This window comes from Sparus aurata, chromosome 1 (genome assembly GCF_900880675.1).
Source record: "Sparus aurata chromosome 1, fSpaAur1.1, whole genome shotgun sequence".
NCBI classification, from domain to species: Eukaryota; Metazoa; Chordata; class Actinopteri; order Spariformes; family Sparidae; genus Sparus; species Sparus aurata.
Window position 1 is genome coordinate 8,725,447 of NC_044187.1, and position 55,915 is coordinate 8,781,361.

General features: G+C 44.4%; 1 protein-coding gene across 1 annotated transcript; it reads right to left on the bottom strand.

The window, feature by feature from the left end:
- Nucleotides 1-9,559: 9,559 nt before the first annotated feature.
- LOC115591387 (vasorin-like) lies at nt 9,560-42,618 on the bottom strand. Its single transcript, XM_030433376.1, is given in 3 exon segments — nt 9,560-13,510; nt 13,513-14,342; nt 42,391-42,618. Coding segments are annotated over 2 exon segments (2,109 nt in total). The 5' UTR covers nt 14,336-14,342; nt 42,391-42,618; the 3' UTR covers nt 9,560-12,224.
- Between the last annotated feature and the right edge of the window lie 13,297 nt (nt 42,619-55,915).

The window sequence follows — 55,915 nt, forward strand, 5'->3', positions numbered from 1 at the left end:
AGAAGCTCCTCTCTCCCACAGAAAACACTGCTCCTCAAACGCCTCGTCAGTCGTCATGTGTACAATTCTGTGACTTCATGACATCACACTGCGTCATCACGTCACACATTAGCACACAAACTAATTCATGCCTAGTTTGGTGCTTAAGTATCGATTTAGCGCAGCTGTCCTCTTGTTGTCAGAGGTGTGGGGGTCGGGCATGTGTGAGCCGACCAATCAGAGGAGAGGCCTTAAAGGGACAGGAGCTGAAACAGAGCAGAAGGGGCAAATACAGCGCTGCAGCTGTGTTTTATGAGTGTTGAAGCATGTAAACATATTCTAGTAGTAACCCAAAATAAAATGATGAATCCCAAAATAAGCGTAATATAAAAGAGGGTGCTGGTAGGTGAAAACTGTCTTTGGACAGAGCAAAGCTCACCGTCTTCCTGTCTTTATGCTAAAATGTGCTAATCTACTGCTGTCTGTAGCTACACATCAAAAAGTGATAATCTTCTTACTGAACTCGACAAGAAGACAGAGCACAGGTACTAAAATGTCAACCTATACGTAAATAGCAACTTCTGTGTATATGAATTTAAATGTAATGATTCTACGACTTGCATTGTGACTGAATTTAGTAAATCTACTGATTGTGGTTAGAAGATTCAGTGAAACTAAAAGAATGATTGAAGTGAAATGATTCATTATTTTAAGGTGCAGTATGTAAGACAAGTCCTACTCCAAACAAAAAGGGGGGTAGCATATTACCAGAGTAACCGCTAACTGCTGCTGAGAGTAGCTGCTGTTCGCTAGTTAGCTTGGTTAGCCATGCAGCAAGCTAAACCAGACTGGGAGCGCCGAGCACCAGCGGAGTGTCGTCTTTTACACGGCTAACGCAGGAGCTTAAGACGGGCCGGGGTTAGCTGGTTTGAATCCTAACTTCAGTAATTATTGTTGCAACACAGTAGATTGATGACACGACACTGACATGGCTAGTTTTTCGCATTCTTCTGATTTGTGGTTGGTCATAGCTGGGGATTTAGCCAATAACCACAAGATTAGCAAACAGCTGCGATGACTAGACCCAAAGAAACGCTGCTTCATCTTCTTCTTTCACTTCATGGATTAGTTTTGAATGACTGGGGGAAAAAAAGAATCGATAAAAGGGATTCATGTGGCCTCAACTGGCAGAAGATTAATGTGGATCAGCAGGAATGAAGGAGAAGGAATGAGAACGCAAACTCGAAGCCAAGAGGGCAAAATATGAAAATTAAAACATTCTTTAAAAATCAACAGGATTGTTTCTGCCAGAAGTCTTTTCTCTTTCCCTTTTCTCTTTTCCCACCATTACTCTCAAAGGGCTTTGGAAGAAATAAAATGCAAATGAGGGTTTTTGCATTTTAATCAAGTTCAGTCTTTGGAATGAGTCATTGTAATTCGATTTTTAAGTACCACTCTTATTGCTACATCCCACTTTAAAGTCCTACAAAATACCCCGAGGAACTCTAGCTCATTTTATTATCGTTGTCCAAAACTGAAAGTGGTTGCCGAGGCTACAGTAGACAACTATTGAAACACACCCCTTACAAAACAATACAAACACATCAATTGAAACATCAACGTGCCTGATTGTTGTTACCATGCTGTCACTCCTCCGTCCTGTCCTCCTCTACCCTCCATCTCTCCCCCCTTCCCCTCTTCCTCCTCTGCCGGGTCGTGTCAAAACCTGCCTCACATCTGGCCTGACGAACACCAGTAAAACAGGGCCCTTTGTCACAACGGTGGCACCTCAATAACTCAATTGGTATCAATTTGATGAGGGGAGGAGAAAATCCCCAGAGGCCAACCAGACATTTCCCGAAGCAGGAAGGGAGAGGAGACATCAGAAGAATCGGAGAGAAACTGAAAGGTGAGAAAATGTCAACACACGATGTGACTTGTGTGTCACGGTAACCGACTCTGCGAGCCCGAGGACGAGCGAGATTTAAAGAAGGTCTCATAAAATTAAGTACAAACATGCTGAGTGGAACAAAGAGTGGGAGAGAAAATTAAAAGCAGCGGAGAGGGAGACGCAAGAAAGAAAAGGATAGAACCCAAGTAATTAAAGCCGACAAGGGGGATGGAAGGAGTTACTGGAAATAGCCGAGCGCTCCAAACACGCCCTTTGTTGTGGCTATAAGTGGGCATAAAAAGCCGGCCGTGGCCTTTAACTGCCCGGGGTCAAAGGTCACCTGTTGACAGGTGAGAGGTTAAGGGGAACAAGCCCTGCAGCGGTTAAGTGTATAGAGAGGAGCTCTGTGAGATAAAGCTAAGATTGACAGACTGAAAGTTGTTCAAGAGCATCAAGAGAAGTTGAACAGCTCGAAGGAAGAAAGAAATCAATATATGAGAGGCGTCTTTTTTTCGGTTCTGGTTAAACTTAAAAGGTGACTGCTAGCATACAGGTCCAATGGGCTCCCTGTTGTTTGCGGCCTTTTTTGAGATGACCCGACAACTTTATCCTGAGTAGGCCTAAGCCTTGAATTAGCTCCTGGACAAGCTGTTTGGTACTCCTGATGATTTCTCACCATTCTGAGGGTCTTGTATAAAAAATTGTTCTCTGATGTGTCAATCGTGCTATTTGAACAGCATCTCACCCTCAATCGGACCCGGATCGAGTGTCCTGCGCCCCTAAAGCATGTAGTTTGCTAGATTAGTGGATAGCATCGCATCGAAATCTAGTCATCTTCTGTTGTTCAGTACATCACTGCGAATCACGTCTGTGCTACAACTGAGCACTGGAGCTATGAGTCGACAAAGCATCCTGAAAATCAAAGTCTGCTTCTGACTGTTTACATCCAGAGCCATGTTATAGTAGACACGGACAATGTGAGAAATGTCGTCATCGATCATAATCCAGGATTTGATGGAACCGTCCAATATCAGACATGGGGGAGACAGCTGGTTGTTGATGTCTCTGATGTAATTTGTAACAACTAGATATCAGTTTTGTTCGGCCTGCACAGAAATAGTATTTTAAAGGGTTATTTCAACATGAGCAATAAAGTGACGTGGTTTTCATGGTGCAGAATTGATCTGTTCACGGGCAGAAACATTATATATTTAACATGCTATACACACATTTTTACAGGTGTTATCAGCCCTGTCATGTTTTCTGCACCTGTGTCAGATATGTCTGCATGCATGAATGAGTCTTCACCTGCTCATGCATGATTGATGCCTCTCGCACATTGCATGCATGTTTGCAGCATATGCTTTACAGGCACGTACGTACCTCAGCGTGGTATTAGTCTTGTCTGTTATGCTTCACGGTGAAGGCCTAGAAACGGTGCAAGTCCGTGATAATCCCTGCTCTGTGCAGTCATGTCGTCTCCTATCACAACACGACCCCGCCTGGCCTCAGGGCCCATTGTTGTGCCACAAAAATACTGGAGACCAATAAACGCTCAGCTGCTGCTCCGAGGCCCGAGTCCACTGCAGCAAAACAGCTCCTCCCCTCAGATACCTGCAGGTTACCTCCGGTGACTTCTTCTTCTACTTCTTCATCTTCTTCTTCTTCATCTTCTTCTTCTCCTTCTTCTTCTTCGTCTTCTCCTTCTTCGTCTTCTTCTTCGTCGTCTTCTTCTTTGTCTTCTTCTTTGTCTTCTTCGTCTATGTCTTTGTCTTCTTTTTTTGTCTTCTTCGTCTTCTTTTATTCTTTTTCTTCTTCTTCTTCTCCTCTTTCTTCTTCTTCTTCGTCCTCTTCTTCTTTGTCTTCTTCGTTTTTGTCTACTTCTTCTTTGTCTTTGTCTTCTTTTTTGTCTTCTTTGTCTTCTTCTTTTTTGTCTTCTTCTTCTTCTTCTATGTCTGCTCCATGGCCCGAGTCCACTGCAGCAGAATAGCTCCTCCCCTCAGATACCTGCAGGTTACCTCTGGTGACTTCTTCTTCTTCTTCTTCTTCTCTTTCTATGTCTTCTTCTTCTCCTCCTCCTCCAGATATTTTCATTTGACAAAGCGGATGACTATCTAACCACAGAAACTTTCACATTCCTCTCTCTTCTGTTCACGTCTCTACTTTCTTCCTCATCAGATTGTATTTCTTCCTTTTCTGACAGCAGATCAGAAGATGGCAATAGATCTACATACTTTCTGGGAAATATTTCATATCAGCAGTTTCGACAGTCTGCGAGCTGTCGGCTGGTCGTGTGTTGCTCTGTGTCAAAGGCTTTTTCATTTAACCGAGTATTCTGCCTCAGAGAACATGGAAGTCATTAAGGGCCATGGGTAAGAGGAGACCTTTGGGTTCCGTGGGTAAATGAATGGCAATTAAAGCTAATTCAATTAAACCTTGTATTGCATTTCAGAGAGGAAAAAGAGGCATCCACAGTTTTTATCCACTGGGTTTTTTCTCACGAGAATAAGCAACATGAGCTCTCGACCCGGGCGGTGTGGGAAGCCATTTTGGAGAGAACTACAAAGTGGGCCTGCACTGTGTCTTGATTCAGTTCACCTCTTTAGGTGATTAATTTAGTCTACAAAGCAGTGATGTAAACACTCGTGTGACCATTAGCCCGTCCTGCTCTGTCTCAGAGGTAAGTTCCACTAAACTGGACATTTAAAGACAGAGAGGTTGTTTTTTTTGAAAGACGATAATCTTGTTTAATGTTCAGAGCTTTTGTCCAGCTCGACCATAGAAAATCGCAATTTGTATTTATTCTAAGACTGGTCACGGTCCTACTGATTGAATTAAATGAAATCGTCTCTCAGTATTCACAGTTGATACGTCCTTGATTTTCCTGAAACAGCTGTGCACCATAATCTCCAGCCAACGTTGGTTGAGGGACTATTTCCAGCAGGAAATCAATACATTTTTGGTGTGCTCCCCAACATTTAATTAACTTTAGCTCGATGGAGCTCTGGCACAGAGGACTGAGATATGTGAGGTTTTGACCACACATGCGATTCTTGTTGGTTTTGGTCTTTTTCATGTATTGTTGACAATAAGAAAATGATCGACTATCACCACCATTTAAGATTCTAGTTGTGGGGTTGGATTGATACTTGAATGCTTTTGCTCTCTAAGGTCAATTAAGTGTTTAGGCAGCCAAGTCTGAAGTGATTCAAGCAGAGCAGCCTCTTCGACTTCAAGACGGGAGACGGCTGTTTTGTTTTCTGTCGGTCAGCTGGGACGCTTGACTGAAGATTATCAACAGAACGAGATGCTGCTCATCTCCGACTTCACGGCTCTCCTGTCATCCCTTGAGCTTGCCTTGGTTCTGGTTGGAGCTACTGTAAATCACTGATGCTGTATCTCCTGTCATCAAACTGGCCTCCATCAGTCTTAGATGCTGTGTTTGGTCCCAACCGGCCATGTTTACCGGGGAGCTGTTAAGCCGTGTTCTGCCCGGCTGAGGTTCTGGTGCCCTCACTGACAAAACCTTCTCCTGCTGGTGGTCCAAAGCTCCTGTGGAAGCAGTGTAGACACCACAACGTCCCTGTGGTCCAAGATCCCAGTCCACGCAGGGTTAGCAAAAAAGGACCATTAGCTCTAAGGCTAATTAAGCTTTAACTAACTAGCTAACGGCAGATGTAGTTAGCAGCCGTTGGTGATAACTTTAGACTACAAACAGACAGATGGCAATTTCTTATATTACAACTGCAACCATTGCATTGTCCCTCAGCAAGACTATTTAACAGTGATTTCTGAGGAAGCCCAGACGAAATATCTCTGCTGACAGGTGTGGCTGTTGTAGATGGCATTGGACGAATGGCTAAAAGAAAATGTTTGGTTCTAACACTTTGGGTTGGTAAGTTGCGCCCACCACTGACCCAAAGTGACAGTATTTGACAAACTGGGAAAGAGACTCAACAATCAGCTACCTTACACATTGCATTTTTATGTTTCTGAGGACTTCTTGGAGGATTCCCTGAGACTGGATCCAATATGAGACACAAGGACATAAAACTCCAGCTCAGAATCTCCTTTACAGATCAGAAATGCATTCTGGACCACAGATCTGCGTTATGAATTAGCGCCAAGAGGTTTAGTGGGTTCGAAAATGATTTTAAACACTCTTTCTCCCTCTCTCTCCAGGCTTTTTTGTGCCAGAACTTGCTCCTCCAATGCATCAATGTCCAAAAGACATAAACCATGCTTTTAGTGTGCTGGCAGCTGTAGTAAACATTCCCCCTCTATCTCTTTCTGCCTCTTATGTGTTACACAGGTATGTCAGCATTGATAGGAAGATATACTGCAGCACAAATGGGTTGCATGTGGAATTCATGACTGTAATATGGTAAGTTAGGCGTTACAGAGGTATGCATGCACACACACACACACACACTGAGGCGGTGGGGTTAAGAGGCTTGTAGGGTCCGTTTAAACCATTATCAAGTCCAACAATCTGTCTGCAGTTGGATTTCACCCCATTCACTCTTTCCTCTCCTCTCTTTCCTCTCACTCACTCCATCCACCCACCTCCAGCAAAGGCCTGGCTGCTTTCATTACAACCAGATTGTTCAAATAAATCAAGCCTCTCCCCGCTCCCCTGCCTTCTTTTTTCTCTCCCCGCGTCTCCTTTCTTTTTTCTCTCAGCACCCTGCAGCACTCCGTGGAAGAAGGTCTTTTAATGAGAAGCACATTTCGGGGGGCTAATGAGGGCGATGGGCTGTGAAGTTGGAGGTTCGTTCGACTCTTTGTGGCCCCGGTGTACGTTGTGTATGTATAGAGTGCCAATATTGAAGGTTTGTTGGTTTTATCCAGTTAAAAACATAGTTTTTAGAAAGCGAATGCTTCCTTTAACCACAGAGAGTACCTGACATGTTTTTAAATGGTTATTAAATGGTCGAGGGACTTAAGACTTGGAATTAAAACAGTAGCTTCATCTCTAACCAGCACTGAACATATTGGTGCATTTATCAGTGTTTGGATGGGAAACTGTTGTGTTGGAGCAACATGCGTTTAGCCCTGATCCCCATCATCAATTGTGCATAATGTCTCTCTAGTATAACAACATTTCAGAGGCTCTTTTTTATGTTTTTTTCCCCCTTGACTGCTTATACTGATACGACTATTTATGAAAAGCCCTGGGATGCAGGTGCTGATGCTCACGTTGCAGTGTTGTCCTCCTTCTTTTGAGTTCAAATTTTCACTCATTCCCTTCTCAGAGAAAACCAAGAGTATTTCTTTGATTCTCACTGTGAAATATCGTGATGCTTTGTCGGTCTTATATTGAATTTTTGCATAAACATTTTGCTGAATCCTAAAAAAAGAGGCCTCCGCTTCCTTTCTGCCACAGTTATGTATGCCATCTGAGGCCACACCCTTAAAAAAAAGAGCTTCTGTTTCAGCCAACACACACACACACACACACACACACACACACACAACAACAACGACCAAACAAAAATGTTTACCCCCCCCAGTAATCTTCTGTGGAATTCGCCATGATAATCTAGAAAACCCGCACTCCGAGCCACACTGGCTGCTGTCGGCCGTGCAGCTCCTCAAAGGAATCCCCGCCATCTTAATCTGTTTTTCATTAGAAACTGAAAGGCTGTAATCTGTTCTGTGAATATGTAATTTCTGTTCCTGTATCGACTCTCTGGGTCTGTGCAACTGGCAGACTGCGACTGCTTCAGGCCTCAGTGTAGAGTTTTATTCATGTCCTCTGGATGCATTTATTCTGGGTCTGTCTTATCAAAGCCAGCCAACTCACTCTCTTTAAATGTAGTTCTATCAGAGGAGGCTTCATAAAAACTGTGTCCAAATACCATATTAACAGCACTATGCTATTTCTGATGTCATCTTACCATTATCCCCTCATGTTTGCATCGTGAGACAATCTTGTTAATCAGTATCACCCCACATAATCAAGTGACTCACCAATAGATGAGTGCAGTTTCACATAAACTTAATCCGCTTTTCACTCTCCAAGCGTCAAATACAGCAGTTGCCCCACACTTCTAAATCTGACGCTTCACACATATTCATCCTCAAGCAATCGTCCATATTTGATGAGATGGGATCGAGATCTGTTGACATACCGTACTCCGGCTGCTGGGTGCTTGGTTTGGTCTCGTCCATTTTCGAGCAGGAAACAATGGTGTCCTGATCACAAACCTTCGTATACTACGGCTGAACAGCACCATGCAATATGTTTCTGAAAACATCGGAGGCGAGAAAAGTGGAAACAGTAACAAAATCTTGGCTCATATTTGATCAGCACTGCCTCATATGATGGAAAACGAGTGCGGAACCCTGGGTGGGAGCAACATGGAGGGAAGTTTAACATTAAAATGAATCAAAACTGGTTTAAAATTGGCAATATTTCCTGTTCATAATATATCAGCAGCATGTCATGTGGGTACATCCTTGCAGAGCCCTGCTATTTTTACTTGCTGGCTCACTTTCATGGCTTACAGGGGCACATTAATGAGATTTAGCCATAATAACATTAGTTATACCTGTGCTTTTCCTGCTATGACAAATCAGAATCCCTGTTTAATAAATTCTTCCCAGGCAGGTCTATCCAACAGAAACATGTGTGGCAGCTGACATATCCGAACAGTGAAGTCACTATTGTTTCTGTTGGTTCACCATGGATACTGATGACAGACACAAACCCGAGCCAGGACTGTACGTTTTTTTCTCTTACGTATGAAGTAATGATCTTAACATTCACCTGGTTGTAAAGATTTTCCAAATGCATCAGAAGATCCTCACAGTGAGTTTTTTTTTTGTCCTGTTGCACTGTTTTCATCGCAATTAACTGTGGATAAAAACATGCTGACTCGACTCGAAATCAGCCAGTAGCTTAAAGTTAGATCCATGTAACGTCAGTCACTTGGATGCTCGGTATTGTTTTGTAATATTTTCCACTGGCATCTGTTTTTTGGCAATAAGCGGAAAATGTTAAAAAAAAAAAAAATGGCCTCCATCCACAAACCAACACGAACCAGAAAGCAATCACGCTGCGGTTGAGGTTAGTGTGTGTGTGCATGAGTGTAATGAGGTATTGAGCGATACAGGCTGTGAGTAATCAGCTTCTGCCGTTGGTGGAAATCCTTTTTCTCAGGTTTTGTGTTCAGCATCGCTCTATGACAACACCGCTGTACATTCAGATCTGACTCACAGACCAGAAATGGGCCCAAATTCCTCAACATTACATAATTAAACGTAATATTTCCAGCTTCAGAACTGTAATGATGAGTTGGATGAATACACTTTACAGATTACAAAACATTTCTAAAGAAACCCGATGAGCATGTTGGCAGACTTCCCAGCATCCAGTTAAAACTCTCCTGTAACACCAATTTTTTAAGTAGCTTAAAGAAAATATATGAGATGGAACCTCGCTGCGAGTCGTTGCCGTTTGTTTTCAGCTTTGCAATTCCAGTCGAAAGAAAATGAAAGACACTGTTGACTCAACTAGAGAAAATGAATCCAGTTATACTCGAATCCTTTTCGTTTACGTAACTTAATCATGTCAGTTCCTGCAAAATCAAGTTTGCATCACAAAAATTACCTCAACTTTTCATCTCAAATTCAGTTAGTCAGTCAGTTTTTGATGAGACGCACACACAAAAAAGACATCACAGGCATTTTTAACATTAAGTCTTTTTAATACTGTTCTTTTTTTCTCAGCATTGCTTCTCTCGCAAAATTCGACATAACTGACAAACATGAAAACATCGAGAAATAAAGACGACTGTTCCCCAAATAAACAGGGAAGGTTCAGTTAGAAACATGTTGAAAATATTTCAAAAGATTTGTCCCGCTCCTCTCACTGTCCAAAGCAATACAGAGTCTTCCGGTTGATACTGTATATTGATGCCGAGCAGATAAACGAGCATCTGTCTTTGTGTTTGTACTGGAATACTGACAGAGTGGAGAAAGCAAGTGGAGCCAAAGAATGGTAAGTTGATTTTGGACAGTGGCTGGAGTGTAGTGCATGGACTCAATTATAAAGCGGACAAGCAGAAGTCGAAGGAAACACACACACACACACACACACACACACACACACATGCACACACACACACATGCACACGCACACACACACACCTTTTAAACCAATTGATAACGCAACGGAGCGTTTGGCTGTTAGATAACCAAGAACTGATGCAGATCTTTTTTTTAAATCCTGACTAAATCGATTTCATTTCATTTCATGCTTCTTCATTTTTAGTTTTTAATATAAGGCGATGTCTTGTGAGGCGAAATAGAGGCCCTTTTGTTCTCGAGCATGTAACACGACGCTGCACGATGTCGGTAAGGCTGTGCACCAATGTTTTCAAAGGCACGTCTCTGTAAACCTATTTATACTTTGCAATTTAAGATTCTTTTCTCATGAAAAGGAAAAAAAAGGGCATAAAAAAGAACAGTAACACTAAAAGCTTGTGACATTCTCAGCCCCAGACAGGGGGGAAAAAAAGAGAGAGAACAAATACATCAGAACGGTGCATTTAGCCTGTACATTTCACAGTCTGGTTGGCTGTAAACAAGCAAAACAGCTTCCAAACACACAAGCAAATGATCCTTGTTGACCAGAACACACTGGATGGGTTCAGAGTGGGAGGCACAGAGAAGCCAGCAGGGAGGATGTGAGAGTACAAAAAGGCTACAGGGGGACAGCGTCTAGACCATATCTCAGAAACGATACAGTCGGCAGCGCCAAGAGGAAACCGGTGCCTCAACCTCACCGACACTCGCAGCAAATTGCCTTGAAGCTCTTTGAACTTTCTTTTCTCGGCACGCGTGTGCTGCTTTATGGGAGCGGGTTCTGTGGCACAAAAAACAGCCTTTGAACTCGGTTTTGGGAGCTTTGGCGGTCAAAACAGTCCGAGGCTTATCCTTATGTAGCGTTGGCAGACCTGGCACAGAGAATAAAGTGTCTGACACCGAACAGTTACATTCACTTGGTGAGTTCCTCAGGCATATTTTGGTGAACGTCATGCAAGAGGAATCTTTAGATAATGTTACTAATTACATTACTGAGATTTTTTTCTTTATTTTTAGTAGATAGTTGATGACTCTTGCTTGCTTTTAGTGCTGGTCTCAACAGCATAGGCTGGTTTCCTTCGGCAAATACAGCTCTGGAGAGTTTGCACAAAATTACAGAATCCATGAAGACTTAAGCCGGGTTTTTCAAGGGAGAACAATAAATGTTTCATCTCACAGCAACAGCAATACTGAATGGACATCAACAGCAGAAAGCGCAATAAAAATACAAAAAAAAACACATGACAAAAAACAAAACAGAATATCATGATATAAGTTTGACAAAACAGCCTTCCCGTCACGGCACAGAACAATGCAGGCGAGGTCCATTCTAAATGGCTCTTCATTCAGTCCATTTATCTTTCACAGCACATGTATTTTCCACGGAGCCAAAAGCTTTTGGATGTGTGGACAGAATTATGGTAGATCTGTTGACACCGCAGAATCCAAATCCACATGTGAAGATATACTTGGAGTTTTGTTTCAGGTTAGATCATGTCAACAGCAAAATATGGAGTTTGGACAGCTTTTATGGTCATCATCGACTTTGCACAATATGTTTTTCAAAGTTTTGTTTCATTGCATTTTTTTACGCCATCATCAGTCTTGTGGCAGTTCATGACTGGGACACTGTAAAGGAAAAGAAGTATTTCTTTTCAGTGCAAGTTCTTTTTTTTCATAATCCCCACGGAGCAGTCGTAGTTGGTCGAAAACCCCATTTTGTACCAGGACGTGTGTTCGAGCCATCACACATCTGCATAAACTGTTTTCACCTCCGTCACTTCCTCCAGTTCATGAGCCCAGACGTCGGGGCATTGTTCTCCATACTGTATCTCCCAAATCCAGCAACAGGATTACAGCTCATTAATCTAGTTTCTTTCATATAAACAAACAAATTAATCGAGCCATTGGTTACAGTCGTGTCAATGCAAAAAGGCACTTCCGTTTTCAGTCTGCTACTAAGACTCTTCTAGTCGATTGCACTTAGATAAATCACTTGGTAAGGTTTCACCATCCGGATCATTGTCCCACAGTGGTTTAGCATATTTCCAATATGCTGTAATCTTAAATTCATCATTCAGTATCTCTAAAATGGTCCAGTCTATAGTGTTATCATTTGGACAGCAAAGGATAGTAAGTGCCAGTTTTCAAATTGTCGATATCTGAAATTGGAATGAAGATTTTTAAGCACTAAGTGAGCCACCGCGGGACCTCACAAGTCTCTCTCTGCAAATCTTTCCAAGTGTTTGTGTTTTATTGCAGTTTAGAAATATGATGGCTTTAGAGATGCCAGGTTGTTATTTGACGGGCAGTGTCCTTGCATCAAGGGTACTTCATAGTCCAAACCCCCATTTTGTTGCAATAATGGAGGAGGTTGTGGAGTGTGACAGCGGTCAATCTCAGGCAGTTTGTGGGGCAGTGTACCATTTCCCCCATTCTCCAGACAGGCCTTTATCCCCTCCAGTTCCATGGGATCAGGATCAGCTGGACCCAGTTCCAGCTCCATTCCTGCCTTGGCCTGCCTCCTCTTCCGCACACAGATGATTGTCCCAGCCACCACAGCCAACCCCAGCACCAGAGCCAGGGCAGCCAGGGCAGGGATGAGTGTGTATGTCAGTGTACTCTGTGTCTCCACCCTGGACTCTGAATTTATCACTGAAACCCCTTCGGTCCGAGCCTCTGTACATGTCCTTGTTTCAACAGAACTGTTGACCCTAGAGTTGATTCTCTCACCCAGGGGACTGGCACAGACTAAGTAGGTACAGTTGGGTTTCAAACCACGCAAAGTGTACTCAGGGTAGGATGCCGGTACACTCAGGATAATGGGACGGCGGTCAGGCCCTGAAAGGTTACGGTAGGTCAACCGGATTCCACGAATGTGTGGCCGAGTCTCGATGAAGCGGTGCAAGTCAAGAAGGATAGATGTGGAGGTCACATGCCGTGAGCTGATAGCATCAAGTTCAGCGGGCGTCATGGGGGCAACTTCTGTTGTTGAAGGTTTTGGTGGCTCTGGGACCTCATCCACATTTTCACAGTAGAGGCCAGAGGTTCGTGGAGGACACAGGCAGCTGAGTTGACCCAATGGGTCAAAATTACAGGTGCCCCCATTAAGGCAGATGTTTGGTGGGCAGATGTGTGGCTCATACTCCCCGCTGGTGGAGCTAGGGGAGACTGGAGGTTCTGGTGGGAAGGGGTAGGGGGTTTTAGAGGAGAAGGTTTCCTCACTGGGTGGAGAAGGAGGAGGAATAGCGTTGGTGTGGGTGGTTTCTGGAGCTGTGGTTGGCAGCTGTGGAACAGGGGTGCTTCCAATGGGGGAGCCAGTCAGCACTGTTGTGGTAGGTGGACATCCAAAATCCTTGTGCTCCAGTGCTGAAAGCTTCTTCCCAGCATTAACTAGAGGGAAGTGACATCTGGTTTCCTCAGGCCTCCCAAGATCCACTTCTTTCTCTTTTAGCCAGACTGGGAACCATGCTAATGGACACAAGCAGTTAAATGGGTTCTCAGCTGCTGTCAGGCTGATCAACCTAGGGAACGTCTCGAAGAAACTCTGGGAAAACCCTGGAGATTAAGTCCACTGAGATCCAATTCTTGAAGTCCAGTGAGTTTCTGGAAATCCTCTGCTTTGAGCTCGCCCAATGGGTTGGCAGCCAGGCTGAGCTTGATCAGCCCCTTGAGGGAGTCCTGCTTTAGGGCTTGGGGAACCTGAGTTAACTGGTTGGAGGAGATGTCGAGCTCATGGAGATTCCCCAAAGAAGATATGAGATCCTCATCCACAGAGGTAAGCCCCAGAGCGGCCACCTTAAGGGCCTCTAGGTGGGGAGTCTGTAGATCTGAGGGTCCCAGGGATGGGATGTTGTTGTGACTGAGGTCGAGAAGCAGAAGCTTTGGGAAATGAAGGGACGGCAGAGAGGTGAGCTGGTTCCCCTGGAGCTTGAGCTCCAGTAACATCTCCAAACCTTCAAAAGCTTCTGGATGGATGCTCTGAATGCTGTTTGCATGGAGATACAGCCTTTCCAACTGGACCAACCCAGAAAAGCTGTCTTTGGAAATGTGGGTAATGGGGTTAGTGGACAGGTCCAAGTTCTTCAGCTTGGACAGCATCTCAAACACACCGTCTGGAATCTCTGTCAGCTCATTCTGGCTCAGATCTAGCAACTGCAGCTCTCCGAGGCCTCTGAAGTCATCTTGGGACAAAGTGTCAATGCCATTCTGGAAGATGTAGAGGTTTTTGGTGCTGGGGACACGCGGCACAGTGCTGGCGCGTCGCTGAATGCAGAATATGGATTCCGGGACCTGGCAGGTGCAGTCTGCTGGGCAGTCAGAGGATAACACCAGACCAGATGAGAGGAAGAGGAGCAGGATGTAAGGCAGCATGGTGACTCTGAAAGACATAAAAATAATAGAAAATGGTTGGTATTAAAAGTGAGATTTCTACAGTAAGAAACAAATTGAGACTGTAAAAACTTAGACTTCATTACAGGGAAATTAAGTTCTGTAACAAGTATTTTTCTCAATCTAATTACTAAAGTCTAATTCTATTTGCTCATAAAAAATGTCAGAGAAATGTTTCTTTATCCTTTAAAAACACATCTCTACACTCGCATTCAAGCACATACAGTGCGGTGCAACACAATGAATACAAGGACGCTTTAGCCCAATCAACAAACCTTAGCTTCCACACACAAGCACATAAACAAACAGTAACACTGACTGCTTCATCACATTGAATTTGTGGTTATACATCCTTGATGATCAGACACCCCAGGGATCAAGGCCCACAGGGCAAGGCGACGGGTTAACACAGCCCACCCAGGGTGACCCTTTCTGGGGTAAGTGAGAAACCCATTCAGCCTCTTCTCTGTGTTTATGACACAGTCTTTAGCCCGTGAAACCCAGTCTGAAGTCATGCAGCTGGGCGGCAGCACCACACGGCTATTACATACAAACATACCCAACGCAAATATGCTGTGAGTGTGTCGGCACAAACACACGCGCTCACTCTATCACATCTTCTGACATATTTGCCGAACCTTGTTACCAAGAAAAATAGGCGCCACGCACAGGAATGCAGAAAATTGGGAGGCAAGAGGGACTATTTGGGGGGTATGCATGTGTGTTGACAAAAGGAAAGTGTGTGTTAGACAGAGGGGAGCATGGAGTCGGGTGACCTGCAGTGACAAACAATCCATCAGCTGAAAATTCAGATCTAGGTTAGATCAGGCAATGAATGTGTGTGTGTGTGAGTGTATGTGAGCACTAAAAACACAATGAAACACGGCTAGGCAGAACAGTACAAATAGTCCCTACGATTTCATCAAAATATTGTGCTTTTCAGGAGATTACAAAATATCCATGTGTGTATTTTGTAACGTGATACAGCCTTAAAATATTCCAATATCATTTTAATGCAGAGTCTTACAATGAAAGTTGAAATCTCATGACTTTGATTGAAGGTAAACAGTCCCAGTAGGTCGACTGGTACCTTTTATTCCACTACTATTAAGGCAACACCCTTTTACTTGGAGACTCGAGGTTTCATTCTCCTAACATGAAAATCTGCTTGAAACGGACAAACTAAGGTTGTTTTCTTTTCCATTTGAGATGCAGCGTCTTGTTGGAATGTTCTGTATGTTCAAATTATATCACAGTGTCACAGGATGAAGTCTCGAGACTGAGACCTTCACTCCAGACCAGTCGGAGCCTAAAAAGATTTTTTTTTTTTACATAATTTCATCATGAGGCTTATTCTGGAGGTTATTATAGCGCGAGACCGTCCAAGAGTCACAGAGACTGAAACTTGATAGTGAACCTGGCAACAGTCAGAGAGAAAAAGATTGAAACAAATGAAACTTAATGGACTTTGAAGGAATTGAAGTATAGAATCGCAGCAAATCACACACATTTCTTATTTGTACTGTTCAGAACAACTCTGAAATGTTTTTAAATGACCAGATAGTGAAGTGGGCCATTTGTTTTCATGTGTATCAGGCTCATCCTTCCCTCTCGTCTCTGACCTGGTTTGTGTTAGTCAGCTCTTGCTCTCCTGCCCTTTCCAAGACTCCCGAGGTGGAAGCTGGGGAGAAACCCAAGATGTTTTATTAAAGTCAGGAGCGCACCTCCGGCCCCACGCCTCCGTTCCCTTTCTGCCCTCTGTCTCCTCCATTTATCCCCCTTCTCCTCATAACGTAAGAGGTCAGAGCCTGTCAGCTTGGCAGGAATTTGCAATATTCCCTCAAAATCTGTCTTTATTAAGCACAAGGGAAGAAGTGGAGGAAAAAGAAGTGACTATTGCCAAGAAGACCACTGATGTTCTACTGGATCATAAGAGTTAAACACGCAGAGGGTTTTTTTTTTTTGGTGTTTAATAACCAAAACTGGAATTTTAAGAACAGCTAATATAAACCAGAAGCTATCAAAGTTGACGATCGTGTGGTCGGGCTTTAGTGGCAAACTTGACAAAAATCCTGTCGCTCACATGACACGAAACAATAAGCCAAAGTGCCATGTTTTAATTTGTTGGGGCTGTGAATACACGTCTTCAGCATGTTTCTGATGCTTTTCTTTGTTTTAAAGAAAGCAACTACAACGTACAGACACAAACAAACGAGTGATAAAATGGCAAAAGAATGTGGAGGAATAAATCTGTCTCAATTTGTCCTGTCATGTTGTAAACCACTGAGCGACGTCTGATCTTGGACTGGTTCTTCAGTTGTATAAATCAGCTTACAGTTACAATTCTGTTGATACTTGTTGCGACAGTGTCTTCCTGTGTCTCGGCCAGAACCTGAAAATGGCGGGAAAAGCGGGCATGTCTTACACTGACAGTTAATTCTTGAGCACCAGGTTTGTTGTCAGGGTTCTGGTTCTCCTAAGGACCCAAAAGGACCTTAAAATAATCTCTAACCCTTCATATTAACCTGCTGGGTGGTATTTGGAGATCATTGTGTCCTGGGCACGAACAAGACTTCTGCCGGCCCTGCTGCTGAATGGAAACAGATCAAAACACATTCTCTTTGCCAGATGTAACAGCTTATAAAAGTTAAAGAACAACTTAATGATTCAAACTGAAATCAGATCACCAACATAGCAGCGCAGTGGCGTGCGCAGACTTTTTGAAGGGCAGGGGCGAAAAGAAGGGCACTTTAGCGTGCGTTTTGGCTCCCAAGAGGGCACTTTAGCATGCGTTTTGGCTTCCAAGAGGGCACTTTAGCATGCGTGTTTTGGCTCCCAAGAGGGCACTTTAGCATGCGTTTTGGCTTCCAAGAGGGCACTTTAGCGCGTGTTTTGGCTCCCAAGAGGGCAGTTTATCATGTTTTAACCGGCCAAGGGGGCAGTTTAGTGTGTTTTGCCAACCAAGAGGGCACTTTGGCACGCTTTTTTGGCTCTCAGGAGGGCACTTTAGCGCGCGTTTTGGCTCTCAGGAGGGCACTTTAGCGCGCGTTTTTCAACAATTAGGCCACGAGGGGGGGGGCGATGGCCCCCCCTGCCCCCCCCCTTGTGCACATCACTGTAGCAGCGTGTTCTTGAGTTACTTTAACACGACAATGAATGTGTTGAAAATGAAGCAAACAGCATCGCAGAATTGCAAAGACAAGATAAAACTTTTAAATTTACCCTGAAGGAAATTCTTGTGCTAGTGAATGCTCAAAAATGTACCATGAACATTCAGATTTTTTTCAACTGAATCGGATAATAATCTCCCCCTGAAAGTTTTAAGACATTTATTAAGAAGAAGAAAAAAAGAATCAGTTAACTCTTTTGAGATTCCTAAACGTTACATCACCTCCTTCTCCGTTGCTGAAAAAATACAAAATCTTTGAGTTGCATGATATATTCTTTCATTACCTATAAATACGTCGTCTCCACATCACACGTGACCATATTCGAACGTGACTGGCTTCAAAAATTAGCTGCAATCTCTCACATATCCTGCCTCTTAAATGTGACCAAGACACTTAAAATGTCACTGTCTTCAAGTGTTAATGTGACAGTGTGACTTTTATTCCGTAGGAGGATTTAAACAATGCCTCCAAACAAGTCGCCAAACAACTCTGTCACACCAGCGGGAAGAAAAGAGCTGTCACATCATCATCATCATCTGCATAATCCTCGCTAAGGCTGCACACACGCACACAATGAAGCAGCATACTCCACTGATGACAACGACCAGGCTTGTTTGAGGTGCGTGTCTACGTGTTAAGGTGCTCCGCTCCTGATCCGGATCTATTCTGTGCGTGCGGTCTCGTCATGTTTGTAGATCAGCAGCAGGGTTATAATCAGAGCTGCTCGTCATTCCTTTAAGGGTGCTGCTGCAGGCACACTGGCATTAAGTGAATAATTTGATGACAGAGACGGAGAGGAATGAATGAATGAATGAATCGGTAATTATGTTCGCGTTAAGAGAGGATCAGATCTGGAAGGATTTGCTTTTGAGGATTCTTAACAGCAAAAATAAACTGAACATTACAGGTTTTACCCTTCACACAAATCCGTCTATATATTCTTAATAAAACACCAAAACTCCAAATCCAAAGTAAACACTGCACATGTGGTCGTTTGGCTTTTGCTGTTCCAAAAGGCCTGTGTCAGGACTCGCCCTCCAGGTGAATCCTCCTGACAGCACGTCTCAGCTGCAGCCTGCACCACCATGTCGGCGAGCATCCACCCGGCTGCAGCATCCGTGTTTAAGGAACTGAATCCCGTCTCGCCTCAGGACCGCCGCTCTGCAGCTGAACCTGACCTCTGACCTCCCTGTGGACGAGGGCGGGACAAGAGGCGGTTTTTCCTCCCAAGGTTCAGAAAATATCTCGTGCAGTTCTTTCTGTCTTGGCTGCCTGAGGTCCTCTTCCAGCGGTGGTCACTGTCGACTTAATTTCAGTTTATTTCCAATGTTTCTCTACAATTCAGATGTCTCGTGGATGCATTTCACGAGTTAAGTTTGTTTTATGAAAGACAAACTGGCAGAGCAGAAAGGATCTCGCTGCTTCATGATTTCCTCGATCCCTCCTCGAGGGAGGGAGGGAGGGAAACAAGGATGCAAGAGAAGAATGAATTACAGCTCAGTCTGTGCGTGCTTATTTTAAGCACTTCTTTCTTTTTAGCGTTCTGGCCGTCTTCTGTTGTTTGATACTGACCGGGCACCGAGATCGCCGAGCCAAGAATCTGCCATGTGAGCGTTACGCTACACACGAATAACTTGTGGAGTTGCAAAACCGGTTCTCTTTGCTCTTTTGTGACTTCATGATTAAATGTGACACATGTGTCCTGCTGCTAAGACTCCGTGGCACTGCAAGCGTATCCTCGGCTATTTGTATGAGCGGAGATAAGGAATGCGCGATGAAAGAGAGACGTGGCTGTCAAAATGACACGAAACAGGTCAACACGCACCCGAGACCTGCAGAGAGCGGCGCACAAACACACACACACACACACACACACATTCCTGCACATGTTCACACCAGCACACACACACAAACACAGCGTCCACAACACAGCTGGATTCTGTTACCCACAATACACCGCAGCCATCTCTCACTGTGAGACAGAATGAAAGGCCCACATAAACCTTTGTCCTCCCCCGTGATAACAGAAAGGTGGACAGAGAGAGAGAGAGAGAGAGAAGAGAGAGAGGGAGACTAATAGATAATGAGTGTGAGAGGTAAACTGAGAGGGAGAAGAGGGAATGAGAAATCTGGCGTCTTAATAGCTGGTAGCTGACGACCGCCTCCATCCATCAAAAAACCTGCTGTAAACACAGCCCGACGCCTCTGAACTCAAAGTGTATGACAAAAGCCAGATATGACCGTGTTGTATAGTCTCTCAAACTGAGGTGGAGGAAGTCCAAACCCAACTACTGCTACTAGACTGTTGCACAAGAAGAATTAAAGTCTGACTAACTTCAACCTGCGTGTTATTTTTGTAGTTCCGGTCAAACTCTTTCCAAGAATACCGCTGGACTCCACACCAGATCACGGGACGGCAGATTTGGCTTTTTCGGGGGTCGTTATGTAACAACGTGGTTTTCCACTCTCTTGATTAATTGCCGTCATGCGCTATGCTGATTAACTCTAAAAAACATTACAGATCAGTAGTACTTTTCCAGTAGCAACAACACGTCTTGTGGTCTGTCAACATTTCATTGCAGCGTCTTTGCGCTTCATTCCTTTCAGGGGAGAGCGCCGAGGCATCAAAGTAAAGCTGCGTAGCTCCTGTGGTTAGATCTTGCCGGGCGAGGAGGTTTGGTATTCTTCGCAGGAATACTGGCGATGGAAACAACAACAGATAAAAGAGATGCAAAGGGAGCCGTTGGATCTGTTTGTAAAGACAAAGTTCACTTCCCCCCCAGCGTGACTCTAAGTCCAGCTAAGACTGAACTCAAGGGGTTCTGGGGTTTTCTAAGGGTCTGTCGGAGTCTTGAGTCAAAGTTTAGCGACAGTAGCTAGATACTTAGCAGCGTGAATCGAGGCCTGCTGCCTTTTTGTGCATTAAAACTGTTTACTCAATACTACAGCTACTATCAGGCACATTCAGCCTGAAGTCACCAGATAACACAGCCACAGGTTAAACCAGAACACCAGCAGTGTAGTCGTACTCGTGCCTTACAAAAGTTACATTAAACCTTGTAGATTTAGACTGGGTTGATTATTTCTTGCCTCAAATGTGTCCAGGAACAGATTTTGACTTGAGCGTTGACTTATTTCTTGCCTCCTTTATATAAAGAGACCCCATCACTCATGTTCGAACCCAGAGTATCAAACTCAGCCCGTATCAGATAAACGGCTGTGACTAGCCCGTCAGAACTCAAGGTGGGAGGGAAACCTACAGTATCTGAACAGGAAAGAGGGATCCAGGTGAGTCTGTTGGAGCGAACCAATCATTGGAGCTTGGAGATTCATCTGGTGCTCAAATTAAGTTCAGCCTATAGTGTCCAGCAGGTTGTAAAATTAAAATCGGCATGATTTTTTGTTCAAGTTGTGCTCTGGTTCTTGCCCAAAGTCAGCTGGGATTGGCTCCCCCACTATTCGTCTGACGAATAAGCGAACAATGGATCAGTAATACATGATATTTAGTAACAACATCATTGATTTACTCTTGATTCCAGATGGATTTAACACAACAGTGTCTTAAACCTTTAACTTTCTTTTCAGCATCTGATGTCTGGCCCATCTTCAGTGTTGAACATGCTTTGGTTCAAAGAGACTGACGCGTTTTCCTTTTCCAGTTTAATGGACTACGAATAAAGAAACTGTCAAGCACCATTAACAGAAAGTTAAACCATCAATAGAAAATCAAATGAAACCAATGCAGCGCGTCGAGTGAAGCGACTGCAGCGATGACCTCAAATCGACTGAGGCGAACTAACAGAGATATCCAGGATCACCGCTTTCAGGAAAAGGGGTGAGGAAAGGATTTGGAGGGATTGTGGGAAAGGTGAGGGAGGAAGGAGGAGGGATATAGTCAGGAATGAAGGTACAGAGAAGCAGAGAGGGGATCATAAATCGCGTTAGAAAGTTGTTCCACCGGGAGATTACTTCATTTTTGGTGGATGAGGAAAAAAAAAAAGGGAGGGGGGGACGTGAGTTAGTGGTACAGAGCTTACCTCGACTCCCACACCCCCGAAAAACTCCCCGCGGTGGAATATCCTGTTACCTCATGCCTGCAAAGCTTTCCAGTAAAATCAGTTTAACAACTCCAGACCTTCTGAAAAACTCTTAGCCCCCAAAAGCTATTGTATAAGCAGATAAAGTGCATGCAGTGCGTACTATATGTGTGCTGTGTGCTGTGTGGGGTGTTGTTGCAACTGTGATGTGTCTGCACATGCACAAGCAGGCAGGCAGGCAGGCAAGTGTATGGAAATAATAACAGCATTAACCACACACGGAGTAATGATGTGGGTTTTTTTTACGCTTGTTTTCATCCAGTGCAAATAAAGTATTTACTTGTGGACTTAGTTGCTTTGACAACTTCTGACCTTCGACCCCCTGCGCAACCCCAGAAAATCTCCACATCACACGCAGTCGGCCTGAAGCTTCTTCTCTAGCAATCAATAACAGAACGCGCTACATCGCAAAACAAAGGGCCGGTTCATAACCAACGGTAATCAAATGCAGAATTAGCTTCAGGTCAGTGTGAAGCCTCAACAACACTGAGAGCTAACGGCTAACAGCTTTTTTACATTTGTTACAGTTGTTGTGTTTCTTTAGTCACAACCAAGACTGTCATCCTCTTGGTGCTGGCGGCACAGAATTAAATGCACCATTAGAGTCATTAGAAGACCCATAAATCTCTGTGCAGACGTCGGTGCTGATGCAACAATATGTTGAGGTGTTTTACTAAGAATGCAATTAACGACCTGATGATGGCGCTACATCGCGGCTAGAAGGCTAAAGTTGGTAGGGTTAGCTTTTGAGTTATGTATTGTTTATTATTTTATAATCTGAGTACGGTGGGAAATTACACATTGCACAGGAAGTCAGACAATTAAGGGAGACTGGGATCCTAATACCATTTTGCATCTTAAACAGGTGTTTATTTTTGGAATATGGCCCACCATTGAGTTCTAGCTTGATGAAAAGTCAGGGGATGACCGAAGTCTTACGCAGACGTTTGAAGTTGCTTTCCCTGCATCTCTTTCCAAACACACAACACTGTCCATCGAAACACAAAACGTGATGACACCAGAGGAAAACAATCCAACCCCTAATCCAAAGAGCTGCTTAGTGTGACACAACAGCATTTTTATAAGACATCCCGACGGCTTAGTCATCGTCTGCAGCAGTGAGCACCTGCGAGGTGACAACTGTTGTCTAGACTGCGCTGTGACAACAGACAACAGAAATATGTTCACAACACAACGGGCTGTGTGCAAACAAACTATTGGCACAAAAGCTCGGTTTCACACACAATCTGCCTCCCTGACAGGAACCTCTCCGCTGAAGCTCGATCTCTTCTTCTCTGTGCCTTCAACTTCATTTAGAAACATACACACAACTAAACACGCAAAGGAACTAGTTAGCAGTTACATCTGGAACAAATTAATAACAAGTTATGTAACATCCAGTCTCCTCCTGTTATTTGAAACCGCTTCTTCAGGCTTTGATCGTGATCTGATTTCTTTTTTTCTTGACTTTGTCTAGTGACTCTGGTGTCTCGTCTCTTTTGCTGCTTCAACAGGAATAACTGTGCGCATGCCAAAGAGAGAAAACCTCTTTGACTCAGCCAGATGTAGTTTCACATACAGTACAAAGATTCTTTAGCCTCCATGTGGAGGTCAGAGGTCAGAAGTCAGGGTCAGGGTCCAGTGTCTGCCTCAAGAATGCTAAGACCATGCTGACACATGTAGTCCAATACTGTGATAACTTCATCAGTTACCAGCCATTGTTTGAGAAGATTGACAGTAATTAACTGTTGTTTAACACAATGACTGCGTGACTTTGTTTTCTGACACGACTGCAGCAAACAAAGCTGGTTACGGGGTAATAATCCATCATGGTTTGACAGCAGCCTTGGCCAGCTGCACTGATGGATTTGGCTCGTGTGGCTGCCCCAGAGACGCCTGCGTGCTGCGGTGTCTCACTCAGGTATGGCAGAGATGCCAGCTATGCTGCCGCTGCTATGATAAAAATGCAAAGTGACATTAAGGTGTGCTGTTGCTGCTTGTCAGACCTCAACTATCTCCTGTAGGTGTGCGAAACTTTACGCTGTGAAGAGGTCGATCCCTCGCCCAGCAAATTACCAGATCCTGCCTGTTGGAGACAGTGTCTGTGTTTAGCTCGAGGAGCTTGTGGGTGATTTTGGTTTCCTGCTGAATTCTTTCCAAACTGCAGTAATACCTGATATTAGAGGAGTGCGTGCCTGCTTCTACTTCTTCTTCTACCTCTGAAGAAGCAGCAGCAGGCCTCTCTCCCAGCACTCACGTCGGCTCGCTCGGACGCAGGTTTTTAACTGATCTCACCGATAATTGCTGTGTTCAATTTCTGGCATTGCTCCGGCTGGCTCACTGCGAAAACACAAACACTACAGCGCCATTAGTAAAGTTATTAGTTCAGCTGTGTTTACGGTCTGATGCGGTTTGCAAACGCACCTTTGAAAAGGTGCAGGAGGCCCCTGCAGACGCTGTGGGTTGGCGAGCCACCAACCCACAGCGTCTGTACCTGAGGACGGGACGCGGCAGTCATCTTTGATGCCCTTAACTGCCCCGAAGAAACTTGATGATGAGTGAGAGGGATTATTTCTGTGGGAATCCTTTTTTTTGTGGTAAATCCTGCAGAGTACATCTTAACCAATGTCCATCGTCGGAAAGCTTTGTTTTCTTGAAAGTCTTTGTTTTATTCATTTACCCTGGCGGTTTATTCGGTGTTGCAGCAGTGAGGCTACGTGCAGCTTCTTCTGTCGCTGTGCTGCTGAGGGAAACACTCACTGATTGGAATCAGCTGCTTCATTCATGCTTTATAATCACTGAGGTCATCATCAGCTGCTTGGCGGCCAGCTGACTAGTAGCATTCAATCATATTCATATAGGGCTGGGTGTGCACAGCGGAACTCGTCGCAGTAACTCTGCAGATTTCTTCATGTCTGTGTTACCGCTCCTTGTGTGCTGAGCTCTTTTTGTATTGTTCCTTTAACGACTTGAATGCTTATGAATGAGTTTGTTAAGAGGGTTGATCTCACTCCTTTTTCAACACATTTCCTGCAGTTAAATTTGTCAGCACTGTGATTTAAATGTCTTTTTACCGGAAGACAGTTTTGTTTAAATACACTTTGTTTGTACCGAGACTCATTACATGTATCTTAAGTGGCCGACAAATTGCATTCATACCTAGTAAAACACTTTTTTAATGCGTTGGAACCTCCCTTGTCAACAGACGTGTGGTTTTCTTTTTCTTTTTTTTTGAAAACTGTTGAGCGCAAGACGTATCCTGTCATCCAAACGCTTCAGTTTTTTTCGTCATATAAGTACGCACACAGATCTGTACATAAAACCAGTCAGTCGCCTACCTTTTATTGTGAAACTTAACCGTACAGGAAGAGGAATTAACTAGCCTGGTTTGGCATTGACTTGTGGCACAGTTGGGCGCACACACACGCTTCGACCCAGGATGACTTTTGGCGACACCGGTTTGTCCGCTGAAGAGAATGAACGCCAGCGATGAGGCGCCACGAGAGCATGAAGGCTTAACGCAAGTAACACAAACAGTCACGAAGGTAAAGGTTGTGCGTGTGTGTCTTTACACTCCGCTGGCTCCGAGCCTGTTCTGTCTGTCAACAGTTGGGAATGAGCATGTCACCCGTACTCACCCTTCACACAGGTGTGCCAGCGGGAGACTTAAAGTGGAAAGACGACAACTCTCAACATGCCAAGTGTTATCTCAGCGTTCCCTTTTTTACCAATAGTACACATTTGTTTTATCCCCCCGAGGAAGTCGCGTCATGTATCCTCCTCTTACTTTAACGTCCGTTATAAGTACATTTCAAACAGAAATTGTACTTTCTTGAAATCAAAGTAAAAAGTCTGGCAAGTTTCACCCTATAAGCTGTACAAAAGATTCATTTTATGGAACAAACTTGTCTTCACACTACATCGAGTAAACTTTTCACCTTACGAGCAGTGAAGTGTCGGCCCTCTCTGATCTGTTAATTCCTGCCTTGCCTTCGCTTGCCGCTCCTCTTAATGAGCTGTTTACATCTGGAAACGACATCTAGCCCGAAGCCGAGACGCTTGCAGAAGCCACGGAGGCAGTTGCAGTGCTTTTTCGGCGTGGGCAGACGGTTCACGGAGGGTTTAACTGGCCTTGTTTTTCCACGCAGTAAACCTCCCTGCACTTTCTTTTTCTTGATGCCTCCTGCCATCATATCAGCTTTAACTTGTCACTGCTTCTCATTTCTTTATCTCCTGGCTTCCGCCGTCCATCCATCAATCCATCTTTGCATCCATCACTCCACCCTCCAGCAAGGCCTGATGACTGACTGATGATCACCTGCGGGACTATTACCCAATAGGGGCCCCTTCACGCTTGTTAAGCCCAGCTGTCAGTTACCGGAGTGTGGCCTCTGGCGGGGGTACAGGTTGGGCCGGACTGCAGGGGGGGACGAGTTGGGGTTGCAGACGCCTCCCTCTCGGGTTCTACACAAGTCTCGACAGATACTGCACCACGACAGCTTATCTGTACTTCAACAAACACTGAGTCTAGTTCCGGTTCTGAGTGACACCCCTCTCCGCTTCTCTTATTTGATTGCACAATGTAATAGCTAATAAAATTATGATCCGTGGCCAAAGTCGTAACTGAAACCTCCCTGACTTTTGTCTGCAGCTGGCGGATGAATCCCAGGGAACTGATTTGCGTCTGTGGCTTTTATTCATAGACAAACTGCAGCTTAAAGCGCGCGTTCACCGAAAGACGCAAATTCAAATCTCCCGAATGACAGCAGGTACTCTTCACTTTGCTACAGACAGGATTCGGGCTGCACCGAATAGCTGAAGCTTCTAAGCCTCATTCATTACGTTGACATCCTGATTCTAAGCCAACGTCATGCATGAGACGAAAAGGCGTGCAACACACATGTCTGTTTACTCTGTTTAAGCCCTGCACTTCTGCACAGACAAAGACAAAGACAAGGCTGCGCTTACGTTATCACTACTAGATGTGATGTGCCGCGGGAGGATTATCTCCGACTCGCATTTTCAACAACTCCACAGTCAAAATGTATTGTAAAAAAGGTAGACGTAGGGGCCGATTTTACCAAATTACCTGGTGGGGATCAAGGAAGTATTTGTGATTCTGATAAATGGTTTCCAAAATTATGGATTGAAGCTGAACATTTCCAGCTTGGACTTGTGACACAGTTAACAAGGCATCTTACACATTTCAAGCACGTTCGATGCCAACAAAAAGGTATGTAAATTGTGATCTTGATCTGCTAAATTTGTATCTCGACAATCTTTATATCATGATACTCATGACACTGTGATCTCCACATTGCTTCTATCTGTTATGATTGAGTACGTATGCAACAGCCCTGCAGGCTCTCAGAGGTCATTTGCAGGATGTTTTCAGGATCTTGCATTGGATTATATGGAGACTTAAAATAACTCACAAGCTTTGCCTGTTCATAAACATTACACAACCTCGTCCACTTCACCTCAATACAAAGACTGTGTGCTACACACACTGTAGCGTATCTGTTATAGTTGATCATTTTCCTTCAGGACATGAAAATGCGCCAAAACTGAGCTCAGACCTGATTTAGGACGCCACCGCAGCCTCAGCCGTGAGCTACAACGTGCACGCTGGAGCAGTTCCTGCACGCCTTGTTGTTATCATGGGACTTCTGCCGCTACCCAAAGCAACTAACTAATTAGTGCTGCAGATTTACGGGCACGGCCGACTCGCGCTGGGAAAATCGGCAACAGTCGGCGTCGTTATTCCCGATCACACGACTCCAGAACGCGTATGCCCCGTGCAAACACGTCTCCGCACCGTGAACGCCGTCTCTGCTGCGGCCGCTTCAAATCCTTGTCCAGATGCGCACACACGCACACACACACACACACACACACACACACAAGCTGAAACAGGCCCAGAGACCTCTACCAACCGTCCCCTGCTGCTGGATCACCTCATTAACCCAGTGTTAGGTCAGGGAGTGTGGACGGATTTACTGCTGAGAGACGTCTACAGGAACTGCCAGCAACACACACACACACGCACACACACACACACACACACACACTATAATTTGGTAATAATTGGCAAATAGGTTCCCCTTGAACACAAAATGAACACAGATTACGAGGCACAAACGGTTAATGTGTGTGTATGGAAACGTTTCCCTGATGTCGTTGTGTGTCGTGTGTGTTTATGTGCGTGTGTGTGTTTATGTGTGTGTGTGTGTGTGTGTGGGATGGGTGTTTACTTTGTCACTTATCTATTTACTTAAACTCCTGACAGATCCTTCAAAGTAAACACACACACACACACACACACACACTCATTCTTGTCTCTGCTGGAAGGAGAATCAATTAGTGCGAACTGAACTTGCGTGTGTGTGTTTGTTTGGCTCGGTTAAAGCCGGTGACCTCGGCTGGTTCATGACCCAGAAACAAAGGCTGCATTTTACACAGAAAGAGGAAAAATCGGATTCTTTTTTTTTTTTAACTCTTCGTGGTCCCGTTCTGAGCCCATGCCTGGCCCGTCTGCTCCGCCAAGTTTACAAGACCAGACCTGATCCCGGCCATTATTTTCACAGTGTGGGAGCAGCTACAGACGCGTAAAATGTGTCCTGGGAGGGCGACTCCGCTGAGAGGCCTTTGTGTCTGCAAGAACAGGGGAAATATGGAACCGATTTAAGTTTGGACAAAAGTCCATCCTGTGCTATTTGAGCAACACGCTGCTGCCAGAAAAGAAAGGAAAAAAAAACAGTTTTCTCATCACGACATCGTGTGAAGTTCGTGCATCGTTTTCCACTTTTGTTTGAAAAACTCACTCACGATTACAAACCATCAACAAGTGCAAAAAAAAAGGAGAAATTTTGATGCCGAAACTACGGCTGATGTTTATCCAAACGTACAAAGAAGTATGAGCTGATGACATCACACACACACACACACACATCAGAGTGCGTATCTTCTTAACAGACCATTAATCAACACCAGGCTCTCTCTCCGTTTGCTTCACTATCAGCGATGACAAACAAACTTGAGAATGTTCGACTGCAACACAAAACAACTTATTCAAAGTTCTGGGTCATGTGATCGTGATCTGTGCAGAAGAAGCAGCTCCAATGACCCTATAAGTGATTAATGAACAGGGTCAAAGGTCACGTTGACACTCCGTCTCAACCCCGTCTGTTTGTTTTCTTTTAGAGGTTTTTTTTTCTTCCTCCTCGATTTTGAGATTTATTCTTTTCTCTCTTGATTTTATACTTTATTGTTATATATGTGAAGCACTTAAATTCAGTTTTGGGGCGAGGTGACGATGTGGACACCGTCTGCCCTAACGACGCCTGTAGGTGAGGGGCTTTGCGGTGAGCTGCTGAACTCACTTCCAGTGAAGGTTGAAGTCAGCGGGATGGCTGAAAGATGCCTTTAGCTGGGAGCGATTGTGAAACAGTTTGGATCGCACATTCACAGACAGTGAGATCACATAATCGACAGTTAAACAAATCTAATAAAACTTATCATTCTGCTAAATCACAAAGTGCGCCAACAAAGGCGTGAATGGAGCAGATTGAAGATGCCTGTCGATATGAACCTGGACGCTGCTCTGAGGAACACACACTCCTGTCTACATCAGCAGAGCAGGTGAATAATTAAAGGTTTCTGGGCATCAACATCGCAGAGAACAGAAAACTAAATTTCGGTGCAAAGTTCATGTCAGGTTTTGCAGAAAAGCAAAGTGAAGCATCCTGATGAGAAACATCTCAATCTGGCTGGACTCTGGACAGGATGTCTCCTCAGCAGGTGATTAAAACCGACCCAGAACATCACTGGTGCCATCTCCAGAGCCTCAGTGATATCAGTGAAGCGAGATGTCTGCACAGAGGCCAAAGGGAGGCAAAAGTCTGCTCATCCTGCTGCCATCTGACAAGAGATACAGAAGTGTCCGCTGCTTCACCGGACGACCCAGCAGCTCCTGAATTCCTCCATGTCCAACTCCCATCCTCCATGTTTTTTGTGTGTGTAATGAACTACAATGGGAATCTTGTTATACGGAAACCTGCTGCTGCGGCAGAAGAACAACAGTCTGCTTGAAATAGTGGCATCAGTCAAGTCAAAAGATCCTCAACTAGAAGACGTCAATGGTGACCAAAAAAAAACAATAAAAGTAAAAAAACGACAAAAACATGTACTTATCACTACTGGACGACAGTGAAAAACTTTTTTGCGTGTGTCATATCCTTAAGCAAGGCTTCTTTTTACAAGTATGCCCTACAAGTCTCATTGCGCTCCGTGAATCTGCACCCTGAAATGTGAAGCAATGGCGACGACACGCTCCGCCACAGACCCGGCGCTGACACACGACTCTGAAAAAAGGCCCGGGGCTTGTAGGGATGTTTGGAAAGGGGACGGGGGGGATAAATGATGTGTTTGTGTGGACGGATGCCGTGTGTATACACACACACACACACACCCATGCACAGACTCCAACAGAAGCCCCCAAGTGACCTCATTTGATTTTGAACTGATAGCATGAATAATGGTTTCCTTTATGGAAGAACTTTGCTGTTCCGCGTACAAGATGACTTGGCTGTTTTTTTACATAGTTTTGGTCGCAAAGTTCCATTAAAATACAAAGAAATCGACGAGAGATTGAAGAGGATGATAAAGTCACAAATACTTGTTACAGCCACCAGAATGTTGTCAAATTGTTTGTTAAACCTCGAGGGAACAGTTGGACTCAGTTTGAATGTTTGAAGTATTTTTGAACTTAAGTGAGTCGGGTTGGGGAAGTGAAAGCGTGCTTCTTTGAAGATAATATCTGGTGTGTTCGATTTCATGGGAAGATGTTTGAGTTTAAACTAGCCGACAGCACGCTGGGGCCGAACTGAACGGCAAACAGGCCAATCACAAGTGTAAAAATGAAAAAAATCGGACAGATCTGAACCGATTTCCTCACATTAGCGTTGACCACAACAGCCGGGAGTAAACACACAGGTATGCGGGCCGTGAAATGCAGATGTATGCACATCAGTAACTCGCTTTCCTTTTGCTGCACGCGTGTTTTCACACAGATCAACGACAGCTTGACGGCAGGTTGTCCGCAAAAAAGAGGTTAAATCCTACCTGAAGTTCCCAAACTTCCTATAACTTTGCTGGTTAGCAGATTGGCGCCACATGAACAAACCAATATATTGACGTGGATTGTACAAATGACTTCACGTGGCTTTTCTTTTTTGTAAACACTCCATAGATTTCCTTTTTCTAACCATAAATAAACAATATTGCCTTATAGATATCTTCATTCGTCGTGCTGCACGACGAATGAAGATATCTATAAGGCAATATTGTTTATTCATGGTTAGAAAAGGGAATCCGTAGGCTACTTGGAGTCTGAGAAATGAGATCGCAACTGAGAATGTTGGTAATGATTGATGGATAATCCCCAATTTCAAACCTTTTCTTCTTTCTAGACATCATTTCAGGTCAAGGCTGTCGACAAAACTGAGTAAATGTTCAATCTACAATGTCCAATCAGCTCAGATCAGGACTACATTATGCATTAAAATCCACTTTAGCACACACAAAAGGATTTGACAGTGCTTGACTTCTTGTGGTTTCCACTTCATTTAAACTCTGCGTATAGTGTCGCCTTCTTTGGGGGTTTTTGGGAAGACCATACATTTTCTAAAAAAAAAAAGAGAAAACAGCATAGTTAGCCAGTTCTTTGTTTTAAGCATTTCTGTGGCTAACTTCTCTATAGGCTAAGCTTTTCTTCAAGCTGCCAATTATGAAAATACTGAATGTGTGTGTCGAGCTGTCAGGACATTGTTTAAACCCCCATGTCAGCTGTTATGTGCTTTCTCAGCTGCGATGTGCTGTTTACCCTTTATGTTCTCTGTCCTGGTCAAGTTGAGACTCACTCTAATGAGGCAGAGACCAAAATACGAAGAAATCCATGTAAAACAAACGTAAGTTAATGGTGCATCTGGTAATCTATCACTTTTAACAATTGGCAAACTACAGGAATTGAAAACACCTTTTGTTGAACGCCTCACACACACACACACACATGAACCTTTCTGTCTGTTTGAATAATGGCAGCAGTCAAGACTTTAATGAGCAGCCAGTTTAGTGAGAGCCGGAAGTCTCTGAACTGACCAGCAACTCAATCAAACCCAACACAGATATATTAAGTTCATTTTCTGCCGTGAGTCTGCGAAATTGCTCCATTAATCTTTGCAACCTCGGTTTGTTTAATACCTCCCATCTGTTCCAATGAGAGCACCAGTCTGGTGTGTTTTGGCCTCCTCGGAGGAGCAGAGGAGTGTTTCTGCAGCTGACCGACCTGATGACTGCTTGTCTTGGACTCGTATCGGTCTGTCTGTGTTTATGGAGCGTCTTGGTTTAGCTAGCGGCCATCGCTAACGTACTGGTAGATAACAGATGACAGACACGAAGAAATAAATACTGTCTTCTCACTAAAACTTTAATAAATAGTCCAGCAGGTATCAGAGTGGAGCCTTAGATGAATGATTTGTTCCCCATTTAATTACTTGAAATAAGAATTTGTCCAAACCAACACAACAGAAACACTTATTCTGTGAAGTATGTTTAAGTTACTGGAAACCCAACATTAATCATATGTTTGGTGGCCACCACCTGACGCATCATCAGCCTATTTACATTGTTCATGACACTGACAAGTTTAAAAGGTATAATATGTCAGATATGACCAGTATTCGAAGGTAGCTCCAAGAACACAGCGAGCAGCATATCACCAAAGTCACCAACAACTGTTGCTCTCAATCGTTGGCTCGACACATTCGACCAAGACCGATGGACGTCAGTTTGACAACAGGGGATTAAATACAGAGGCGATTTACAAACTACAGGGGATTATTTTGCCAGCACAAAGTAGTATTGTGAGACATGATGGGCTGGAGCTAGCTGGTTAGCATGCTAACTTCAGTAGACATCTCCTTTAGACATTTACTTTGCTTCACATTTACACAATGGCATGTGTGCAGCTAGCTGCTTGTTAGCAAGAAATAAACAAATAGCGCCAGAACGTAGAGAACGTAGAACAAATGTGGCACCACTTGTCGCATTAAGGCGGTATGAGAAAGTTTGTTGTGGAATGAATGTGGTAACTTTATGCTAATTGACAACATATTCAGTAACATGGGAATAATTAGAAAAAGCTGCTAGCCTGCTGCTAACTCCTTGCTAACTAGCCAAACCAGCAACAGCTATGTCGAATTTCAGTTTTACGGCACAAAAACATTCAAGGGAGCAACAAACGACTGAGAAAAGGTTTCGTAACAGGCATCATGATCGGGTATGAAACAGACAATCTTGAAAGGATGACTTCAAACACTGGCGGTCTGCAAAGCATCGCGTTCTGCTTATCTACACTTTACACATTGCACAACTTTTAGTTGCTCATGCACACCCAGCCCGACACTATTCACTCGTCTCTCCCGCCAGCGTGCTTTAAAAGCTGCCGCAGCACAACTTTTGATCGTCCTGCCATCTCTTTGAAGTGGTTTTCACTTCTCCTCTGTGAACAAGATGTCCAAATTAAAAACACCACAGACTCGCCCACAGCCAGGGTTTGCTTCTCCGGGTTCAGCGGGCAGAGGATGTGTTAAAACAAAGTGCCGAGTCAAGTGCAAAAAACAATACAGACACGATGTGTCATCTGAGGAAGCGCTGGCTGAAAGAGCTGTTTATAAATTGTAAATGACCTGTTTTTTAACCGGATAAACCTGATGTGTCTATTTGTGTCTCCGTCCTCTGGACTTTTTACCCCAAATATGACCACACAATAAGCTGTTTGTCTTTTTCACAAGAGGAAGCTCAGTTTTTTTTTCGCTTGAAAACATGCCATGTGCAAACGATGAGGGAATGATGTGTGTCCTCTTGACCAAAACAACAACTTTATGTGTTCGTGCTGAACATTCACGACCGTCTGAAGTTGTTTGTGGACATTGTTTGCTTAGCATAATTGTCCTCAGCTCTCTGCACGTTTTAATATTTGAGTTCCTGTTTTACAGCAAAGTAAACAATGCAGTATCGCCCCCATAATAATGAGAATATGCCGCTTTGCACCAGACAAAGCTGTCTAATGTACAAAAACACTTTCACGTCCACAGTAGTTTTATTGGGATAGTTTGTATTATATGGATGGTTTAGTCCGTCCCTTTGATCTGTTCCCTTTCCCCTCTCATGATTTATTGGGTCGTTCATGTTTGAATGGGATCATTGTTGCCACAGTTGACACAGATGTTGTCGCGCTCGAGAAACATCTCAAAGCTGTATTTTCTGTGTTATAGACGTGTTCAATATCACTTGATTCTAGACAGCTAGCTGTACCGAATCTCTACCTACATTAATATTTATTATTCTGGCGCTCCTTTATCGCAGACGATCTTAAGACATCTCTGCTTTCAACGCCTCAAACCAGCCAGGTCCCTGACATTTAAAACCGAGCTGGGTGTTGAAACCGCGGCCTTCTCTTGCTCTCATTGTGATAAACAAGCTAGCGACAGTTGCAAACTCGCACAAGCCCGAACGTGCTGGTTTGATCTGTTTGTCTTCCCGTGGTGGTCCGAGCATCATCAGACGGCCGGCTCGCGGCCAACAAGGCATCGCGATGAACCGCGGAACATACTGTCTTGTGTGGTACTCGCTCAGCGGGGCGGGCTCCTTGCTGGGTATGTTAGACTGATTAAACGCTCTCTCTCCGGCCGCCTCTCCTCGCCTGTGTTTCTTCTGCTTCGTCAGTTTCTTGTCGAGGTCCGTGGGTTGACTGATCCTCCCCCCCTTTGACTCCTGACCTCTTAATCCCCTGCCAGCTGCAGCGAGGAGGCCTCCAAGGAGTGAGTGTGTGAGTGTGTGTGTGTGTGTGTGTGTGTGTGTGTGTGTGTGTGTGTGTGTGTGACAGAGAGGAAAGGAACTGACTCTGCAAGAATCAGTGGACGAGGAACAGTATGTACCTGTATTGTTTGTTACATTCAGTGATGTCCAGCGGTTTGTTGACGTGTGATATAACCTGAACGTGTGGGTGTCGTCGTCCTTACGCGTGTGGCCGTTAGACTGTATGAGGGAGTATTGCAACAACAGTTGGCAACAATAGCTGCTGCAAAAACACTTCAGGCTGTTACCTTCCAACGCAACCTGTGTGTAACCTGTAATCTGTGCACAAGGTTTCTGACTGTTGTGCCAAGAACAGATAAATCAGATAAACCAAGTTGTTGAAGAACAAGTGTGATGCTACACCTGCAGCCGAGGCTGTGATTCATCGAAGGTTCTACTGATGAACTGTTGCACAACCTCTTTCAGGCCGCGGGGGTTCTTCACTTATCTCGTCTCGCTTAGCAATAAATATCACACCTTGTGATCTATAATTTGGTAATCTCTCAGCAGCCTGACTTTCTTGGGAAACCAACTGGAGTGTTTAATTCCAGTCAACTCACCCACCGTAATGCCCTCCACACTGCTATCGATCCAAATGGTGCGAGACTTTAAATAAACTCTCAGTCTAGTTGAGACATCTAACGACAGCTTCAACCAACCAATCAGCCAACAGCTGAGTGCAGAATCAGGAAGGAGGAAGTATCGAGCACTGGCATGTTTCTGACAATGTTAGATTCATCAGGAAGGCTCAGACAAACTAACAACTTAAATGTCAAACTCATCATCAATTTATTCAAGCTGAGCACGACCGGTGGATGAAGTAAATAAGGTGAATCAGTACCAGTACGGTGAACTTCTTGTTCCGTTAGCGACCAAACGAACAATCCGGAGAACAAAGTGACAAAGGGGCTAAATCTGATTGGCAGCTATCGCACAAGCTACTAAGTTATCTCTACGTCACGTTAATTATGCTGTGGTACTTTTAAGAGTTACTTTACAGAGAACAAGGAGAGATGTTAGTTACTGAGTTTTATAAATGTTATAATTCCTGTTCGTCCCTGAACGGGTGATAAAGAAATAAAATGTTTCTTTTTTCCTTTTTTTTTAAATCAAACATATTAGAAGACTTAATTCTATCTTAATAGATTATTTTGTCGGTAACCTTTTAAATAAACTGCATTAACTTCGCTACAAAAATATAATATGCAAATTAAGATGACAAACACGCCGTCGCAGACCTGCTGCTGCACGGACGCAGGATTTACCGCACAACAAAAGGAGGCTAGACGGGAACGTGACACCACACGTGCACCTGAACGCCCGACACACACACCAGGACAAAACACATTCCCCGAAACTTCCACCTGAGGCGACTGCGGCTCGGCGGTCTTTCACACGTCCCGGCGCATAACGACACGCGGCGCACACGTCCGTGAAAACCAACACTGGCCGGCCAGCTTCTCCTTGTCACGCGGCTTCTGTCTTCACCTGTTGTGCCTCCAAGTTGTTCAGGACGTCGTAGATCCACACCCCCTCCACCCTTTGAAGTGCTCTGTGAGGCCCTGCAGCCCCCCTCGGGCCAGTGACTACATCCAGCCTGTGTGAGTGTGTGTTTAGGGGAATGAGGGCCGTTGAATGGGGATGAAAGAGTGTGTGTGTGTGTGTCTGTGTGTGTCTGTGTGTGTGTGTCTGTGCCCTCGGCGGGGGAAAAAGCAAGAGAGAGGGGCTCAGAAAAAGGGGGCTGTAAGGTGGGGTTCCCCTAATCTACAACCCCACCCCTCACCCCACGCACACACCTACTCACTCACCTCTGCTTGCCCTCAGGTGGAGTTATGGCTGCAGGGTGGAGGGTGGAGGATGGAGGATGGAGGATGGAGGCAGGGGGGATGTGTTATCTTAAAGACTGGAGACAGATTAGGTGTCGAGCCGGAATATGAAAGCTCTCTGTGTAAACAGTCGCCGCTGCTCAGTGGTTCTCACACAGCCGGAGAGACGTCTCTAACGCCGAGTCCACGAAGTTTGTTCAGTTAATTCATCGCCAGATTATGAATTATCTCAATGATTTGTTTTATCTAGCGAGACTTTTTAATGGTAAATGAGATCTGTGACACAAAAAACACACAGACAGTCTCTCAATTAATGGTCCAGGGTGTAACAATCTGAAACTAACAATCACTGTTTCTTCGCTAACGGAGTCCGCCATGTTGTTTCTACGGTAGCCCAGAAGGGACAAACCAAACTCTTAACTTTGAGATGCATTATATTGAATAAAGTTAAAGCAACATTATGTAGAAACTGGTATTTTGTACGATTTGGCGTCGCCCCACAATTTCTGAGCGCAACAAAACTGTCGTAAATACAAATCCTGATGCCGTTACAGTTTGTCAGACGTAACGTAGGGGCTGATGGAGACACCGCTCACCCTCTTACAAAACACTTTACCATCAACGTGACTTCAAAACTGTTATTTAAAGTCAAAAAGTTGTTGAAATCTTTGTGTTTGCATGATTTGTATGACGTCAGCACTGAAAATCAAGTCAAAAAGAAATGCAGAGGAGTCACCGCTAGCTGACTTTAGCTTGTGTTCGTCACTTTACTTTCAAATCAAGACCTGACACGCTGATATGGGCTCCCAGTTTTATCATGATCTTGTGGTATTGCACCAACAGAACAGTGTTCCGATTCTACTTCAGCCCGTCTCTGCTTTGTAGCCAGGTAGCTAACGTTAGCAAACCAGCTGCCTGCAGATACCACCCGCCGGTAAGGAGGCGCAACTAAAGCAGATGCATTAGTTTTTTTGGAACTTATTAAACCGAATTTTGACTATGCATGACAGTGACAGCATCCTGATTATACACAGGTGATGCATATGTGTGATATATGTGATCTTTGCATCCAGACATCCGGTTTTCTCTTCTGATTGCTGCCCTGCAGTCGGTACCGACTCAAATCTGGTGTTCACAGCTTGTGTTTTAAGATAAAGCACATCTAAATATATATTCTGCACAAGAAATAAAGACTTCTTTATAACCATTATAGGGATATGAAAGGACAAACCGCTGCTATGAGGTGATTAAAAGGTTAATCACTGTCATAATCTCAGTTTGGTATGTCTGCGTTGGGTAATCTGACCACAGACCTGCCGTTGGAGGCACCTTTGTGTCCTGGTGCCTCCTGGTACCGCGGAGGAATGTTACGAGGAGTCTATATGTGTCACGCTCTTTACCTTCCTACTGAACCACTGTGTTTATACAACACGCGGTGAGGATGAGGGGGGAGGGCACTTAGAGACACGCTTCATGGGTTAGTAAAGGAGTAGCAACCCCTAAACCCTCCCTGGGGGTTGGAAGGGGGGGCTCGGGTTCTGGGAAAGCAGAGGTTCCCCTCTGGGTGAGCATGTTAAGTCTCGGCCTGTTGTAGGTTTGCGTCTAGAATTCCTCTGGTGTCAAAGAACCTTGTAAAGACGTAACGCGAGTCTTTTTACGACGCTGAAAACAGAAACCAAATTTAGCAAACACTCCGAAATAACTGCCGTCATTTAGAGTCGTTTATCAGATAAAGACGTGCAAAAACGTGCTCCAGTTCCAAGATCTCTGTGCAAAGTCTGAGTTTTGGACTGCTGGTTGTAATCAGAGATGTCACACAACGTTAGCTGGTGCTGGATAATTTGGGAAAAAAAACTAAAAACGTCTTTGCCAAATGTCCTGAGGATAAAACGGAGCAACGAGGGGAAACAAGGCGTCGTCAGCTCACATTATCAGAGCAGCTTGTTACTGTAAATGGTTTCAGTGTGGCTGCAGAGTTCCAGGTAGGCCTGTGCACGAGGAGGAAATCAGCCCCGAGCGGCGATGATTTATCAGCAGTCGGAGGCTCGACGCTGGACGTCCGCTCCATCTGCGTGGTCCCCGCTTCCTTAAACGCTCCCAAATGGGCTGACAAGCCGCTCGGCCCACCCGACCTCCACATCTGCACAGCGAGAGGAGGGAGGGTCGAGATTTCTTCTGCTTGTTCTTCACGTGCAGAGTGTTTTATAACTAAATGAAGCAGACAGTGTTTTTTTTTTCCTCTTTATATCAGTCTGCCGCTCTTTAACCTCGAAACGATTGTCCGATTTGTTTAAAGTTACAGGAGTGGATTTGCTTCCAGTTTCTGTGAGTAAAAAACGTGAAACAATATCAATAAAAATGCTGCGGCTTTAACTCGCTTGCTGAAGTGTCGTCCTCGAAGGTTCCACCAGGTGGCACCAAAGCGAGACGTCGTTCAATTCTACGCATCGTGACGTTGAACAGCGTCGTTACTGAGCCTGCTTCTGCAGCTAGTCAACAAAAATCAGGAGCTGAAACGACTAGTCGAACAATCAGTTAGTTGATTGAAAAAAATATTAATTAATTGATCCTTTCCGGCTTTTTTAAAGCAAGAATTGCTGGTTCGAGCTTCTTGAAATGGAAGAATTTGCTGCTTTTCTTTGTCGTATATGTCAGTAAACGAAGAGTCTTTTGGGTTTTTGGGCTGTCGGTTGGACAGAAGAAGCGATTTAAAGACATCACTCTGGACACGTTGAAGACTCAGCAGTCAATCGATTCATCGATTCATGGTGAATATAACTGGCGGAGCTGATGGAATATTAACATTAGCTGTTCCTCAGCCTCGTTTTTGGCGACTCTTGAGTTGTTTTTTGTGGGAAAACACGTACAGGAGAAAAAGAAAAGTAAATAACATCATGTTGAGGGCCTGGATTTCTCTGAACATGCTGTTTTTTAATGTCCAAGCAACGATTTCAAGTTAAGTTCTGACTCTCTCTCCAATAATGTGGACAGGGGCCCAGTATTGTTACCCAGAAATGTTCTTGTTGGCCTTTTTTGAACCGAAAGTGCTCTCTGTCCCTAACGTGAAACAAATGTTTTGGTTGCTGCACTCTATAAATACTTTCCCAAACTTTAACCACAAGGTTTCCACGCACACAGAGGGAAGTATTGTTTTTTAAAAAAAGGTTTGCATTAGACATTAAAGAAACGATGTCACTGTATGTAATCCGAGGGGTCTAATAACGATGTTGAGTCTGGTGACGGGGGGGGGGGGGGGGGGGGGGGGGTTGGGTATCACACGGATTCCATTCAGAACCGGCGTGTCACATAAAAGGCAAATCCTGCAGAAAATATTAGGCGAACAGCAGAAAAACCCCAAGATGGAAAACAGATTGAGACGGAAAACCAGAACAAGAGCGAGGCAAGAAAAGGGTGAGGCTGGAAACGAGCCCGGCCGCGGTGGTGAAAATGTCAACATCTGCACACGTCAGACACGGTGGAGACGATGTGGAGGAGGACCGGGAGGGAGCGACGGTCAAGGCGACGACAAGAACGTCACCGTCGAGGAGCGAGAGTGTTAAAACCAGCGGCGTGTTCGACAGGAAGCAGTTGCAAAGTGTCGGAGAATCTAAACAGCCACTTGTGTTGGCGACTTTATTCCCCTATAAAAATCTACCCGAGCAGTGGTACAGTGACCGAGATGTGACCCAGAGGGAGGGTGTGTGTGTGTGTGTGTGTGTGTGTGTGTGTGTGTGTGTGTGTGTGTGTGTGAGTGACATCAGAGCACCACAGGGCACACTTAAACCCCACTAAGAGGAGGGGCTTTAAGTTGATGTGGCTGATAACAACTGAAATTTCATCCTCTCTCTCTCTCTAACACACACACACACACACACACACACACACACACACACACGCACACACACACACAGCCCAGGCCTCCATCCTCTTCACCTTGTACCTCTTAACTTCCTTCATGGTGGTTATTAACTCCCTGATTGGGGGATCTCTCCTTCGAGTTTCGCCCTCTGTGTAGTTGTCATGGTGGCACGACCCGAACACTTATTAGCTGACCCCCTTTAGGATTAGTCCAAGCTGGAGGAGGAGGAGGAGGAGGAGGAGGAGGAGGAGGAGGGGTCGAGCCTTCACCTCGAGGTGCTCGCTGCAGCATCTCACCAAAACCTTAATTAAATCGCCGAGACACCGAGTCAGGAATGTTTGCTCTCTCTCCTGTACGCGCTCCGCTCCATCCCTCTTCACTCCACCTTTCTTTGCTTTTCCCATACTCAACGCTCCACGCCGGGGTTTGTTTTCCTGCCCGCCTGCCGGCCAATATTAATCTGGAGAGCTGTGATTGTACTCGGACTCCTCTGGGAGCCGACAGACAGTGAAGGCAGCAGGTTGTGCAGGGGGAGATAAAGACAGCAGCGTGTCATTGTCTGGAGTTATTAGATTTCTCTGAACAGCTCAGCGACGCTTTACAAACCCTCCCCACGACATGTGAGCACTATTCTATGATGGACATCTGCAGGTTTTCTTTCTTTCTATCTATCTATCATTACAACTGTAAACCACAAGGTCTAAACACGACTTAACATCACTTAGAAGTGTTTTTATCTTCTTTTCTACATCAGATATCATCAGAGAGTTTATTTTATTTTCTTGCTGTGCTGCAACTGAACAGTTTATTCTTGTCTTTAACAAAAAAAAGGGTTTTATTTTGAAACCAGGACTGCAAGACGTCACTGTCAAAGATATCACAGCCGCAGCTGCAGCTTGGTATTTCCTCGTGTTTTTTTTTTTCAGCAATGATTCATCACTTAAGTATTGTTTCTGATTAATCTTAATTAATCTTTGAAATAAGCGGGAACTGTAAAAAAAAACCACATGACGACAGCCTGAAGCCAGAAAAGCAGCATTTTCTCACATCCAGAGATTATTTGGAGTCTTCTTCCTGATTAAAACCTTTAATAGATAATTGATGATCAAGCTATAGACTACTCCTTTAAATTCTCTGCGTTAATTGCAGCCAGTTAACAGTAAGATTCTGTGGTAATAAAAGGTCTTCAGGTCTAGCAGGGCTGCTACTCAATATTATGTTCATCGTTGATTAATTTGACGATTATATCCCTCAACTGATTAATGTAAAATGTCAGAAAACAGTCAGAAATGCTCTTTTCCCAGGACCGAGGTGACCAGAAGTCCAAAAATCAAAGAAACTCAGATTGAAACCACAGAAATAAACATCTAACTCGTCACATGTTAGAAGTTAAAACCACAGAAAATTGATTAAAGACTAGTAAAACAGTTGTGCACTGATTTTCTGGCAATCAGCCTCTTAGGTAATTGATTGGTGTACTTGTTCGCGCTCAGATGTTGCAGGGAAACACCGTCATTACTCTTTAACTCACACTTAACCTCTTGTGCATGAATAAAAACACCTGTCTGCAGCTGAAGGAGGCACAAACTACATGCAAACACCTGAAAGTCACCGCATCAAACCCTCATACGGGGGGGGATCAGCAGCCAATCACACGGATTAAAGTCTCCCATCGGAGGTGAAAACAACCCAGAAGTGGGAGAAGAACCCGTGGAGAGGGGCCAGATAACGACCTCTAATCCGAAACATTCCGCTCAAACGCGGTCCGAAGCGGCGACGACGATAAGAGCTAATCCTGTTTTGCGCGTCTATCAGCGGGGGGAAACACTCCTGACAGTATCTCTCCTGTCCGTGCGTCCCCGCCGAGCGCGTCTGGCCGAGCAGATCCTGACCCGAGATACGGAGCCGTGCGCCGGGACAGGAATGCGGCGATACGCACCGGCCACAAGGGAGGCTTTCACATGTGAGAGGAGCTGAGGCTCGGATCGATTCATCACAGCCTCTCCGGGTGTCAAGAGTTTACAGAATAACTGATTTACTCTAACGCAGGACTTCAGACGCGGGGAGGCTTTTCTGCCTCAGCCGAGCAGCGCGTTACTGTGAACCGAGAGTTTAACAAAAAAAAAAAAAAAATCACAATTTCAGCATAGACGCAGGAGAAGCTTACCTTGGAAAAGTTATCCAAAGTCCGCTGGAGCAGCTCCTACACACACTTTGTATCCACTGTGTCTGCGCGTCTCTCTGCGCACAGCAACAACGCAAACTCTCCAAAAGTCTCGAGTCGGCACGAAGTTCAGACCGAGAGGTGAGTCACACACACGGTCCGCTCCGTCCGTCTGTCAGAGGCAAGGATCCGGCGTTCAGGGGCGCACAGACTGCTCAACAATAGCGCTCATTGAAGTGAAGGAGGCGAGCACTTAAACAGGCCGGGGGAGTGGGAGGGGCCCAGAGGAGGCCGGGGGCGCGCCAAACCCGTGCGCGCTCCCGAGGCGGGCTGCACCTGCAGAAAGTGTCTGCAGCAGGAGAGGTGATGTTCAGTCCGCCACAGGTGAGGAGGGAGGGAGGTTTTTCATCATGCACTTTAAGAATAAAGTGGAAAGGTAAATATTAAAGTTGACATCTGAAGTTTTGAGAACATTTGCATGAAACAGCCTCAACAAAATGTCAGGTGAAGATGAAGAATCAGCTTCAGTAACTATTAAATTATGTCTCTTTTAGCTCATAAACACAGTGTAGTGGTCAGTAGGACTGTGAAGGGATTGTGCCGAAAACTGCGTCTGCTCAGATGGAAAAAACATGAAGTGCATGATAAAAAAACAACAGCTTATATATAATAATCTACTTCAGACAGATAAAAAAAAAATTTTCATCGATCTCCACACATGTTTTAAAGCCTCCATAAAAATGATCTCCCGTGTGTCTGACATGGTTAAAGCAGCAAACAAAAAGCAGAATAACCACATTAAAATCCATTAAATGGCACCTATTTCTTCTCCCTCATTAGAATAAAGATTAAAAAGAAGATATGTAAAGATGCAAATATTTTTCATTTCATGAGTCTAAATGTTGGACACAAGATTTCTCCTACTTCATCGTCTGCTTATGTACTGAAAGACTGAATACCGGATCAATACTTTTTTGTGATGTCACAAATCACGCTCGCAGGCTGTGCTCATCCAATCAGCTGTTTAATGAGCACAGAGAACATTTTGCACTTTGAGCAGATGATTGTGAAAACGGCCTCACTTCATCACTCGTTCATCATTTTGCACCGTGAAGCTCAAACGCTCTGTAGGACCAAGAAGAGAAACACATTTTTGACTTGAGAGCCCACTTATTTCATTAATGGTATCACAGTGTTTTTATGACTCATGGTGAAGCTTTGATGTGAAGTGAATCAGGTGGTCAGTGTTGTGTTCAAGGACACTTTTTTTGCAGCAGGACATATTAAAGCTCTGCAGCTGATCTTCTTAAAGCTGCACTTGTTGATTTTTGACCACTTGGGGGCAGTGTTATCAACTGTTATAGACACAGCATTGACATATTATCATCTTTTAAAGGTGCTATTTGTCAGAAAAAGTTGATTTTTGACTCTCATTCCCACCTCGTCAAATACTGGACCCAGTATGTCAGTATTGACGTGTTGGGATGAGACTCAAAGATCAACCTTTCTGACAGATGTCACCCTCATATAGCGCTTTTCCAGTCGACTGACCACTCAAAGTGCTTTGCAACACTTGCCACATTCACGCACTGATGGCAGAGGCTGCCAACTACCAACTGCACATCAGGAGCAATTTGGGGTTCAGTATCTTGCTCAAGGACACTTCGACATGCAGCTCAGCTCAGCCAGCGGGAGCCGGGATACGAACCAGCAACCTTCCAATCACTGGACGACCCGCTTTACCGCCCTGAGCTACAGACGCCCCTTAACGCACACAGTTGCAGATATACACATCCAACAGTCACAGAAATACATTTGGTTTTATTTACAGCAACATTATTTAGAAACTCACGTGACAGAGCGCAGAAACAAGCGATAGTGGGGCCTGATTGGCTGAGACAGAGACACCATTCACCGTAATACAAGACACCATCATAATGACTCTGACGCTGCTGTTTTAAGGGGAAATAAGCTCCCAGTGTTGCTTCACAGTTGTGCTTCTGGCCCCACAGTGATTGTAAGTGTTTGTCTCTTCTTATCTCTCTGGTTTTGGTCTCCACCAGCTCCTGCAGGTAAAAAACATCTGACCATCGAGCTGGTAAAAACTCCGTGACAGTCGCTAACTTTGTCTTCCTGTAGTTTAGTGCCGGGCCAGTTTTATTTAGTTGAAAATATCTCCCTGCTGCGTCTGAAAACGATGATCATCAAAGACGTGACTGTGAACCGAGACGGCCGTGGAAAAACAAAAAAAAGATGGAGGGCACTAAAAGGCCACACGGAGCTGAAGGCGAGTGTTTCCCCAAATATTGAGAATGCTGCGATTCAAACTCAAAGTATTATGAAATAAACGATGCCTGAAAGTGCAATCGTGTGTTCGTCGTGAGGATACAAACCCCGAATCAACCACAGGAAATTACCTTATAACACGAGGGGCTTATGGCTGCAGGGAGACGGATGTTGAGATCTGAAGGCCAGCGCTTCCATTACACTGGGAAACCTGAGCGGACAAAGACGGAGCTTCATCTTCCTTCATTCCTTAAACCGGCACGGACACCAAAGAAAGCCAGCGACAAGAAAAATAACGTGCCATGTGCGCAGTCTGGTTTACAAAGCGGCGAGGAAATGACTCAGTTTTGTTTCCACTGAAGCTGCAGCCGTGGCCAGAACATTCAGCTGGATGACAGAATATAAACAAATTCATTCCATCAATTAATCCGGCTTTAAATATTTGTTTACGAGCCCTATTTGCTAGTAAATAGCCACATTACTTTTTTGATCAGGAGTAACAAATTGTTCCGTAGAGCTGTTCCCAATTAACCACACTTAGAAAAAGGACAGCGATCCGGGTTAAACAATTTGATTTGATTAAAACGTCACAGTTTCAATCCCCATAAAGAGTCGGCGCTTCCTGCTGACGGGAGCGTGAAAACAGAACCTGCTGACTCGTTGTCGGCTCTAAATTTACTCACGTGTGCTCGCGTCGAACACTTTTAACTAGCGAGTCGAACACAACGCTCGAGATAAAACGCAGCACCCAGATCATTTTCACCGGCTCCTCTCGTCTCTGTCACGAAGGTCCGCCGACCCACGACATATCTTTTCAATTTACAGCTCGCTCTACCAAGTTTGCATTTCCATTTTAAGCCCGTGTATTTATACACCGTCTTGGGAAAGTGACTGCAGGTGCACCGCTAACCAAATGCTTCCGCCCGGCACCTCGGCTGTAAACGAGCTGTGGACGGAGACACTAAATTCATCTGCGGGGCTGAGCTGAAACCTGAAACTCTCATCGTTTCCGCTGAGGCCCGGGCAGGCGAGATGTGTCTACCAGCATCACCGGTGTCGCTCACACACACACACACACACCAACAGCTACATTAATATCCGCAAAGAGTGAAAAACAAGACGCGGCGTACGGCGTTTAAATACAGACATAGCGCGCTGCCGATGCATCCCATACACAGATGCCGGCACGTAAACACTGCGGGGACATCTGAGCGTCTAAAAATGTGACGGTCAGTCGGACGAGTCAGAACATGCACGAGCAGCGTCCGCATGAAGTCCTGTTTCCATCTACATGACTCACACACAATAAAAACTCACAGGAACGGGCTCGCGGGGAGCCAAAGGTGATGTGTCCGATTCTGCAGACGGCGCTTTAAATAGATCGTCTGCAAAGTGAAAACATACACCGGACAGATTTGAGATTTTGGGGCTTTGTTGCCTCCATGACGTGGAAATGAAATGTCCAAAATACACATTTGGGTGTTTGTTTCAGTTCAGATTCTTGTTGGCTTGTTTATGCAAATGCGTGCATATATAATTAGATTCTCTCGTTTGCATATATAAACATAAAATTGCCTCTTGTGATTATGCTCAGTGGAAAATTGCATTGTGGGTCCTGTTGTCACCAGGTTTTGCAGTTCAGTGTAGCTCTGCTGGACTCATTATGATGTATAGATATTGATGCAAAACTTGCAGTCTGTATTACCCACAATGCAACTCAGCCACTGAGTGACATCACTGGAGGTAATTGATTAGATTACATGGAGCAACAAAGACTTTTCCTCATATATGCAGTCACACTCCCCAATTGGTGTAAAATTGGTGCAGTTGCACTTTAAACAGAACACAAACTGGACCTGACCCCAGAAGAACAAAGCGAATTCTTTGTCTTTTCATTCATGGAACGCAGCTTTACGAGAAATCAAATCAGAATAAAAAAAAAACAAAACCAAGTCCTCCATTTATAGTACGTTTGGCTCGATGATTCGGCGCAACAGTCGGAATCTGGCTGCAGTCTGGAAAAATGTGATTTACTGCGTACATACTTCTCCACTGACTCTGTTACACAATCGCATATTTAAAAAAAAAACAAAAAACAATACCAGATGGAGGCAGCGACGGTTCGGTCCAACGCAAATTCCAAACACGTTTCTGATTTCCACCAGAATGGAACTTTAATGATGGTGTTGGAGTTGCTTGTGGGACAAAGTGCTCAGAAACGGGCATATTGGCAAGAACAGCGAAAACTAGAGAGATCTGTGATGTTTTTAACAGGTGATAAATTAAAACCTCATGATGTTTATGGGAGCAAGAATCATCGCAGGACTTTAGTTTTTGGCGAGGTGCGTCTGTAAGCTGGCAACTGAGTGTACAAATGACCTAAAGGACCATTCCAAAGACTTATATCAGTGTTTTCTAACATGTGTTATTAGTGTGATAAACACACGTATGTATGAGCAGACATGTGTATCTTCTATCTCATCGCATCTCTTTTATTTGAAACCTTTTTATATTTACAAAATTCATGATTTTTTATTTCAATTGTAGCATTTTTTAGGTATTTTTCTTCGTCCGTACACAAACCTGCACGTCGCTTATACATAAAGGAATATATGACACTAAAGAGTCAGTTTGAAGGAACGACTCTTTAACGCGAACGAACTGACCTGATTCCACGTTTCACTTCTCTCTCGCTCGCTCGTTTGTTCTCACAGACGAGTCGCTGCGTTGTTCACTGTTTAGTTATCAGAGTGGTGAAGAGGACTGAGAGCCAGCCAATCGTACGCTGAGTCCAGGACACTGTCTTTGAATTTTAGCCAATGAGAAACAGGAAAGCGCAGCAACCGTTTCCATGAAAAACAACCATTTCATTTCGTTCGTAGCTCATCGTTCTCGTTCAGTCAGTCAGTCAACTTGGTTTACCTTCAGCACGTGTCAATTTAATGTCAAGGTGAATAAACACATTATCCACTGTTGAGTTGTCTAACAGTACACATAATCATGAAGTTGCAGCTGTGTGTTTGCCTTGAACTACAGTGTTGTGTTGACCGTTAGCACGATCGTTTGAGAACGAGGAGCTGAGAACTGTGCGTTACATGATTCACGCGACTGAACGCACGACGTGAACGATTCTTCCTGCCGAACTGACCGACGGGAACTGAATCTCGACATCGAACGATGAAATCCACCTCTGTATGACACACACTTTCAGCCATTCTTATCAACACACATGAAATAATGAGCAACTAATTTTCTTTACCAAATTCAAATTCAAGTTGTGCCCTCTGTTCTGTCTTAAAGTCGTGCGTTCTTTGCATGTTTTGTTTTGAATTCATCGCAGAGTCAAACCTTCTGTCAGCACAAAGGGTTAACGACATTCCAGTTGACAACAGCGAGATCAGGGAACGAAATCAGGGAATATACGATGAAGAGAAGCAGGTTTTATAATATTTGATTCTTCCTCCGCTGTATGTGTTTGATATCAGCGGCCTCAGCTCGGTGATCGAGGCCAGCTGGGTTGTGGGATCAGTCCCATTAAAGAGCCGCTCTGTGTCGTGTGTGTGTGTGTGTGTTTGTGTGTGTGCCTGCTGTGTGTGTTTGTGTGAGCGCACTCGCGAGGTTGAGAATGAGGAACAGATTTTGACGGGGCCGCGAGAAAACAAACACAACAACCTGGATCCTCCTCACTCGTGTTTGACGTGCCGGTTTTACCAGGAAACACTAAAGTGGTGTTTTCTCGTGGGAAGCGATCGGCGCTCCGAACACGACGGGGCGGCCGCTGAGCTCAGATTAATCAGGACGGCAGATTAAAGGTTTCACTGTGTAGTTAATCATCTATTTAATGGATACTGTCAGCGGTCCAACGCTCACACAAACATCGTTAAATAACACTACGACTGGACTGCCATTACAACCCAGTGCAGACATTCATGATCCCCAGAGGATGAATCCTACAGACGAAGGTGATCATCTCACTTCTCCTCTAGCGCCACCATCAGGTCGAACATTTCTTTATCGGCTTTTATGACCAAATGCTAGCATGCCAACACGCTTCACAAAACTGTAAGATAGTGAGGCTGGTAAACAGGCTAGCATGTTAGCATTTAGCTCAACACACTGCTGCATGAGTACAGTTTTGCAGGGCCTCATTATCTTGTTAGAAAATGATGCTAATGTTCATGTTTTGATGCAAAACTCACAAGAGACTCAAGAAAATGACCACATTGTTGGCTGTATTTTATCAGATAGCATTGAATGTCGTGTATTTAAGAGAAGACCTTCACCCATTTTGTCTCCATCCAGAGCGTGAGCTGCCATTAATGACACTAAAGTCACAACACGTCCTCGTATCTATCGTACAGGATGAGTAATTAACCTAATTTACTCCCAAAACAACATTTATAATTGTGGGAGAGAACCAGAAACAGACGTACTCGACTGAGCAAAAGATCACGGTTTGGCTTTTTTTTTTTCACGAGTTTTACCGATGTGACGTAAATTAAATTCACATTTAACATAAATATGGGTCGTAATAAACTCGTTGCCTTCACAATCAATGCAGCTGATTTTATTCTTGGAGGACGGTCCAGGCAAATATCTCTCTGACTTCCTGGGGGGTTGAATGACTGGAGGTTTCGAGTTTACATTCGAGGATTATAGAGATATTTCGTACGTTTAAAATGATTTAATGTCACTTATTTAGACAGAAAACAGTGAAATTAAAACAGTACAGTATTATAATCACGTCCGCCTACCTGTGGCTGCATGGAGACGACTTTGAAGCAGTTTGACCTTTGATATCGGGAGATTACATTTAAAGGAATAAAACTCAAAGTGGGGGTTCACGGATTTTACACAAACATGTCAGTTTGCTGGTAATCGTCGCTGCTCGGCCTGTGAAAACAGCTGTTTCACGTCTCCTGTGTCTCTGGACTGAGTCTGAGAAAATAACCCCCGACAGTGTTATCAGGGTTATCTCCAGTTTGACTTCATACTTCAAATATTTGACAAGAAACCTGCGTTCTGAATTGTGTCCACGACGTTTGAAATATGAGGTTATTTACCGGATAAAAATCTTATTTTTGTTTAAATACTCTTTCTGAAGGTGACTGAGGTCTGTCCGGCTCTTTCCCAGCCACTCCTACGTCCATAAAGGACCCCAAATTATAACTTCTGATGGATATTCAAGGCGTGCAACAACATTTGCGCGTCTGAACTGATTTGTGAAACCGAGTCTGAGTGTGGCCGCTGCGACGTGAGCGCCAGAGGAGGGTTACCAAGTGGGAGTGTTTGAGTCTGAGTGTTTATGTGATTCACACAGCCGGGGCTGCGGAAGGCTTGACCCTTCACAGACCTCCCCAACGCAGCGGAAGTGACCTTAGCTTTTTCTCCTCGAGTCCCTCCCAGACTCTCAAACTCCCTCAAACTTGTTGCTTTGCAGGAGTGTAAATAAATAAGACAGGAACACAAAGAGCGACGCAGCAGAGTGAGTGTTAACTTCTCTGAGTGTGTGTGTGTGTGTGCTCCTTCACGCTCGTATCGTAGGCGTTTATGTGTTTGCATGCACTCGTCCGCTGCACATAGCTGCCCGCGAGTGTTTTAACAGCGTTTCGGACAACTGTAGGGCTCCTTCTTTAACGAGGGCTGGTACACAGACTGAGTTTCAGGGGGAGACGTTGCTGTGGCAGGAGAGGAAAACATGAAATAACACAAAGGAATTCAAGCCTGGAGTTACTCTCCCCAGGGGAGGCAGGCCGGCTCGCTGCCTGGTCCCGAGCCAGGAACGCTAAAGGAAGACGAGAACAGCAACCATGTCTTTTTTTAAAAAATTTTATTCTCTATTCTCCTTTCTCTGTCTTTAGACTGCCCTTTGTGTCTGCCTCTCTCCGCCTTGAGGGACATTCCCGACCGTCGGGCTTATTAAAATGATATCTTCTCTGACTTTTTCTTCTTTAACGCGCTGCTTTTTTGTGCCTTTCTCCATATCTCTGTGTCATCTTTCCTGTGTGTGTGTGTGTGTTGGTGCTCTGCTCAGGCTCTGGGTTATTAATAGACCTTTACTCTGCCGATGATGAAGTTGCCACCTGTGTCACACACACACACACACTCACACTCACAGGGTACAGGAGAGGCAGATTTCATCGTGATATTAAAGTTCTGGAATAAACTATTTTAAACACAGTTGAGTCCATAAACTGCACACAGTGGGATTTGTTTTATTTATTACACTTTTTTTCACATGCACATTAATATCGTGCTCACATGCAAGACTGTTTTGGACTTCTTCTATTTCCTTTGTTGCACTTATCAGCATTGAAACGGGCTGCGTTCAGAGCGCTAATATCCAGAGTTGTTCCAGTTTGCCACTTTTTCACCTCCTCACACTTTGATGGCGGAGAAGCTGTGGTGCAAGGCGCTGGTCTTAATGATCCAGGTTCATGCTCATAGACGCTTTTGACATGTGGACAAGAGACGCAGGGGAATCAAACCGTAACCCTGCAGTGACCAGGTGCGACCTGGACTTCATCTGTGCAGGTGGATGAACTGCAAAAGAAGTGAATAGAAAGGAAGAAATGCAAAAAGGAGAAGTGTCTTGGGAAGTGCGACTAACAACCACAATACGCTCCACACAGACAGAAACCAAGTATTAGGACTAATACTAAACTACCAGTGGTGGAAAGAGCACTAAACATCTGTATGCATAAAAACTCTCAAAAACAATGATTACTGTTGGAAAACTGAGCTATTTGGACTCAATACTATAGTGTTTCAAAAGCAACTGAGTAGATTACATGGTGGAATGCAAATTTAAGTAAAATCACAGATAAAAGTACAAATACTGTGTCTTAATTACAGTAACATCAGAAGACTGAATTAGTTCCCTCCACCCCTGCTAACGACTCATATAGACGTGATTGTACAAATGCACTCAACACTTAAATAAAGCAAGACCGCCATGTTTGGCAAAGAGCTCTGAGCGCCTAATCATAACCATGAAGACGTGAAACATACTGAAAGAAACTCTGAACTCTTTATGAAAGAGTCTAAATGTAATATTGAAGATTTTCCAGCAGCGAGAAGAGTGGCTCAGTCTTCAGGGTTCGTACGGGTGCTTGAAATCCTTGAAAGTGCTTGAATTTCAATGTTGTGTTTTCAAGGTCTGAAAAGTGCTTGGATTTTAGTTTAAGTGCTTGAAAGTGCTTGACATTATAACTCTGTGTCTTGGCAACATTGGGATCAGACTGGATGGTTTTCTTATTACAAGGAGAAATAAAATCAGTGTGTGTGTGTCGTCACACATGCAGCCTGGTAGCAATAGAGAAGGATGGCTGAGGAGAAGGTGAATTTGATGCAATTTAGACTGATGACACGTTCAATATTAATAAACTTTGATGAGTAAGCAAAAAGCTTATAAAAGTTTATGTCAAAAAAGAAAATTACAGGGTGCTCTCAGGTCTCTCTTTGTCCCGGTGCAAGTGTACCTGCAGAACACCAAGTGGCTTCCCTTTTTTTGGATAAAACTTTTTGTTCTCCTTTAATTTCTAAAGTTTTTGCTATCATGAAACATTATTTTAGATGTTTACAGCATCATACAATGTACATAATTGTGATAAAAAGTGAAAAAATAATCACGAGTCTATATATTCCTGTAGATATGTATTTTACCCCAGCGATAAGGTGCTGGAAAATTTTGTAAATGACCCTTAAAAGTGCTTAAAAAGTGCTTGAATTTGACCTTGAAAAATGTGTACGAACCCTGAGTCTTAATTCCTGTCACCAGGTCTGAACCGGATAAGTCATACTTTTTTTTCTTCTTGCCTCCGCTGGGAGAACAGACGTCACTCTGAGCCGCAGATCTCCCCTCACGCATCCGCTGGGTGTTCTTGTGTCACGCTCGTGGGCTCCTGAGCGGGGCGTCTCGCTGACGTAAGAGCCTGGATCCTAAAAATTGTAGGAAATGCTTGTTACTCATCGTCTGACTGCTCCAGCATCCCTCCTCTTATCTCTGACTGAGAGAGAGGAGTGAGGCTTTGAGAGAAGAAAGGGGGGAGGAGGAAAGGAAAGAGGCAAAGGGAGTGAAGACAGGAGGGGGGAGAGATGATACAAGAAAGGTTAGAGGGGGAGAGAGAGAGAGGATGGGAGAGAAAGTGAGAGGAACGAGGAGAGAGAAGGTGAAATTTAACGATTGAGCACTGAGTGGGAAGAAGGGAGGAAGAAAAACAGCAGGGGGGAGGGGTGTGAGAGGGAGGGAGGAGAGGAGGGGGGGAGGACACAACCATGGGAACCCGTGTTGGGTCCGTGCTCCAGACCCGGCAGTTGTTCGCCTCGTCGCTGGTGTTGTTTTGTTTTCACATGGCCTTCAGCCTCGCCGTGCGGACCACAAACAGATGTTAATGACGTTTCTCGCAGCAGTTCCTGCTCGGAGTCATCAGCGCTGCTAATGAGCTGTGGTGAGACGTCTGGTGAGGATGGACGCCATCGCAAAAAGGCAACAAAAACTGTAAGCAAAGTGCAGCGGCGGAACGAAAACACGGGCAGAAATAATCCAGGAGAAGAGAGTCGAGGGAGAGGGTCGCTTGGCTGATTCAGCGTATTACAGTAAGAGTCCTCGCGAAAATCAACTTTATGGTCAATCCTGCCATCTGTAAAGACGATCCACAGATTAATAGCTGAATTAAACGAGCACACGTGTCAGAAGTGAATCCTGCGCACCAGCTCACGCAATCGTGATGCTTTCCATCCAAGAAGTGGAATTAAATACTTCTGAATAGTCGCCACACTCATATAAAAGTCACACATTTGATCGCCTGTGTGTTCGCAGGTGGGGTCAAATTCAGCCACACCCGTTTGTGGTAACAATTATCCTTAAAAAACATGTAATTAACTATAACTAACCTGTATATTACAAATAGCACAGGACATTATAATTATAGATGGGTGGCAAATTAAAGAACAGTCGGCCGTGAAGCGTCGCGCTGAGGTCACCACGAGGAGCCGGCTGGTAGCTTCGACGCTAACTCCTCCAAAAACATCTGATGTTTAGACAATGGAGACTGTTGAAACAAACCTCTGGTGCAGAGGCTGTAAAGACAAACTTCAAAATAAAAGCGCAGCCACATTTACAGTCTTGTGTCGACGGGTAACAGCGTAGCAACGGAGACCTTTTGCGTGTATTCGAGCTGCCGCCGCTGTGCCGAAGCCGAGGAGGTTCCCTCTTAAAAACTGTTAACTACACGTCGGGGCTGGAGGTGGAGAGCAGGTGGAGATTGTTGACAGCGGACAAACAATGTCGAAGGAATTTTTGCGGGGAGGTTTACACAAAGCAAACCTTCCCACAGTCGGTAAAGTCAATAAAGGGATATGAAAACAATCAGTTACGACAAAACAACTGCAAACAACTGTGACACACGAGTACACACTCACCTCCTCCTGACTAATGTCACTTCTCCGCTGTTGCTGTAAAGTACGGAAGCCCTGAGAGGCAAAAGACAAAAAAAAAGCTTCTTGTTTCTTTTAATCAGGGAAAAATGTTTTAGCAGGTGATTGTTTTTGTTTTATTCATTTTCTACTCTGTCAAAGCTCTGGTTGGTCGATTTTTTTTTTTACGTCAGGATAGTTTCTGACAGCTTGTGTTTTAGAGCTCTTGGACAAATAAAAAACTCACCTGGAAGAAAACATTATTGTTCTTAGTCCTCTTCAGAATATATAGTGGTGGTTCACTTCAGCCTCTTGTGGCCAAAATGAGTAATACAACAACAAACACACACAAAACAAAATCATCCATATTTCACAGATGAGTGAAACAAACTTTTTTCCGCCCTCGCCTCTCAGGACTTCCGTGTATCTACAGATTATATCGCAACTAATACAACCACCTTCACTGTGAGTACTACTGCAGCATCACCACACCATCTAAATTAACTCCACAGAAATGTACATTACAGAAGTCATTTCTGTGACAGTTGCTATGATTAACACGACACACATTCAGGCCTGATGCGTTTTTAGCATCTCCAGCAGCGCAGCGGCCTCGACAGCTGTGTTTGTTTAAAAAGAGGCGAGAGGACGTCGGCGGGAAAAAGCGGCCATGTGCGCCTTTACGTCCGCTTGTTTGATTCCCCGTGTATACAACATACGTCGACTCGTGACATGTTTGTGCGTGTTGTTGTTTGCGTCTGCGTCGGCGCGTCGAGGGAGCGGGGCCGCAGCTTGAGGCCTCCGGCAGCCGGGGGGGGGGGGGCCAGGCGGTGGTTCTCACAGCCCACAGAGTGACTCTCCGACAGGGATCGTGAGAACCTGAGTGACAGGGGTCCTTGTGGTTGAGAGGAATTCGGCAAATGTAAGAAAGAAGAAGAGCAACAGCAGCCGTCACCGAGAGGATTTGATAAGGCGGCTGGAGAGATTATTGTTGGATCGAGAGATGGGCGAGAAGAATCCGTGATGCAACAAACCTGCGGGAGACACATCGTTGGACGGCTTCCTGTTAGAGTTTGCCAATCTGCCGATACTGCCGGGTAGTTAATCATAAAGAAACATCTGTCAGATTATTAAAGCAGCAGTGCAGGAAGCATCCTGCAGACCCTTTACTTCATTAAACACACTAATGACACAGTTAAAATCATCTGTTACTCCAAAGATTGTATGAAAAGTAAAAACAACAAATGCTGTGACTGTTTCTGCAAAACTATAGATACGTTAAAACTTTGTATTTCTTCATGTTCAGGTTCAATTTTCAATGTCTCTCTTGTCACAAAGCTTAATTAATGCTCTGGTTAGGTTTAAAGGCACAAAACACCATGGTTTGCCTTAAAATGACTGTTTCGTCACCACAAACATGTGTGGAAATGTGCAGAGGTCTTGTTAAAAGCACCAGGATTTGTTCACACAAACACGGCTCGAGAGCGGTGTGACGCTTAACGTATTGTTTCCTGGCGACTCGGCTGGTTGTACTATTATATGTGATGTCATCTATTATTGTTTGACTTTTCAGCAGTCCAAACCTCAAAATCATAAAGAACGAGTTAAAAACGTGAAAATAATTCAAAGGAAAAGCAGCAAAACATGAAAAGCTTTGACATAAAAACGACGTAAACGATGATTGAAACAGTTCATTTTCTAATCAACTTGCTGATTACCCACCAATTGTTTTAGATATGCTGTTTATTGATAACAAAGCATCATATTGCTTAACTATTTGTACAATTTGTGCACTTGAATGTGTGTATTTAACCCAGAACTGTAA